Genomic DNA, 70,085 nt, shown 5'->3' with positions numbered 1-70,085 from the left:
ACCAGCAGCAGCAGCAGCACGATTTCACCGGCCAAAACCCTCCGCCCAAACCCCACAAAATCACCCGTACGAAGCCAACCAGACACAGATCGAGAAGCATCGCCGCTACAACACGCGGGGTAAGGAAAAAAAAACAACAAATTAACAAATCCTACATCACCACACAAGCTTACCAAGCCACGCGTCGACGCGCCGCCCGCGGAGCAAACCGGAAACGCGCCTCCCACAGTCACCACCACACCCCCCACCCCCTCGCCGGCGGCGGCGGCGGCGCAGGCGAGGTTGTCACGAGGCGAAGCAAGCGGCGCGACAGGGCGAGCGGAAGCGGAGGAGCGTGGCGGCGCGGGGGAGGGGCTTTAGGGGGGGGGGGGGTGTGGGGTGGAGCACGCGGCGGCAGTTTCAGGTTTTTTGGAGGATTTGTGTTGGCGGCCGCGCGCGCGTGGAATGGATGAATGGGAAACGGGGAGCGGAGGGCGGGGTTCCTTGGCGGGAGCCGCGTCGCCCAAAAAAATTTTCGGGACCGTTTCACACGGGGGATTTGGAAATCGGGACTCGGGAGGATTTTTGGTTAAAAACGGTAGGAGTTTTTTTTTTTTTTGGAAGGGGTTGATGAGCGGGGTTTTGTTTTCGTTTACATCCAAATTGGTCAGGTTTTGCTCCGTTTGACGAATTGCTTCTAAAATTGGTCCAAATTCGAACGTTGTCGTTTCCTTTTTTTGCTGGCCTTTTCCAGCTAGGCATTGCGTTGGTCACTTGTTTCCAGGTTTTCTCTTGGTTCAAACGTCAGCTTTTGGCTGGGTTTTGTTGCCTCATAGCTGTAGTGAGTCACGCCATTGTGTGTCATGTGTGTTCTTTTGAACCAAGCGTTTAAAGTATTTTTAGTGGAAAAACTAATATATATGAAGTTCTGTAAGTGTAAATATTAGTTATATCAAAATATTAGCTATATCGATATCAGGCCATCTCTTGTGAAGATTATAAATCTACATATTAGAGACAATAATCGTACTATAACCACATAAGTCAAGCTATGGTGTTTGGGGGAAAAATGATAGAAGAGGAGTGCTTGTGAAAGCTGAGTTCTACACCTAACTTTTCTGTGTTGGTGGTATAAATCTTTTTTGAAAGGGGTTGATGAGCAGGATTTTGTTATCATTTTACATCCGAAATGGTAAAAATGTATTTCCATTTCGGGAATTGCTTTTAAGTTTATCCCTGATTTGAGCGTTGCTTTTTTTTCCTTTTTTATTGGAGTTATCCAACTAGGCGTGACTTTGGGTATGATTGGTTGGCAACAAAACATAATTCCACTTATGTCTTGTTCAAGCGTCAGCTTTGGTTGGGTTTTGTATTTTTGATGCCTTATGGCTGCGGTGAGTATGCCCCGCTCATCATGTGTTCTTTTGGACTAAGTACTCTAAACTTTAGAGTATTTTGGTAGAATAATAGTTAATATATATGAAGCGATGACGTGTTACAAATATTAGATATCATGCTATCTCGTGTGGGAAATAGAAATATAGTCATTGGAGACAACAATCGAACTATATCACCAGAAATCCCTTCAACATAACATAGGTCATCAAAGGAATCTCAAATGACTCACCAAAGCACGAAAGTCAATCAGAAAATTGATACCTGATAAGTCGAACCTTGTGTAAATTATCTAATCTACTAATCTAATTCTTTAGCCTAGCATGATCACCCTATGCGAAAGATAGAGGTAAAACTTTATGTGTACCTTGAGAAGCCATTAGCACGATGTTCATGATTTGCTCGGTGATGACCGATGTGGAAGAAGAGGTTGAAGCCCCTCAAGCCGCTCCGGTGTTTGTCGGTGTAGACAAAGTAGTCGTAGTAGCAGCACATACCAAATCGCCGGCTTGATCCCGAAGGGGTCGCCGGTGATGGGATGTGACGTGACAGCGTTCCTTCGGCCTCCACTTGCATCGACCAAGGTTGGACACACGTTCCCCCCTCTAGCACTTGTTCAGATCGGGATTAGGGTTTAGTGTGGCAGCAAGATAGAGATCTTCACCTCGTTTTTTGTCTGGCCTCCCCTTTTATTTTGGTATCGAGGGAATTGGGGGCAGCTCCAAAAGGAAAGGATATGGCACCACCGATCGTAGTGTGTAGTTAAGGAAGATTTTAACACGAATTTAATCGCGGTGATTGCGCATAGACAACGGATGGAAATGGTCTTTGGCACGATCTCCTCCCGATTTCCAAATCGAGACATCAAAATTCCTAACACCATGTTGTCTGGCAGAAAACATCTCACATCTTAGTTTGAACCAAGAGGTTAAAAAAGTATGCTAGTAAGACTAACTATTTAGGGAGTAGAAATACTTGTATCCAATGGTATATCTAGGATTTAGTGTATAGGTGGTCCGACTAAAATAAATTGTAAACACCACAATTATAGCAATGCTAATATATACAATATTCAAGTGTAAATAATATAGAATAAACCAAAAGGACACCATGATATATTAGTAAGGTGAATTCACGTGATGTGTTTGTGATGTCGTCACCACATCTCGTGGGTAAACAGCGAACCCGGACCTCACCTCGACTTCACAGGGGGATGGCACGAAGTTGTGGCAACTTCGTTCAGAGAGAATGTGTTGTCGCGGCCTGCAAGCTCTCATCCGCATGGGTTCATGTCCTATCCGAGCAAACTCGTGGCATTACAGTATTTTAGTACAATACCGTCGATTATCTGGATCAACAATATTATTTATATTGTTATGTGTTGGATCTACATAACGATAGCGACACATAAACCTTGAGGTAATACTCTAATCTAGTTGTGTATCAGTATATGGGATTATCTTGTGCCTAAGGGTTTGTGTATGATGAACATGGCGCCATTATGATGTGTTGTATCTATCGTCTGGAGTCACCCCAATCTCGGGACTCTGCCCCCTCTTATGTAAGATGATAGGAAGGATTAAAAAGAAGGTTATCTAGTCGGTTGCAACTAAATTCTCCTATTCTATATCTAGAAGGGCTTATTCACTTTGCTACCATTTTCAACCTTATCTTTTTTTTGGCAAAGTTAAAAAAAAGTGGTTGCATTTAGTTTGTTGCCAAATTTTAGTACGTACATATGAAATCTTGCTAAAATTTAACAACCTTGCCAAAATTTTGGCAACATTACCAAAATTTGACAATACCAAAACTTGGTAAGGTTGAAAATAGTAGCAAAGTGAACAAGCCCGAAGATATTCGGAATCATCGAGATGTAGTATCCCAGTATTTGCTAGAATAAGGCTTGCTATGAGATATCCGGGGTACCGTGTACACTTTGTGTCCCAGAAAAAACTCAATCCTAGATATGAATATGAACATACGTGCGTTCAGGTTCGTACCTAAGATTGGTTTTTTTGGGACCGAGGGAGTACCCCACAAATACTTCATTTAAACTTGTTTAAAAACTGAATACAAATCCATGTTCTGATGAAATCTCGCAATATATGATTGGAAAATCGTTTTAAAATGGAAAAAAAGAAAGCCTAATGGGCCGGCCCGTTAACTGGCAGCGACACTACTTGGCAACGAGCCACGACCACCTCCCGCGGCTTGAGCGGTTGAGCCCAAATCAACTGCATTGGCGAAAAAGAATTCCCCAATTTGCCGCGATAGTCAAGCGACGACGACGTGCTGAGGCGATGGATGTGGCGTCGTCGCTGCCTGACGACGTGCTCGCGGCCGTCCTCCGCCGCCTCCCGCCGCGTGGCCTCGCGCAGCGTCCCGCTGCGCCTGCAAGGAGTGGCGCCGCGCTCGTCGTCGACTCCCGCCGCCTCCTGCGCGCGGACCTCCTCCCGCTCTCGCTGGGCGGCATCCTCCTCAACTGCCACGACTCGCGGTTCACACCCAGTTCCTCTCCCGCCCCACCACGGGCGCCGCCGTCTCCTGCCGCCTCGACTACACCGTGCCGCCGCCGCCGCCGCCATGCCCCCCATCTAATACGTCAAGGGCCACTGCAACGGCCTCCTCCTCTCCTACCTCCAGGCATGGGGAAAACGAGTACCTGGTGTTCGACCCCACACTTACGCCCAACTATGAGTTGTTCATAGTGCCCGATCATGTTCCTTACAAGCTGCGCGAGGAAGAAGAATGCGAGGAATGCGAATGGCCGCCGTGGACATATATTGATCCTACCTGTGTTTTCATCCAAGACTGGTTCTTGGGAGGAGAGGAAATTTGCTCTGGAAGGGGAGGCTGCAGGGATGTTACCAGGTCAAATCCATTTTGTGATCATCAGTGTGGATACTGGCGAAGAGCACTTTATATATGCTGCTCCTATTGATTTGTCATGAGGTAGATACGTACTAACTCTCCACCCCTTAATTAATTAAGCATGCATTGTGATTCAGATCATGTTATTCTGTTCTTTTGTTGAAGAATATCATTGTCGGACAATACGTATCGAGTGATTAGAACGCCCACGGAAGATCCAGGAGATGGTCAATTTTATCTAGGAAAATCAAGCAAGGGGATATACTGTGCATTATTACCATCATTTCTGAGGCCCCAACTTCAGGTTTGGTTTCCTGAATGAACGGTGTGGTCAGACCGAGTGGGTGTTGAAGCATGACATGGACATTTCCCACATCCTACTGAATCTGAACTATGATGAACAACAACGTGATGGACCTTGGGCCTTACAACATTATTATTCACTCTTATAATTATAAGCCTTTTTATTATGATGATGATGATTACTATGTGGAAGACGAGCCAATAGTGGAAGAGAAATTTGAGAAATTCGGGTGGGACTCTGACAGTGATAATGTTCTTGAACCTGGAAGTAGGCGCAACTGCGCAAGGATTGCTATGTCTATTTCCTTGCATTTCATCCTTACAAAGATATGGGCCTTGTTTAGTTCTCAATTTTTTTCCCAAAAACATCACATCGAATATTTGGACATATGCATAGAGCATTAAACATAGATAAAAAGAAAAATTAATTGCACAGTTTACATGGAAATTGCGAGACGAATCTTTTAAGCCTAATTAGTCCATGATTAGCCATAAGTGCTACAGTAACCCATATGTGCTAATGATGGATTAATTAGGCTTAATAAATTCGTCTCGCGGTTTCTAAGCGAGTTATGAAATTATTTTTTTTCATTTGTGTCCGAAAACCCCTTCTAATATCTGGTTAAACGTCTGATGTGACAGTTAAAAATTTTCTTTTCGCGAACTAGACAGGGCTATGATTTTCTTTGGTGATAAATTTGACAGAGTGCTAGCCTATAATTGGAGTAGCTCAAAGCTTCTGGATTTGGGCAATGTTTTTACAAAAATTTTTATTCATCATGCTCCATACATGCACAACGACAAACTGGTACGATCATCTCTCCCATACACTCCCTGCTGGTTGGGGGAGCTCCCAGAAAAACTAAATTTGTAAGTTCAGCTAGAAGATTAGAATGCTCTTGTTCCAAACTATTTTAAGATTAATTACTCTTGTCTATTCTTTTGATATTTGTGGTACACAGATTGTTCCCTGAAAAATAAAATTCATATCTCTTCACTTTAAATTTCCTTATTTTCCCTGCTATTGCGTGTACGATTGATCTTGAGTTGCTGCATCGACCATGGCTGAAAGAGCTAGTTGCTTTTCTATCTCGGCTGCAATGATTCAGATACTCAACCTGGAGGGCTCTTGAGGAATGCACATTCTTCCGGTGAGAGTTGAGCTAGACAACAGAGATTTGGCCTGGTAGTGTCGTGCTGAAGTCTATGTTTGCAAGCTCATTGGCTTGTGATTGTGTACTAACTAGTAAGGTAGAAATAATGGTCAGTATACCTGTGAAGAGTCCATGGTTCCCCTGGTTTGACATGTATGCTGATTTGTAAGGGTCATACCTAGCAATTTTAGGCCCCAATTCATAACCTTTCTACTATGTACACGCAAGTCATCTACTAATTTGTAATTTATAATGTTTAACATATAAAAATCGGTCTTGTCGTGCCATTTTAGTCTTAGTTTGCATGTACCAGACAAGTTCATGCACCAAAACGAGCATTTTACAAGTTTATACACTACATTGCACGTAACTAACAAGTTTATGTACCGCTAATGCAATTTACTCTTTCTTTTGTGATAAAAGTTGGACTTGTACCAACCATGTTTGAGATAGAACGATAGTTGGCCCGATAAACAAACTATCTAGAAGAGATGTGTGCTCGGCAGAATTATGTGCCACACTATTTAATCCATATGAACGTGAATTTTAACGGCCATGGAATATCCACGCATGACATTTAAGCAGATAACATGTACCTTGTAGGAATTTAATAGTATTGTGTTATGCATTCAAGAACAAGAATCATTTGATCCCTGAGTTGTCTTGTGTTATGCATTCAAGAACAAGAATCATGTGATCCCTGAGTTGTCTGCTCTCGATTTTGGCAATGACTAATGTTCTCTTATTGGAGGGGGTCCCCAACTTCTACGAGTTGTTGTCGGCGGCAAAAATCCACCTAGAAAGCACTAACAATTCTGGTCAACTACAAGAAGAGCAGTTCCATCCCTAGACAAGAAATCAAGAATGCATTGACCACATTCATCATGATGCTTGGTTGGATGTGTGCATAGGGGTGAAAGCACAATAAATTTTTACCGGTGGCATGCATATATATTATATTTATACTAACTTACAGGATAAATTTATAACTCGTATATATTAAATTATAAAGTCAAGTGAATTCTGGTATACGTGAGATGTAAATTTTGAGGGGGCCAAGGCCCCCTCTACTTACATATTAAATCCAACACTACTAGCTTATGAAGTTGCACATTCACGCGACTTTAACCATCCTAAAGTGTGCTACTGATAATAAGTTTGAAAATAAGTTATATGTTTTAAGAAACATATTTGTCTTACATACATTTCGGAATAAGTTACAAAAATAATTGTGACTATTACCTAGCTCTTTACGTGAAACGTTATAACGTGTCATATATATAATAGTTATGTATGCTAAAACTTAATGGGATAAATAAAGCTATAAATTAAATTTAAACTTGTTTTAAGATATAGCGTAGAATTTTGTCTTGAAAATAGACTTGTGCGAGTTTTCTTCTTAATTGCATAATTACATGGTTCAATCACAAATGATGATGGGGGAGACAATAATGAAATGTACTGAGAAATCAAACTATGAAAGTTGTTTATTGTAGATATGTGAGAATATATGGGTTTTATGCAAACATTTTCATTGATCAGCTTCTGGTTCCTTCCACATATCCTTGATCGTGCGGTTGTGATCCATTTCATTAATTTTGTTTGCTTTTCAATCAGATGCCCATTATGTACCACATGCTGTGGCTCTTCCAGCTTTCATGATCAGATTGTCTTTTCACTTGGTAAGATTTGTGCAGATACCATTACCACATGTTACCACATGTGATGTGACCGCGTAGTATAAACAGGAGGTAGGCAAAGTTGGTAAGGTTCCCTGTATCGATCTTACCATCAAATCCTATCTTACTATAAAGTTATAACTCATTAACTCCTAAAGCTTAACATTGAAAGATACTACATCATCTTTCACTAACAATCATTAAATTTAAACATAATACAAACATGCTATATTATCTATAATTTTATAATTTATTAAATTTTAGAGCTTTAAAAATGCAAGCATGTTAAATCATCATCCCACCTAATTCACATAATATTTCAATATATATCTTTATTATTTTTTATAATATGCTATGTACCTATATAGTTCGTCCTCACTTAATTAATATTATTTTTATCTTCTCTCATTAAGCCATATCACATCAATTGTTTTTAGTGCTCAAACAATTAATCTATGGTCTAAATTATCTCTCTTATTTTCTTCTCTTATTAATCCATACCATCTCAATTATTTTTAGCCTTAAGATGATTAATCTACGGTCCAAACCATCTCAATACTTTTCTTCTTTCATAAAGTCATATCACCTTACTTTTACGTTTGAATCATCATTGTATATATTTTGTAAATTTAAATTATCATAAACCACGTTAACTTATATAATCTTATGTTGTCTAGCTATCTTACATATTATTTTTACTTATTATTATTATACTAAACTCCCGCAGCAACGCGCGGGGTCTTACCTAGTTAAATGAAGAATCATCTCCTAAGCTTTGCTCATCCACGACAAACTATGGAAATCTATAATTGAGGTGCCATAGATAAGCCAAAATATGGGGGGTCCAAAGATGAAAAGCCTAGACAAAGCTGTTGAAACATCTACATTATTCTTAGTAGGAAAGAATACTCAGTCTCTTAAACCATCCATCCCAAAATATAACTACCTTGAAATTCAAAGTTTATCTTGAATATAGGTACATAGAAGGTGACTTTTACCACATTACTCCTCTCATGCCACCATGAGCCCTATCACCCCTATTAGCCCTCAAAATCCACACCTCCCACATACTATCTTTGATCGCCATCACCTCACCATGGATTAATGAGGTGTACTTTGGTTCTTTCATCCCAATACTTAATTTTTAACATAGTACTATATTATAGTTATATTTTGAGATTGATGAAGCACTAAATTCTCTTACCTGCTGAAAAGAGCCAATGCTAGCTAGGCATTGACTAAGTTGTGTGCTAGCAAGCTGATCTAGGAGCTGACTAATTAAATAAATTATAAAATCATTTCTTATTACTATTGCTTACCTAGTCGCATATTATGGTTGATCTGTATATATTGCCACCTGCTTATTTCAGGGCATTGATTTGTACAGCTCAGATGTAGTTTGCTCTGTTCTTGCTAGTTCACGTATCCATGTAGCTGAATCTCAGCGCTTAGTTCATCTGAGTGACGATTTTGGTGCCGGTTTGACGTCGTACAGGCATAGCCTAGTGTTGCAATTAACGGGTTTACCATTTTTATCAGAGTATGGAAGCGGTTAATCAGAAATTTAGCATGGCTGCTGTTGAAACATTTCGGCCGAATGTGCGAGCAGGGAATAAGCTGGCAAGTGCTTAGCACAATTATTCCGATGAATATCTAACATTTTTTTTATAAAAAGAATAGGTAGATCGAAATAGTATATGATGCGTACGCATATACTACCTCCATCCCAAAATGTTTGACGCCGTTGATTTTTTTAAAAATGTTTGACCGTTTGTCTTATTCAAAAAAATTAAGTAATTGTTAATTCTTTTCTATCATTTGATTTATTGTTAAATATACTTTTATGTATACATATAGTTTTACACATATCACAAAAGTTTTTGAATAAAACAAATGGTCAAACATGTTTAAAAAAGTCAACGGTGTCAAACATTTAGGGAAGGAGGGAGTACAAAACTGAAAAAGAGGTCTTATTCAACACATAATACATATGTCATGTATTGTACCATCAATACTATATAATATTACACTTGTCAAAAACCTATTTGGCTATAAAAAAATGTCACATTTTAAATACACAACCTTTACTAGGTCCTCCTCTTGTAGGTGCTGAAAGGTCCAGCCAAAGTGTGCAGTTGGATTTCAATGTAGATGCCCATGCACAAATTTTACTTACGCTTCGTGCTTCTTTTCTTGTGAGTTGTGACTGACATGCTTCAATTTTACATTACCAAGCACTATTCACATCACGCACACATAATTAAGCACGATAAGTAAACAAATAACATCAATGTATAATGATTTTGAAATATGCATGTGAATATTTGAAAACAGAAGTAATATGCAAAAGTTCATGGGCTAAATGTTGGAATTAATGAATGGGCCTTAGCCCACTCGAAGATTAATTCTTTGGAAAATCACAAAAGCCCACCTCATGGGATGGCATGCATGTGGAGTTTAGTACCACCTTGCTTATTCTAGGAGAGGGGGACCTCCTTAAAAGGGAGGATGTCCTCCTAGCCACTTGAAGCATGTGTGGTGGAGAGAAGAGGGGAAACACGCGCGCGCTCGCTCGCCTCGCCTGGCAGGCGGCGCGCGTGCACGACGTACGCATCGAATGGTCCGAAAAATTGGCTCCTCACCCTTGCGCAGATGCAGCCTCTTTTTGCAGTTTTGTTTTGCTGCAAATTCGGATTCGTTTTTGTTTTGGAAACGTTCCGAAAAATCCGGTGCGTGCAAATGGCGTGGAGTCCGGATAAGTTACGCGCGACTTATCCGGTTCGGTTACGCGCAATAGAGATCGTGCGGGCGCCCTGATCAAGCGACCCTTCTCTATATAAACCGACCCAGTTTTGTTTTGCTGCAAATTCGGATTCGTTTTTGTTTTGGAAACGTTCCGAAAAATCCGGTGCGTGCAAATGGCGTGGAGTCCGGATAAGTTACGCGCGACTTATCCGGTTCGGTTACGCGCAATAGAGATCGTGCGGGCGCCCTGATCAAGCGACCCTTCTCTATATAAACCGACCCGCCGTCTTCACGCAGTATATACGCAAAATCAATCTAGGGTTTGCCTCCTACTCTGTACTGCGCCGTCGCTCGTAGACTACTCCATCCCGCTCGCCGGCGTGCACCAGCGATCGGGAGAGCAGGTCTCCGGAACCTCTGCCTTTGACATCCTGCACCGGGAGAAGGCGGCAATAAGGTTTTTGGGAAGCGCTTCGCGCGACGGCTCGCCTTCCTCTTCGCTCGCGTGTTTCGTGCCTTCGTAGACACCTGCGAAAAGTTTCGACCAAGCAGCCGGTCTTTTCGTCACCTCGGTACGTGTTCAATATGTTGCGCATATTTGATCTGTTCATGTTATACTGTGTAGTTTACATGTGTAGATCTAATGATGCGTTCATGCTAGTTTTCATCTGTAATGTCATGATTTATTTATGGAATAGATTAAATCATTATATGTCTATAATCTCAACACTAAAAACAGCACTGCTTCCGATGTCTTCCATACATACTCCGGCCTGGTTTAGTTCACGAAAAAAAAAATTAGGTGTCACATTGAACGTTTGACTGGATGTTGGAAGAGCTTTTCAGACACGAATGAAAAAACTAGTTTCATAACTCGCCTAGAAACCACAAGACGAATTTATTAAGCCTAATTAATCCTTCATAAGCACATGTGGGTTACTGTAGCACTTATGGCTAATCATGGACTAATTAGACTCAAAAGATTCGTCTCGCGAATTTCATATAAACTATGCAATTAGTTTTTTATTTTATATATATTTAATGCTCTATGCATGTGCCCAAAAATTCGATGTGACGTTTTTGGGATGTTAATTTAATCCTCCATGCATCCTTTTGTTTAGTTCCCAATTTTTTTTTTCAAAAATGTCACATGTTATATTATCATTGATGTTGATAAATTTACAAAGCAACGTTGATAATTTTTTTTAGAAAGCAATGTTAATTTTATAAAGCTGATGTTGATTAGGATGTGACGTGCATATGACTATGTATAAGACATGTAATATTTATAAATTTGATATGTACTTTATCCATCATCATGGAAGTGATGAATTTCATATATTTCTAACTCTTATATCATTGCTCGGTTTTTTTTTATCATTTTCTACCATCACTATATCCCATTCTATTTTTATTGAAGAGGTGTTTATCTAATAGCAACCTTCTCAGATATATGTTTACATAGTTATCCTGATGAGCCCCTAAATCAATAAGATTAGCCATGTTGTTTCCTTTTTGCCTTCCTCTGCACGCATTAGACAAATTCATGCACCAAAACGAGTATTTTACAAGTTCGTGTACAAGATTGCACCCATTTAACAAATTCGTGTATCGGCGATGCAATTTACTCCAAAAGAAATTAAGATCAAAACAAGATTATATATTGAGTGTGAAGCTCTCTTACATGTTTTTTTGGTCCGCATTAACACATCTCTATTCAAAGTTTTAGCACAACAAAATCCTACCAATAAATTAACCTCCATATCACACCAGGCTAACCAATGACTCTTTGTAGCTATACTAATCCTTGGTGACTGTCAACCTGGTCGGAAGAAGAGGAATGCTTCATCCCAACCTCGCATGCCACCGAGGTCGTAGAGCCACGGTTTCCCAAACCGCCGGGACCAAGGTTACCGTGCCCCGGCGGTAAGTACGGTTATTGTGTGGTAACCGCGGTAACCGTGACAAACCGTATGAAACCATGTAAAATTTATCAAAATTTTAAATTATTTTTAAAATTTATTTAAATTTAAGGAGGTTACTGCGGTTTTTTTTACCGTACTCTGCGGTAAACCCGGTAACCGCGCAGTTACCGGCGGTTTTGTAAACCCTAGGTAGAGCTGAGCTGAAAGAATGGGAGTCCATGGTCATCATCATCTGGGTGGTCAAGGCTTCGGCGTCAACAACAGCAAAGGACATAAAAGCAATGTTTGTGGAGGTGCTCCACCTAAGGAAATGCGAGGCAGTGATCTCCAACACCACCCAAAATCTTTCCTAATAAAGTTTGAGCACCGGCGGCGCCATGCTGAGGCGCTCAAGAAGGGGTTCCCAAGCGCCGTGGGCTTGAGCTTCATTCTTTTCAAGTGGCACAAGAGCGTCCTCAGCATCGCCTTGATGTTTTGCGTCCATCTCTACCTTGACGGTGTTCCGCATCATGCCTGAAAGGCTGACTGTAGCGCGCACATGTGTATTGAAGAACATCGAGATGAGCTTCATTCATTCGTCCAACACACGCTGGATCAATATTCGAGCGTGGACTAGCAACCCAAACTCTGGGTGTGTTTGGTGCACGTTAAAATTGAAAGTTTGATTGAAATTGAAACAATGTGACGAAAATATTAAAAATTTGTGCGTAGAAACGTTTTAATATGATGAAAAAGTTAAAAATTTAAAGAAAAAGTTAGGAACTAAACCAGTCCTCTATCCCCAAACGTGTGTGGATAATCTTCACTAGCAGCAGGCGTGGCAATGTGCTCCACACTGACTGTGACGGTGTCCGAGAGAGGCCGCAGGAGCGTTCGCAGCACGCAGTGAAGTACTGCATGTACGTGCACTTGGAGGAGATCTATGGCTACGCCTCGGGCACAGTGACCCTGGACGATAAACCAGTTGTCACCCCCAGCAAAGCGTCGACTTCCACCACGGCACCTCGGCGTGACAGTTGACAGTGAGCCAACGCCAGAGCGGGCCTTCAAGCGGGAAGGGAACAATTACAGTGCTGGCATGGGTGAGGGATTTGGTCCAACGACCTATGTTTCACGGGAATAGAGTGTTATGGAGGGATTTTTAAAAGTTCCATATAAGTTATAATGTAATTATACTACGATTATACTATATTTACATCTAAATTTTTTAGAGAAAATTTGTTAACAAATGTTACATCGAAACATGCATTGAGGACTTAGGCTGTGTTTGAGTTAGCAAATTAGGGTGTGACAAACTTAGGGTGTGTTTGGTTGAGCTGTGACTTTTGAAAAGTGGCCGTAGGCTGTGACTTTTCGAAAAGCAGCTGTGGAATATGGGCTATATCTTTTGAAAAAGCTCGTTAGGTTCAACAGTTGTGACTTTTGAAATAACTAGTTCCGCTTACAAGCGGGCCCCACATGTCATACGCACATTGGAAAAAAGGGAAAAAGAGGGGTAAAAAGAGGGAAAAAAAAGAGGAGAAAGACATAGAGATGGCCATCGACACGCCGGCAGCGGCGGGTAGGCAGACGCGCGCGGCGGAGTCGGTGTGGAGTCGCCGCCGTCCTCTCCTCCGTGCGCCCCAACCCTGGGCAAGCCGGCGCTGGGCGGGGACGAGCAGGGGCGGCACCGTACAGGCGGCGGCCAGCCAGTCGGAGGGGCACCACTGCTGCGCACCGCATGTGAAGGTCGCAAGAAGGGGACGGGAGGAAAGAAATCGAACCGTTTTCTCATAACCAATGGCAGATGGGTAATTTTTTCCCTTAAAAGCCACTGGAAGCAAGGTAGGAGGTGCTTTTAGTTTGTACTATAACAAAAGTAGCTTTTGGGTAGAAGCAGCTAGCTTGAGCCCTGCAAAAGCAGGTTCAAAAGCCCAACCAAAGACACCCTTAATCACATCGAAACAGGCCTTGAGGTCTTAGGTTGTGTTCGAGTTAGCAGATTGGGTGAGAAGATCTCTCGTTTTACACGTGCACGTTTATCAAACTGTACGTTTTTTTAAAACATATATATAAGTTGCTTTCAAAAATCATATTAATACAATTTTTGAGTTTAAAATAATCAACACATAATTAATCGTGCGCTAATAGCTCGCCTCATTTTGTATATTTTATCAATATTCTCTTTTCCCTTTCTCTCCAACACTCCCTTAGGAGCTAACCAAGAACATGCAACCTGAATTCTAACGGGAAGTGAAATTACTATACCATAATCAAGCATAATCGCTGGGAGCAAAATCACGGCAGCAAGCATATGTGATGATGGCAATCAATCAAGCCAGTCGTCGGCGATCACGGCCAAAAGAGAGACCGAGAAAAGCACGCGCGCTCGCGCGTACGTACGTGGGTCCTGTCCAGATGGACGTGATGGCGGCCGCGCGCGTGCGGTGTCCCCCCCCCCCCCCCCCCCCCCTACAGCCGCCGAGGCAGGCGAGCCGGATTGCCCGCCCGTCAACTGCGCCCCCGCACGTAGTAGCGTACGGTGTGTGCGCTTTCCCCTCCCCTCGTGTGTTCGCCCTGGCCGGGCCCCGTACGCACGCTAGCTCGATCGATCGACAACAACCTCGACTCAAGTTGGGGGGTGGAACTGAAGCAGACGACACAACAACCGCGGATGGGCAAGGAAAAACGCCCCAAAATACTAGTACTCCAAAGCGACTAGTCGTAAATCGTCACCGAGTCCCGCCATTTTCAAACCGAGCATTGCCGGAGAAACAAGTCCGATGACGACCTTGGGGGCACACTGTTCGGACCATCCGGTCGCGCAGGGCCGTTTTTCGCCCGCACGGGTCCAATTGCCAAAATATATACTATCGCGTTCGAGTTCGATATGTTAGTAACATGTATATTGGGGCACTTGTAGTTTATGTTCTATATTTGTAATTGAGGCCACGATTGCATAGATGTTATGCTCTGCCACATAGGTGTGAATATATTACGGATCGGGATCCTCTAACTTTACACAATGAAGTGTACAGTGCCATGATTTTGGGGTAATTCTTAGCCCGTCTGATTTACGACGAACAAATGAGATTGATTGCTATAGTACTCCATCCGTCCCATTTTAAGTGCAACCATAAGTTTTAGCGCTCAACTTTGATCGTCCGTCTTATTTGAAAAAATTTTATAATTAATATTTTTGTTGTTATGAGATGATAAAACATGAATAGTACTCTACTCGTGACTTATGTTTTAATTTTTTTTAAAAAAAATTTTAAAATAAGATGGGCAGTCAAAGTTGGGCGGGAAAAACTATGGCTGCACTTAAAATGGAACGGAGTGAGTAATTAACTACAAATAATTGGTTTTACTGTAGCAACATGCTCATTTTACCGTGGGCCTCTGCCTTCAGCAGCCGGATCCTTATATTGCTGCCTCTTATAATATAGTAAAGTCGAGAATGCTCTAAGCCGGGCGACCGGCGCGGGGGGAGCCGGATCGGGCGCTCCCCCACGCGCCCCTCCCCCCACGCACTGCATGTAGGCTCTAGGCCCCACCGCGTCTCTGCTCCTATCTGCCATTGTAACAAATCACCCACATATTTTGGAACCTCTCTATTAAGGGAATTTGGTTTATTTTTTGTTCCACCAAAAATATTTCACCTAGTGTACTCACAATGTTTCACTATGTATAGATATAATGCTGCAGTGAACTGAAATATTCATTGCAACAAAAAACCCACATATTTTGGAAACCCCCTTTTAATGGAATTTATTTTATTTTTTTCCACCAAAAAATGTTTCACTATGTATGGATCAAATGTTGCAGTGAACTGAAACATTCTTTCACTAATTGCTGAAACATTGTTTTTATATAAGGTGAAACAACACTCGATTTAAACGAGTGAAATATTTTCGATTTATGAAACAATTCCGATATACCTAGTGGAACATCGTGCAACATTTAAAAATAATTCAATAATAAGCTAAAAAAAATTCCGTCGGAATATATCCATGTGTGGTCTTGTTTTAAAGATTTAATTGCAACGAATTTAATGGTCTCACCGCGCAGACCTCCAGAACAGTGCAGGAACTGGTATTGGATGCGATTATGGAGGAGTTTTGGGCATTGCCGAGCGGCAAGATTATTGTGCCCCCTTCTGATTGGAGCAGTAGCTTGATGGCGCCCCGTAGCTTTGCGGCACACAATGCCAGTGAGTTTTAAGCTACTTGCTGGGTCGAGCTAAGGTTGTTTATATCCCCTAATTGTTGGCTGCATGTGCTTGAGGCAGCACAATAACCCCGTTGTCATCATGTAATCTGACTTTTTTTTCTTATCTTAACCTTAATAAAAACAGTCGGCGTTCTTCTGGCAGCTGGGGAAAAAAAGAAAAATAGGGGATCTATGATCTAAAATAGGGGATCTATGATCTTGTTAGGCACAACTCCATATCTTAGATCTATAGTAAATTTAAAGTTTGTATGTTGAATTATAGTTGTTTAAAATTTAATCCAAAATAGAAATAGAAATCTAAATATATAGATTTGTGGAGCTAAAAATACTTATAACTATAAGAAATTTTGAATTGGGAACTGCACAAAAGAAGATCTATGTTAATAGCTAGAATTCGATTCAAACGAACAAAATCCATCTTAAATTTATAATAATTAAAACTTAATTAATCATATATATTCACTTTCTTATTTTCCGTGTCTTAACTTCATCTCCATCTTTATTAAAAAGAGCATCACTTAAATTTTGCTCGTGATCAAGTCCACGATGAGACGAGTCAAATGAATCCAGCCAATTAGGGCATGTACTTGTCACGCCTAGAAATTCACGAACCAGAATTTCTAAGCTGAATGTATATTAAACCTCTGTCCAGGACCAGCCAGGGTACACAAACGACAATTGTTGACATACAGATCCACGTCTTACAAAAATATAAAAGATTACAAATGCAGCGGAAAAGATAAAAGCGAGCTAAACCGGAAAGCTTGACTTCAGCAGCAAGGCGACTCCATTCCACAGGCAATCCTTGACGGCAGCGACGGAACCAACCTCTCTGAGACGGCTCCAACTGAGAAGAACTTCAACTCTGGTGTGGGGGAAAAGAGCAAGACTGAGTACTACCCACTGTACTCAGCAAGTCGTACCGGAAGAGGAGGTATGATGCAGGATATATCCAAGGGGGCTAAAGGTTCTTTTGCATAAAGCTAGCATTTAAAAGCAGAAGTTGAAAGCAGTAAAACAGTAGTAGCAATTAAGCAGTATTAACCAATCACTGTCCAACGCTACACCACGTTGCAACAGGCCCAACCAACCACCTGAACTACACCAGTTCATTAAGCTAAACTAGGGGTGAGACTAATCACGGTGAATCTGGTCGACCGCCCATAACCGCGGGCACGGCTATTCGAATAGTTTTACTCTGATCAGAGGTGTACAACTGTACCCACAAGACACAGTCCCATGACACGTTCCCGTGCGCCGACATGCCACCACGACATACCGGAAAGAGGCCGTGACAGGACCCTTCGCATAACCCTCTCTAACCGATCGCACCACACCTTAGGGTTCGCCCCCGTCCCCAACAGGCAACGGGCAGCCCCCCTTTCGTGCCACGGTGAATCCGGAAGCCGATCAACCGGACACCCCGGCCGACCCAACTCCATCATGCCCACCCTCGCCTGGGTACATCGGCTAGAGAAAAGCTACACTACAAGCCCAACCGTTGCCCACGCTGGCTTGTGGTAAGTACGATAAGTTCTTCCAGGGCATCCCGTGAACCGCTCCTTAATCGCCATGGACACGACTAGCAAAACCATGCACCCACAGCCCACCATGTAGTGTATTTTAATTAACCAACACCATTGCGGTGGCACTAATCCAAAGCTATTGCCAATAATCAAAGTCTATGCTTTAATGTGATCCCCTTTTGTGCACTAGTTGAACTAAGCATGGCTAAGCATCTCCTAAACCAACATCTAGTCATTTTAATACCCAAGTTATTAATGGCGTAAGGGAAACAACATATAGCTGAGTAATAGGACCCATCCCACATGATATTGTAAAACAATGCAATATTTAATAGAAATGCGGGACATTTGTAAATTGGGTACAATATGATCAATTGTAATGTATGACTTGCCTTGCTCTCGCACTGATGGAACCACAGCAACGTCTTCGAGAAACCGCGAATCGACGAAACGGGCGAAATCTACGCGACAAACAAAGCACACAAGCAAAACATGCTATAAGACTACTGAAACAGGAAACAAAACAATTTTTAATGGATTCTATACATTTTTATGAATTTACTGAGACTTGAATGGACTTAATCGGAGTTCGGATGAATTAGTTATGTTTTTAGAAGATTATCTGTGTTTTTACTAATAAAGAAAAAGCCTTAATGTATTTATTGCGCAATAATTCATCCCAGGGCTGACGTCAGCAAGGGGTGGGGCGGCGCCGACATGCGGGCCCCACTGGTCAGCGGCTCAAGGAGGAGGGAGGGGTACTGGCAGGCGGGGCCCACCGGGCGGCGGCTCATGGGGGAAGGAGGAAGGCAGCCTGGCTCGGCTCGGCTTCAAGCCGGCCGGCCGGTTATGGCGAGGGCGGCGGCGGCAAGCGGCCACCGACGGCGGCGGCCGGCGACGCGGGCGACGGTGCATCGCGGCGACGCGCATGTGGGGAGCGGCGGCACGCGCGGGAGGAAGAGAAGGGGAGGGAGTTCTCACCGGGGTTCGGCCGGCGCGGGAGGAGACGACGGCAAACGGCGACGGTGAGCGACCGGAGGGCGACGGCGAACGGCGGCCGAGCTCCAGGACACCCTAAGAGAGGAAGTGTGAGAGGTTAGAGGGAGAGAGGGTGTCCATGACGAGCGAGAGCCATGGCCGACAGCGGCAGCTATGGTGGTACTCACCGGCGCGCGGGGAGAAGCGGGCCCCGACGGCGGGATTGGATGGGGATGCGGCGGCCGGGGTAGCTTTGGCGGCGGCGAAGCTAATGGCGGCGGCGGATTGGCTCGGCGGCGGCTCCAGCGGCGGCGAGCGGCGGCCGGAGGAGTGGAAAAGGCGGTGGCGGCGGGTGTAGCAGCGCGGGAGCGATAGAGGGCACGGGAGGGAGCGGTGGAAAGAGGAAAAGGTGGAGGGGAGTGGAGGGATGGTTTATATGGGCTCGGGAGGGGCGGACGAGGCCGGGAAGGTGGCCGATTTGGCCGGCGACGTGGGGGAAGTGGAGGAGGAGAGAGAGAGTGGGGGAAAGGAGCAAATCCCCCGCCGTTTGCGGGCGCGCGAGCTAGCGGGAGGTGTGGAGAAGGTGAGCGGCGACGTGGGCGTGCGGCACGGGCGGAGTGGGCGCGGGAAGCGGGGAAACCGACGGCGGTAGGCGGCGGTTTCGACTGCGGGAGGTGGAAGAAGGGGCCGACAGGTGGGCCCTACCTATCGGTGACCCGGAGGGGTTAGGGAGGAGGGAGGAGTCGGCTTGGGCCGGCCCAGCCGAGGGAAGGCCGGCGCGGGAGGCGAATGGACTGGGCCGACGGCCCAAGAAGAGAGAAAAAAGAGGAAAAAGAAAAAGAAAAAGAAGAAAGGATTTTTCCAGGGATTTAATATTGCCCTTTGTTCATTTTAATTGGTTAAAATTATTTCCAAGGCTCTGAAAATTCCACTAAAAATCCTGTTAGCATATTTTGACATGTAGAATCCATGAAAAAATTCCACATGTAGATTCCGATTATTATTTGCATTTATTAATTAGGGATTCATCTCTAGGTTAAAAAGAACAATTTCTTCGGACGATTTATTTTACAAATTTTAAAGCTGGCAAGGGAAACTTCAGGGCATGACAACAATGGAGTAGTGGTCTTAACCTGCCACATAGGATAAGACCATACAAAAGCCATGATGTTTACAATGAAGACAACTTCTAAATACATTTTGTGTGTCTGCCCCTAGCCCCTATGATATTTGTTATTATAAATAACTATTTTAGATCTTATAACAACAAAAAGAAATATATAGATACTCCTAATCTAGATATGTACCCACCGTCAGCCTCTCCTGTCATCTTCTTTATTTTCTATTCCTACCCATCACTATCCTCATTCCCACAACTGGCCGACCGCAATGCCACCTCCTCCTCTCAACGTTGTCACCTCCTCTTCAGCCACAGCAGCGCTGCTCCCCTGGCCTACTTCGCATCCACAGGTGCACTTCTCTTCCACCTCCAGCCTCTCCTCCGCGTCTTCTCTGCGAGTGGCGATGGTGGAAGGGATAACATCATTGGACTCCCCCTCCTTTCTTTGCGAGCAGCGACAGCGGATCCCCATGGTGGCGGTGGATTAAGCTGCGAGCTCGTCGGCCTCTTGCCATTCCTTCTCTACGAACGGCGATGTCAGATTTGGCCGCCGGCCTCTTCCCTCCCCCATTCTTGCGACGGCCGAGGGACAACCGCCGGCGGCGGATCTGGCCACGAGTTCACTGAATCTGGTCACGAACTCGCTGGATTTGCAACGGCGACTTCAGTAGCAAGGAGCGGCGACGACCTCTGCGAGAGAAGTCCTTGGCAGTGGTGGGGAGTGGCGAGGCTACCACAACGTCGGCGAGTGGCAACAACGACTACACCAAGTCCTAGGCCTCGCCTCGACCTCTAATTTTTTCCCATGCATATCACAGGGCTCCGGTGTTGCTCAACGCATGGTCCCGAGTTGTGGTTTCGCAATCCCAAGCTGAAGCGCGTCGAGGCAACCGTAACCTGTATATGCACATATCATAGAACCATGGTCCCCACCGCCATGGATGTTCGGATCTGACGTGAAGGACATTTTTTTTTTGATAGATGATGTGAAGGATTGAGAGTTTGAGACCGCTATCGACGGCGGTGTATTGTACATGGCATTACGCATAATAAATAGCTCCACCCTCCATGCCTCCACCATCTCACCCGTCGATCGCGTTCGGTTCGGACACGGCGGAGCCCACGCTGCCCTGCCCCTCCCCGCAGCCGCGCGCACCGCGCATGCATCGTTCGATCGCTCACCTAGACTCGGTCTGGTCTCGCAGTGCGGGCGCGCGGGCCACAGCGCGGCCGACCTAGCCGGCAGGTGGCGCATCCGCGCATGCGTGCACGCACACGCGACGCATCGGCATCGCACGTACGCCGCGGCCCCGGCATCCGGCGCCACGGGAGCGCGTCGCCATCCGATTGGCTGCGGCCACGTGACGTTGCGGTGCTCGATCGTACAGTGTGGTAAAGTGTGTAGTACGTGGTATGTGTCGGGAGGGGAGGCGCCACCATTAACCGTGGGGGCGCGCGCGAGCGTACGTACGCGTGGCGGGGGGGTCGTACGTGCGTACGCCGTGTGTCGGGTGAGTGGGCCGGGCAAGCGAGACGCGCCGACGAGACGAGACGAGATGGGTGGAGTCAAAGCGTGGAGCACCGGAGTTTATGGCTGGCCGGATCGATCAGGAATATAATGCACGCACTCATGGATGGTGCCGCTGTAACGTAACACGTGTCCTTCCCGCATTTTGCAGCTCGTTATATACGTTCGCCACGAAACGTGCGTTGAATCGAACCGACGAGAAATGGGGGCCCGTAGCCCCGTACATACAGTTAACTCAGTATTATTGATAGAGAAGAAAGTCGTGAAAAAAGACCTATTCGAGGGATGGAACACAAGTTACACAACCCAATAGGCAATAGCTTGCTCGGCTCCCTGCCTGCTGAGCTATACTCGTTCTCCGTTAGATGTAGAAAGAGTTGTTGTTAATTGTATCAGTTAGTTATTAAATGCTATTAATTTACCCCTAGCCAAGCTAAAATCTATGGTGGCCGGATCCGATGACGACTGATTTGATTTCATAAATTCTTAATATAAAAGCCTACACTTGAATGTAAAAAAGATGACTCGATGCTGAGATTACTAATAGGTTTTATCTAAACACCTACACTTTGTTTTTTTCTTAAAAAAAGTAAAGAAAGAAAATAGAAAAATAAAAGCCTACTTGATATTAGGAGCATTGAGAGGCACCTAGCTAGTAACGTATACTCACTCACAGTTGTATAAAACCGATCTGGCTTTTCTGTCGATGGGCCAGCATGTACGCATGATGGTGTCTTGTCTTTTGGGAAAAAGGAGGCACAGCAGTGTCACAGCACAGCCAGGTTTATGTATCCATATATGCCCGTGACAGCGAGACGGCTACCAAAAGCCCCGACCTAATTAGCCACCCCTGATCATCAGCTACCGGCCATTAACTCCCGTTGATTTTTCTTCGCCTCTCCCATCCATCCAATGCTAATTTGGACGTTATATATGTGTCACTGACAGCTACGCACATTCATGCGTGCTTAGCTCGCACGTACGTATAGTTAAAAGCTAGTGTACGTGTGCTTATTTTGTTCTCTCTGTGCAAGAGGGGACAAACTATTATTCTTCGCGTTTGGATGTATGCATGCATAGCTTGAAGCCTAATTGAACAGTTAATTACATCTCGTTCGTCTCAAAATATAAATAATTTTAACGTTTAAAACTTATTTAAAATATTAATAATCTTTTCACGTAGTTCCTTTATCTTAACAGGCCACAATTATCTTTTCTTTGTCCACTACTTATCTCAACCATTCGTAATAATTTCTTATTTAATTTAACTTCTTTGTTACTTCCTCCATTTCAGATTATAAGATTTTCTAGCATTGACCACATTCATATATATACTAATGAATATACACATATATGTGTGTTTAGATTCATTAATATCTATATAAATATAGACAATGCTAGAAAGTCTTATAACCTGAAATGGATGGAGTATTTATATTTTAGTAGAAAGGAAATAATTAATTAATTGGTTTGTTATCCTCATTGGGAAAAGGTGCTCTCTCCTTAAAATAAGGGGGAAAAAATATTGTCGATCCGTGCAATGTGCATGTAGAGACAGTAGTAGATCGACTAATGATGCTGGCTTTGGATGTTTGTGTAACTATAAGATAAATTTAATCACTAGCTGCATTTTTCGCTCGTGCTCTTTATAAAGTTTGTAAATGCAATCAACTAGCGATTTGCTCTAATCGTCAGTAGGTTCCTTTCGGCTAGCCTTTTGTATACACAAACTACTAACTAAATGATCGATGTTTGCTAAAACTTCTACAAGTACAAAAGAAAAGACGAACACAAATTGCGGGGGGAATGATCATTATTATGCATGGATTTGATGATGGGGTGTACCAGAATGGTTGGAAACGTTGCATGTGCACACGCAAAGGCCAAAGGGCAGTGATGAACACGACCAATATATTCCGTGCGTGCGAAGGATGTGTGTGGCATGAGTCCAAAGCTGCATAATGTTGTAGAGGAATTGTAACGGAAAAAAGCCTATTCTACTGTTAAAATGTTTTACCGGAGTATTATTTAACCCTCTAAAATGTTTTTGAATTTTTAGTAACTATTACACAATATACTGGAAACATGTAAGATGGAATTAAGCACACAACTACCATGGGAAATTTTGAAAATGACTATTGACATATTTTTTTTTATAAAATTTGGACATGCTTTTATAAAGAGAAAAAAAGACACACTCCCTTCAGTCTTATATATAATTCTTAACGTTTTGGACAATAATACAGTCTTCAAAATTTATCTTTGATTATGATTTGTATTATAATGCATTACAGTAAGTAAAAATTAATTTTATCGACGTATTTTTTAAGACTAATGAATTGTGTTCTACTGTGCAAATTAAATATTTTAAAAGTAATTGATAGTCATATTAATCTGCTTTAGAGTATTTTAGGTGGTAAAATAAGCTGATTTTTTTTATTTGCTACTTACTCCAGCAAAATAATTCGAGTGAGTTAGGTATACCTTTTCCTTTTATAACAAATGGACCTCTGTACATACAGAAGTATACATTACGAATTATCAACTTGTAAGTAGCTATCAGTTCTCCGAAGCAGCATCTAACTGAAAATTGGCATGATATATATAATTTTTTTCGTCAAGTAGAAGAATAAAATAACAAGCCCATACTGTGTCTGCCATGATGAGCACCGCGTCCAATCAGAAAATCGAATAACCCACTATTAAATGAGCCACATGTAGGCATACAGGGAAACTCCAAGCATCTAACTGTATTTCCCGTGTCGATTCCCTGTCCACATCATTTGACTAAACTCTGATTAAAAATTAACACAAAGCACTGCACTAACACAGCACCGCAACTTAAATCAAAACAAACGAAAAATAATATCTCTCTGTCCCAAAATATAAACACTTTTAGACTTTGGCACGGTTTCAAGATACTATTTTAATCAACGCTATTTAAGATGTTTTAAATAAAAAAGTTACATATTGTGATAGTTTGTTTAATGATAAATCTAATAACATTAATTTTATATAATTAATATTTTTTTACATTTTTAAATTAATAATTAAAGTTATAAATATTTGACTTTGCACCATGCTAAAATGTTTATGTTTTGAGACATATGGAGTAATAATAATAAAAAATCACAAATTTAAAAGACAGCGTCGCGAACCCGCACGCGCGAGCCGCACCCACCGTCGCCACGTGTGCTCCGCCCATTGGGCGGCGGGGCCCCGACCGCACGCGTGACGCGCGGGCCCACCTGTCGGTCACATGGCGCGAGCCAACTAACCCGACCCGGCAGGGAATCCCACCACCCATCCCGTCCAAAGCCGGTGGGGCCCGCCTGTCGGCCCGTGGGCCCCACCCCACCCCGGCCCGCCTGTCCCGTGGGCCCCACCGGCCTCCCCGACCGCGCGACATGCACACCTGCGCGCCACCATTTAAAACCAATCCCCCCCTCCCTCCCCACTTCGTCCTCATCTCATCTTCTCCTCCAAATTCCTCTTCCACATTTCCTCCTCCTCCTCTTCTTTCTCTCAAGAAAATCAGTAGCTAGCCATGGCGTCTTCTTCTTCTCTCAGGAGCACCAGCTGCCTCGCCTCCGCCGCGGAGACCGACGCCGACAACCTCTGCCTCCGCCTCGGCCCGCCGGGAAGCAGCATCACCACCACCACCACCACCGGCGGCGCCGACCCGGCGGCGAAGAGGTCCCTCGGGGCGAAGCGGTCGCTGGAGAGCACGGACAGCATGGCCTCCGGCACCGGAACTTCCGCCGCCGGCGACGAGCACGACGACGACACCGCCGCACCGGCCAAGTAAGCTCACAACCCCCTGACCCTGCACAAACACCTGTAACAACAACAACACAAAACTAACCATGGCTAAAATTCTCCTTGGTTCAGGGCACAGGTGGTAGGATGGCCACCAGTGAGGGCATACCGGAGGAACACCTTCCATCAGGCCGCCGCCGCCGCCGCCGCAACCAAGAAGGGTGGTGATGAGAAACAGAAGCAGCAGCAGCAGGGAGGAGGGCTGTATGTGAAGGTGAGCATGGATGGGGCACCATACCTGAGGAAGGTTGATCTCAAGATGTGCAAGGGCTACAGGGAGCTGAGGGAGGCACTGGATCTCCTCTTCACCAAGTGCTTCTCTGCAACCGCCTCTGACGGATGCAGCGATGGCCAGTTCGCCATTGCCTACGAGGACAAGGACGGTGACCTCATGCTTGTTGGAGATGTGCCCTGGGAGTAAGTGCCATCATCATCATCATCATCATCAGATATTCAGAATATTCAGATGACATGTTATCAGTTTCTTCAGATCTGTATCTAACTCTAGGTTGCTCTGTTTCTTTTGCAGAATGTTCATCTCTTCCTGCAAGAAGTTGAGGATCATGAAGGGCTCTGAAGCCAGGTGATGGTCTGATGGATGATCAAAGGAGACAAATCACAGGCTAGGACACACCACATGAGAAGATGGATGATGAATCAGAGATCATGAATCACATGGCATGAGATGAATGGGATCAAGAAGGGAGCAGAGGACTAGAAGAGCCCTGATGGCTTGTGCTCTTCGTTGCTGTACAGAGAGAGTTTAGGCACTGCCTTGTTTCAGTGTTTCTGAATCCAAGAGGGACAAGATGTATGAACTGTGTATATAGTCTTTTAATTAGGCTCATTTCTTTTTTCAGTTTGAGTTTTGTACTGTATGAGCGAAGGCTGGAAAATATGAAAAAAGGGAGAAATTTGACTTAAGCTTGGTCATTTCTCCACACCAAAGATTCCTTGTTTCTCTGTGTTCATATCATAAATACAGTACCAAGCCAGTATTTGTCAGATCAGAGGTAATTCCTTATTCAGATCTGAATAAGATCAAAGGCATGTCAAGGCTATATACCTGATCTGAATGAACACAGACACACACAAACAATTTGATCTTATTGGTGATCTAATCAAAGAAGTAAATTAATTTCAGCAAGATTTATGCCTTGAAGACCAATCAAGTGCTTAACCTGCAGGCCATTGGTTCAAACTCTGAAGAAGATAAGGCCCTTGCCTGGCTGCCTGCCCACACTGCCAACCAAGCAGATGCAGATGCACGGATGAATCAGCACAAACTCCGTGGAAGAATTACCTCGAAAAAATAAATAAAAACTCCATAGAAGAATCCAAACGCACAGAAAGCCACGCAATGCTGCCTTGCTGCTTCCTCAGGGGAGCAGTTCATGCCACACCATATGCAGTCTGCACTCTGCACCAGCAAGACAAGGAAAAGGACACAAAAAAAATTCTGTCAAAAATACTCACATAGTATCACAGCTGATGACGATGATGATTATTCAGAGGACAAGATGATGCGTATGCATGGCTGGCTGGTGCCCCACCTTCCAGGAATTCTCCTGCAGCCAGAATATCACGCTGCCCGAGCCATGGCCTGCAGCTGCAACAGTGAGGAAATGTACTGAAAATAACGACAGCCGACCACCTGCCATCATATGATCAGAGATCCAGAGGTTAAGAGGAGCCATGTGACCTGATCAGCACTGGGGGAAGCAAAACGATACTGTAATGGTGATGTTAATCTCTGAAAGAAAAAAGCATGCAGGGCAGCAGTACAGATGATGGCAATGTGAAGGTGAAAATGTCTCTCCATGTTACTGGTGCCGTTCCAAACTTGCAATGCTTTTCTTGATAGAGACGATCTGTCATTAGACCCACAAATGTAAGTGTGAATCGGACATCTAGGGGACAGCGCGATAATCAATGTATGGTTTACAGGTCATGGAGTTATGGTGTAGGGAACTGATTCCTGTTCCGTGATGCTTCCTCAAAATCACAAGGTCCATGAACTGGGTTCACAAGGCAAAGCAAATTAAAATGGCTTGCTTGTTGTGTTAACAATAACATAAGTTGAAGGGAAACAATAAAGTTCATGTTGACTACAACTGTTTCCATAAAAATGAAGATTATTTTGTCCCGTAAACTAGTACTACAGAAAAGTTAACTAGTCAAGGGATGCACAAAAACATTCTCTCAATAGCAATTTCAATTTCAAGTTAAGAAGAAGAGAATCACCCAAGTTCCAGGCAATATCAATTCACATATGCTTACAGTTTTGGTTGTGCCTGCAACCATTTTATTTTCCCTGAAGGAATCACAAGTTCACAACCTGTAACTGGACATGAAGAATATATCATGGACAGTGATGGAATCTGTGAAGAATATCACGGACAGTGATGGAATCGGTGTTTACCACCTCTATTCGTGCACAACAAACTCTGCACTGGATGTGCCAAGAATGGAGCTGTTCAGGAATACCATGAACACAAAAATATATTATTCAGATCAAAAGTGGCAAAGCTTCACGGGGATCATGTCGCCCGGCGTTCTGTGCCTGGATCAGTCAGGGCTGCAGTTCCCTGTGCCGCCGGAGGCGGAGCACGCCGCGTTCCTCGGCCTGGGACCCGCCGCGTCGCCACTCGCCATCGGCACCGACGACGCTGGGGAGAGAAGAAGAGGAGGAGGAGGAGGACCACCGTGCTTGCGCGTCGCGGAACGCGCGGCGGCGAGGACAAAGGAGAGCGGTGCGAGGGAGGCTCGAGGTGGACGTACGCCTGCTCTGCGGAGACTCGGCGGACGGCGGCGCCGGAGGTTGGCGAGGGCGGTTCGTGAGAGGAAGTCGATTGACTCTCGAGGTCCTCTGTCATTCGAATGATTATGAAAATAAATTAACTAGATAGATTAATATATAATAAATCAATCCATATGAACATATAAGTTAAATTTTAACTTTTAGAAGATGAAAAAAAAAGAAATTGAACTATAACTAGTTAACGTATATTTATAGTCAAATATGTTTTTTTTTGCAACTTATAAAAATTGACCTTGCATATTTGTGGAGTGGTTTTTCACATATTAATCTATCTTATTGAATTTTTTTCAAATGTTTACATAACCATTTAGATGATATGCAAACAACGAGGTGACCCCTCGACAATGTATAATAGTTTCCTGTTCGTGAGATCGGAGTGGTTCACCGACATGTGGGCCCATACAAGTTCACCTCTCGTCTTCGGTCGGCCAAGTAGATGTAGATTTTACCTGGTTTTGGTTTATCTTTTTTTAAAGAATATATAAAAATTGCTTTCAAATATTAAATAAACACTATGTCAGATCAGCCCATTTGTGATGACCTATCTATAACGAACCAAAATATCCCGTCACGGATGATATCATCTCTGATGGGTAAAACTAAATCCTGTTGTAGATGAGGCTAAGAAAATGGTTTGTCATGGATAAGAACTCATATATGCTAGATCTATATAAGCACCAAACACATAACATCTCTGACAAGCCCACATACAAACCTGTCACAGTTGACCTCTTTCCTATGACGGGTGTTGAGTTTGCACTCGTCATAGGTGAGATACCTCACCTCAAACGTCTTCAATTCTTATACATGTTAGTGATGATTTAAAAATAAAGAAAAATCCTCCCGTCACCCGTTCTCTCTTCTATCTTACTTCAACTGCCTACCACCGTCGTCGACCGTTGGGAGCCGTCTTCCCCATGCACTCCTTCGATCGCCAACCGTCATCCCTCCCCCCGATTGCCGGCCGCCGAGGCTTCGTTCGCACGACTCCACAGACTACCAAGCACTGACAACCGCCTCAGCACCATCGGTGTTGACTCCCTCCAACGGCGTCGAGCTTGGCAATGGCGACCAACTACTACTTTGACAAGTTTTTCATTGCGGCTTGAGGGTTTCATCGTCAACAACAAGTCTCGTTGATTTCTTGATGCGTTTCGTGTTGATTTCGTGATGCCATGCGTGTTTGGATGTGAATGAGTGTTTGGATATTCCCAGATGTGTGATTGTGATGATTTTTGTGTTTTGTAAATTTTTTAGATGAATGCAACTGCAATGAGAAATAGAATGGAATATATTTTGTTTTTCTTCATTGGTAATCTGCACCATTGACAAGCCGCATTGTGCTACACATCACAGGTGAGTCACCTGTGATGGGTTGCAATGCCACCAGTCAAAGGGGCATTGTGCTACCCATCACGGGTGAGTCACCTTCACCCGTGAGAGATGAGTTTAGTCATCCATACTAGTTACGGACCTTCACCCATTAGAGATGAGTTTAGTCATCACTGACCACTTATCTCTGAGTCCATTAGAGGTGATGATCTGAGCCTGTTACTGATGACTTGGTGATGGTTTGAGTCTGTTACTGATGACTTAAACCAGTGTAGTGAAATCTATTTTTCAGGTTTGCAATAATTAAATATCAATTAATCATATGCTAATGGTTTTCTCGTTTTACGTGTGTTACTTCATATTCATTTTAAAACACCACCAAATTGTAGCTCGATTTCTCTTTGATGCCGGAGTGTACGAGCATGTTGAGGGTACGAGTGTGTTGGTGTAGGTGGACAATACAACTACTAGTAATTTAATTATATAAAGCCTTTCCAACTGTATGGATCATCCATAGCCTTTGGTACAAGCAAACCTGATCTTACAATCTTTTTATACTATCCCTAAGAACAAAAAAAAAAAATCTTTGAGCGTAGTTGTTGCTCGTTTCAATGCTCACAGCATGGTCGGAATGAACTCAAAAAGCCTAGCAAATTTTGGGCAGTTGGAAGACCAAAAATTTATTAGCATCAAACAAATTTTCATATTGAGATCCATTGTATTCTAACTCCAATTGCTAAGTTAGGGACTGTTAGGGGTGGCAATTTCTCCGACGGGGCTAGGGCCAGGGAGATTTCTCACCCGCGGGTAAGCGGGGCGGGGCCCGCAAATTTCCGGGGTTAGGATGGGGGAACTCGTGGGTGACCCTGCGAGTTCCCGGGGTATGTGTTTCTCATGCCCATTACAATAATTAGAGCCTAGCTAACCCATTCCAAATTGATATATATATAAGCTCTATACCTAAGTTCCCCTCCTCCCCAATTACTAGATCGATTCCCCAGCCCTTAGGTTCTCATGTCGCCACTATAGGTCATGTGCAGCTCTACTTCATTTTTCTAAAAAAAACTTTTAAATACTCCAGGTTGTTCTATTGTGGACAATGCCCTCTAATTTTCTATCCGCGAGGATGGGCCATTGTTGGGGCACATGCCCCTCCAATTTTCTATCCGCGAGGAGGGGGCATATGCCCCGTTAGCCTTCCCTTTGCTAACCTATGGAAATTTAGCAAATTAGACTCATCATCATATGAATCGTGCTCATCCTGAACATGCCTTTGTATGGAATTTAGTTAGTTCACTTCTTAATTGTTATTTATTAAAGATCACTCGTTATTAAATCGTTTGGCTTTTAAAATAAGATGTCATAATTGATATTCTATATATGTGTAGGCCTACCATGGCAAAAATCATATATCGAGAAGCATAATAGTTCATCATTAAGAGAGATGCATCTATTTTGGGTTCAAGGTGCCAGTTCATCATTAAGAGAGTTGCATCTATTTTGGTTCAAGGTACATGCAGTATTGATGATGAAAATTTTGTGAATTATACATATCTTAAGGTGAACAAAGTTTTCATAATGTATCTATTGGTACTTATTCTATTGAATTCGTATCAATATGCAACGAGATCTCCTTATATATCCCCTTGAAGATTACATGTTCTATCTGTTAATTAGGATTTTTTTTTCAGGAATAGAAGACCTTGTGAGAATTATATTTTCTTTTTTTTTGGATTACAAGAGTACATGACATAGTAAGACAAAAGGTTTAAGCAAATGCTCTTGGCTACTATGTTACCCGAATACGAGGATACGGATACGCGATACGGCGATACGGGGATACGGCATTTTTCAAGAATCATGGATATGTGGATATGCCTATATATTTAATAAAAAATAAAATACTAATAAACTCTCTTGACAAATTGTGAAAACCAATGCGTTCACAGAAAAATTAATAAACTTGCGGACTGACTGCTAACTGCTGATTATTCACAAAAAAAAAGTGCTATCTCCTATACTTCTCTTGTCTGCCACAATCCAATCCAGCGAGGCTTCTTTTCATTATTATTTTGCAGCTGCCCTAGTTCTTCGAGTGTAGGAGCACTGGATGCCGGGATACACTAGCTTGGAATTCGATATAAAATCCATCGGATGATTTGGATCTACATTGATATAGCACTTGTACTAAGAAAATAGAAATTGGAGCAGCAAAAACTAGTGCAGGTCAAGCACGGAAGGGGTCAACAACTCAATCATTCAATGGCATCTGTCGTGCCCTGCGTGTTGTCTGGCGATGGCGTTTCGTCTGCTAATCCGGTGGTGGTGATGCTTTGCTTAGATGAATCACTGCAGCATTCATCGGCGTCGGCGGTAGCAGCGCTACAAACCTGCAGCAATCATGTGGGGATGCGTGCCTCAAGCGAGCACAAGGAAGACGGCTCTAGCCCTGGTAGCCAGGCGGGGCATGATGCACGACGGTCGACGGGGAAGGTGCTATGTCTGGAGGCGGCGGCCCTGCGCCTGGAAGGAGATTCAGTGGTGGGCATCAGACGTATTAGTGACGTATCGGGTTTGTTTTATTTATATGGAAATCACAAAATTGCTAGATACGTATCCCGTATGTATCGGCGCTTATCGGAGAAGGCGTATCCGTATCTGTTCACGTATCTGATACTGATACGTCGCTTGACAGCCGTATCCAGGTATCCTAGCTTGGCTATGTAAAAAACCAAAACTTTATGAATGTAAATAAATATATGATGCCTAAACATTCCTAGGAAAATATACTTTCTGATCCTGAAAACCCTACTAGGATGATCGATGAACAACTATTGGTGTATTATCTGGTGTCGACATGTTCGATGTGTGGACAGTTGGCCCTATGCATTCATGACTTCACATTCTTAACCCCAGCTTTATATCGAGGGCTTGAGGCAAGCAACTCGACGATTCTTGATATTGATGATCAACAACCGCGATTCACCCATGCTGATTGGCTTGGATTTGCATTGTTTCGTGACTAAGGAACGTGTGTCAAGTGGTGTTATTACATGAATCAATTAGCTCGGTATTACTTTTGATTAGTTGCTTTGCCTGACATGCTAAGAGGATACTAAAATGTGGTCTAGCCTTTTTAAGTTGTAGATGAGTGATATCAGGCATCTGTATGGATGTGTGCGAAACAAGAGCGTAGTGGGTGAGCATGAGCGCGTGCATCGTAGTAGGAGAAAATAAACTTAATGGTTAACACATCACTTATGAATTCCAAGTGTCAATCGCATTCCACATATGTGTGAATGAAACATTTAATCCAGGGGCGGGCCCAACTCAATTCATGGATATTGATATGAATACCCAAGATTTTTGATTAAAAAAATGTATGTATATATATATATATATATATATATATATATATATATATATATATATATATATATATATATATATATATATATATATATATATATATATATATATATATATATATATATATATATATATATATATATATATATATATATATATATATATATATATATTGTGTATGAAAAAAAAGTGTCATATTTAGCACACAATATGTATGCTATATATTATACCATTAGCACTATGTGACATACATGCCAAATATTAGGCTTTTGGCTGCAATGTTTTTTTGCCCCTTCGCATTTCGCATATACAACCTCGAAATCCTGGGTCCACTCCACCCTAATTTGATCACATGTACTTCTGACTTTGAAGGGATATAGCCTCTCTCTTTCAGCGAGGAATTAACAATGAAGAACCCAAACACGCAGAAATCACACATGAGACTGCTTTTTCAGGGGGTGCAATTTACGTCACACTGCTACTAATTATCCCATTTTCCTAAAATATAAGGTTTTTTAAGTTTTGTATGGTGATTAAGAAAGTAGATGTAACTAAATGTCATGACTAGTGATTGGTTAAGATGAGAAATTAGGTGGATAAATTAAATAAGAGATGATTGTGATTGTTTGATATGAGGGAATAGGTGAAGAAATTGCTAGGACATATTTTGATCATTAGAAGTTAGAACGGAGGGCGTACGTGATGTTTTGATGGAGCCTTCATTAGGCTGTGGAGTTTTTTTTAGAAATATTAATATTTTAATGGAAAATTAAAAAATATAGGTCAGTTGGCTAAAACCACAAGTTTAGTAATCTGTCCAACAACCATTCTCGAACCACGATTATTCGATAGGGCTATGGTCTGATAAAAAAAGTGCATGCATGCATGAGGGTGCCCTATCGAACTTTGGGTGTTCAATAGGCCCTGCTTACCTACATGCAAAATCAGACCATGCACAATTGCACATGCATCAGCTTTAAAAAAAGAAAAATTACCGTGCAGATCCTATCAAACAATGGCCGTTCCCTTGTCAAATTTTGATTGTTCGATAGGGTGTTAAATTTCTGATTTCAGCCAACCAACCTCTATTTTTTAAATTTTCAATTAAAATTTTAGTATGTCTAAAACAATTCCACAAATACAACGAGAGATTCGATTTTCGACACTCTACGAACTGGATTTCGATTATTTGATATCATGGCCCACTGTCATGGGCAGAAGTGTTAATATAACCAGAGTGGCAACAAAGAGAGTGTCAAATTATTAAATTTTACCAAATATAAGTATGAATCAGACATCAAGGAAACAGCATGATAATCACATCATGTTTGCATGTCATGAAGTTCCGCAGAAAGGAACTGATTACTGCTCCTCCACACAAGTCCCATGAACTCTCACACAGGGAAAACAAAAATAACGTGAAATATTTTACAGTACTTGAGAGATATTGCAAATTTTTGTACCTTCTAATTGAGAGATACCAGATTTTACGGTAGAAAGTGAAAATATGATACTGTAAAATCTCTCAAATAATATTCATGTTTGTGGTAAAAATAACATAAGTTAGCAAGGCTTTGGTCTTTCTTTTTAAGGAAGACGAAATCATTAAAGTAATTGTGAAGCGCAAGCTTTTGGAGAAGCGTACGATGGAGCTTCTCTATTTTTAGGTGGAACTTTAGAAGAAGGATTGAAGCTTTTTTATGCTTTACCCATGTAACGGGAGAGTCTTATGTGTGTTTGTGACTTTTAGACTGTGTACACCTTCACAAGATGTAGAGGGCTGGTTTAATATAATCCATTATCTTAAAAAAAAGAGAGAGAAACAAAGCCAATTGATAAAATTTAACCATGAGTTTAGATAAAGTCTGACTAATACTATAACCGTTACTTTAAACTGAAGATTATTATGAGTAGTAATAACTCATACAGTAACGCCGTGTTTAGTTCCAAAATATTTCTTCAAACTTTCAACTTTTTCATCACATCAAAACTTTCCTATATACATAAACTTCCAACTTTTCTGTCACATCGTTCCAATTTCAAACAAACTTCTAATTTTGGCGTCAACTAAACACAGCCTAAGAAAAATACCATTTCATTTGAAGTTAAGAAGAGAATTAGCCAAATTCCTGGGCAGTCGGCATTCACATGTGCTTTAGGTTTTCGTTGTGCCACAACCTGCAACTGGACATGAAGAATATCAAGTGCAGGGATGGAATTTGTTTCCCTCAACTCACTGACCAAAAATATTATTCGTGCACAACATACTCAGTATGAAATGTGCTAACCTTAAATACTCTGAGCAGATTCAAATTGAGGGCAAATATTCAGATCGAAAGCAATTAGTTTGAAATTATAGAAGAAATCCTTATATTGTGGTCGTGCACATCATTCAGATAACTGCGGTCGGTAACATACTCAACCAGCAATGTTTTTTTCTGCAAACTCTTCTGGCAGTGTAAATTGGGAGCACCAGAAGATGTCTCTTCCATTTGATCGAGTTTTTTTTTTAAAAAAAAAATTGGTTAAGTTTCAACCTACACCTTTAGAGTTGTTTTTTTTTCGTTGCACGTTGTTTATTATTATTATATTTATGAAAGTTACAGTGCCCTACAAATATTGGTTTGCCACAACCACAAACCAACGTTTCTGGCGTGTTTCAATGTTTTGAGGTAATGAGGAATACCAGCATCCGTTTGCGACTGAATTGACTTTTAACTTTCTCAATAATTGATACTCCCTCCATTCCATAATATAAGGCACAACCACTTTTCATAGATGTTCCATAATATAAGACATGCATGCAAGCATGCAATTAATTATAGCATCTTCTTCATTAAATTATAACTTTTTTAAATCCTCCACTCTTATATTATCTAATTCTATTGGATGCATACATTATATTTATGAGGATGATCCAAACTACAAGATGATAATAATTATTTCTTGATCTTTAGGTTAAGGGTGGTTGTGCCTTATATTTTGGAATGGAGGGAGTAGAATTTCTTAAACAGAATTTCAACCGAGGACAAACCTTCTCAGGAATTAACTGATTATGGGGAAACAACTAGTTGACCATACGTGCACTAAGCAGAAACGTCTAGATATTATCTTCCTGAAATCACTTGAAAAGCGACGATGCTAACTAAGCTAATTATACCGTACTGCTGCTGCTCCTGACTGCGTTTTCAAGCTTGCAGCAACAAAACACAAATATTGGGATTGTGAAAGGCGCCTGCGCCATTGGGACGCTGTAATAAGGCAGGTAGCGCGCATCTCGTCCGCCGCGGTTTTTAACCTTTGATTCTTCTTCCTATTCAAAAGTTTATATAAATGATATTTATTTTGTTGTGACTTGTTTTATTATGAAATAAACTTTAAGCTTAACTTATATTTTTACATATTTACATAACTTTTAAATAATATGAGTGATGGAAAATTATGTGAAAAGTTTAACATTGTTATATAAAAAAACGAAGGTAATAGTTAACTTGTCAGTGGCCAGTGTGCCAGAGCATGTTCATGTACAAGATACTACTCACTATGTTGATGTGTTTTGCTTCGTTAGGGTAAGACTTTGACCGACAATTACTTTGTCATGGTATACTTTTTATGACATAAAAATTAATGTTATTATTTCGTATTCGAAACTACTTAGGATTATATTTTTTATGATTGTATTTTTTATCACATAAACAATATATTAATGAAACAATTGTTATCTTAACGAAAGAAAACACACCTTGTAATAAAAAACAAAATAAGCGTTATAATATAAAGACGGAGGAGGTAGTAATTTTTTCCGTTTCATAATTGACACTTTTATTGGTAGTATATTGTTTTTAGTTTGATCATCCCCGTTTTATACAAATACATTATAAGTACTAAGAAAAAAACCATATTAATAAAGTATATTACACTGTAAAGTTGTAGACGTATAAATCCCGTTCATCATCACACCACGTTTTAAAAGATAACACGGTCAAACTAGAACAATGCCAGTCAAAAGAACCTCTTTGAGTGAAATGCCAAACGGAGGGAAGTAATTTGATAAGCTGTAGAGGCAGCAAAAAAACCAAAAACAAACAAACAAAGAAAACAATGTACCCTAAAGAAATGCATCCATGGCGCCGTCACGGGACACGGGTCGCACACCGACTCACAGTCACCGCAGCGGCCGTCGTCACCGGCGTCCATGGCGATCGCCGGCGAGATCGAGCTCCGACGCCGGCGGCGCCGTCGTCGTCCGGCGATGTCGGTAGCTAGTAGCTGGCTGGACAAGCGAGGAGGAGAGATATACCGTGTTACCTATCAACATGGCACACCCTGCTTTATTATATAAGCATCCATCGAAATTAATCTCGGAATCGCCTGCAAATCGAGGGTGCAAATTCGGCGATGTTCCTTGTTTGCGCGATCGATCGAGATTTGCACTTAAATGTATCCATCTTGTGGTGCTAATTACCATCTAAAGTGACGGTGGTGGTGGGTGTTAAAACTGGAGGAAATCTCACGGAGCTATGCGGAGCACAAACTGCAAACTGCAGATCAATACATGTGAAGTGTGATGTGATCTCAAGTTTATTTTCTTAACATACTTCTGATCTGAAGATTTGAGTGGAGACCATGGTAACTTCGTCATATAATACATGCCTAATCTGCTTCGGAACAACACATGCAATTTTTTGGGTGGGGGGAAGCATCATGCTTGAATCCTGCAAACTTGTCTTCAGGGCTGGATACAGAAGTAGGGCAGCCTCGAAGGCACTTCAATATTTTAAGAAATAGAGGATAGCATGAAAACCTTATATAGATTTTACTAGTTCAGCCTTCTATCTACGCACAGCTAGTCTCTGACATCCATACTACTATTAAAAGTCTCTGACATCCATACTACTATTAAAAGATAGTGGTGATGGTGGTGGCCATCACCACCACAACTAACATGTGGGTCATGATATTAGAATTTTGGGGAGTCATTCAAACTATATAACTTGCAAATCTTTAATTTTCTAAGCATGACAGTTTTTTTTGTTTTTTTAAGATGAAAGGTTGTGTTTCAACCAATGTAAAATATATTTTTTTCAACAAGGACTTAATTTTGCTGTTTTCAATACTCAATTGAAAAGCGCGAGCATTTGGCTAATAGTGAAAAAGGAGGCATACATACATCAGTATACAATTTTTCAAACACATCTGACAGTTTCTCTGGTAGGATTTTGTAAACAAAATGCAATCCCTGGCAATTTTGACAGATTGCGAAATATCAACTTTCAGGCAAAGCTGAAGGGCTTGAAGCTGTTCTTTCGCACCGCTCGTTTGCATGGCTGTATTAATCCAAAAGATGACGTCAGGGTGCGAGAAGCACAAGCTGCAAGATGACGCAAGCAACAAGCGGTAGCAACCAAAGCTCAGATACCAAGCGTGGTATGATATGATGAACAATTGAACATCATGAGAGCTCGCCAGGAGTTACCTTTAGGGCAAACAGGGGATATCCTTTTCGGTTCCCTGCTGAACTTTAACCAATTTCTGCAAAAAAAAAAATCCTACAAATTCTTTTGAGTTTCATATCTGATTACTGAATTCAAACCTTTTTCATGAATATTATAATTGACATTCGTAGTTTCACTGACAAACCGGTCAACCTTGGTCCTGTAATTGTCAATGTGTCATGCCAGCTATAATTTCCTTCACATTGTTTATACAGAACATAATGAAAAAGAAAAAAATATCTGCACATCACATTGTCCATACAATTCTTGAAGGATTCAGAATGTAGAGAAAAAAAAAAGAAGCTTTAAGCTGACTGATAGGAGGTTCAAGTTCAAAGCAATGCCAAATCAATCAACCACCTTTCCAGGCACATCTCATTAGTGTTGTAGTATAACATAGCACCACCACTAACAACAACCATTGCTCACCAAATTAAAGCACCCAATTTGAGCTTTTCTACACCAAAGGGGGGCAAAAAGCCGAGCATGATTACCAAAGTATTTAATACATGATATTGTTGTCTTGTTAAAACACAAAGTGCATATGTCAAAAAGATTAATACAGCACCAGCACACTGGATCAAACAATGGAATTTCACATCTGGAGTCCTGGACCACCAGCAGCACTAGAACCAGGTTATAGTGTTATCTTTCTCCAACATAATTCGAAAGAAGCTTGCATGCGCAAATGGCGGCAAAATATGCAATGGCAATCTGGAAAGGTACAAAAAAGGTGCCAGTATTTTCACTTGTTTCAGACAAGTAGAATATACACTGGATACAATTCTTTTTTCAATGGTAATACAAGTAGTACAAATAATTGTGCCAAACAATTCAGGCCTTTTGTAAAGTAAGGCTCAAGGTATTAGGAAAAAAGAGGGGCAACATATTTAAACAACCCTTTATGACCTGCCTATGATCTATATGATCTATCCAGCAGTGGAATCCTGACATGGTACTCAACAGTAAGTCAATAACCCAGAAACATCCATCGACGTTCAAATATCCATGATTGGTGACAACCACAGTGGCAAGTAAACTCAAAAGAGAAAACCTGGACATTCCGTGTGATCACCGGCAATGTACAGTGCAAGAACAGCTGTAATCCACAACAAAGATGGCAGTACAAATCCTTAACACATGTTAAGTCAGCACAGATGATATATATAGTTTCATGAGTGAACCAATAATACAAGAGGCTAAAAACTTTAAGAGGGCAGGTTCTTATCAAGACTATGACTTGCAGACAGAAAAGTAAAGCACATAAGGAGCACGCTCCCACTAGCAACCAGATTAATACACGCTTCGCCTCCATTGACTAAAACATCCGTTGCCGCTTTGGAAAAATAGACAAGAAATAGCACCACCATTCACCGTCAACATCATCTTCCATCTGAACATTCTTTTAAATTGTGTCAACCATTTGTGCAGACTTAACACACATACATCAGCTTCTTTTCATTAGTCCAAACGTCCACTACCAAAAGACTGACCGACCCCACCACAAAGTGTATGGCTAGTGCACTACAGACCCAAAAGGAAATGATATGAGCGCATGCCAGACTCTTTGGTAGCTCTACCCATCACTCACACTCGATAGGGGCATTGAAAGATGTAGGAGCATGAGAACATCGCTTACCATATCTTTGCAATCAAAGCACCTTTGAAGAAAAGAAGAAAAGAGGAGACGACATCATATACCATGGGTACTACTTTGAGGAGAGGATCCTTAGGCCTTTTCCAGTTAGCAAATCAAAATGTCCAGTATATCCTACACTTTGGATAGGTCGACGCCTAGTAGTAGTAGGTGTGCATGCTAGTGTTATTGTTACTATACTATGAAGGAGTGTTGGGTTCAGGCTTCACTGAGTGTCCGTCCTGCGAATGCTGTGTGTCATAGATCGCCATCGCAAGAGAGATTGGCATCATGCATAGTGCTTTGGATTGGAGGAATTGCATTGCTGCTCCGATGTCTTCTTCCATCAGCTTCGCTACCTGCTTTTCTGTGCCATCGGTTGACCACTTTTCCCAAATCTGTTGTTTGCTCCCACTGTCACTTGCCTCCCCCTAATGCCATTCAAGCAAGATTTAGTTTAAAGATCAACGATATTGTGTGACTGACGGACAAGGGCATGCAAACAAATGTGGCACAAGACAAAACATGATTATTCAAGAAAGAATTACTGTCATGTTGTATTGTAGTATCATTTAGTAGTCTCCAGTGTTAAGTAATCCATGCTTTCAAGTTTTGTTGATGACAAGAGTCGCATCTAACAATATAAATGAGATAGGTATTTCCTTGGTAGACCTACAAAATATAGCTAAGGATTTGAACTACTCAACTCATTAGTAAAATATAAGGTACTTGTTAGTGCAAGCGAAAATTGTGTTTATTGCCGACAGTCAGAAAACCCTAGCAATGTATGCTGACACATATAAACAAATAATGTAACAAAAGAAAGCACAACAAAAAAGAAAATAAGAAGGCAGAAAGATGAGAAGAGCAAAGAAACTACACAACTTCAGAAGATTGACATCTAGATAAATATAAGAGGGCAGAAAGAAGGTAAGAAGAGCAAATAAACTACACATAGCAGCACATTGACATTAGTAAAAGAAATCTAAACATACTGATCATGTGTCATGTTTTATATAAGCGACAAATACATAAAATTTATCGTGACTAGCCCACCCATCTTAATTGAAATGAGTTCAACATAATAATCTACTGGTGCAAAAGTCCATAATCAGAAGGTCTTACATCTGAAAAAAAGAAGATTACCTTAACTGAGATTGGAATATCAGCAACCAGCTGCGCAACTGCACCAGCACCACCCAGCCTGCTCATACTCAGAACCTAACATTATAGCACAATTATCCATGTCAAACATATATAAACATTAGCTGTTAGTTATGGATGTGCTGTTATAAGAAATAGTGACATAGTACAGATAAAACATATATACCTTTACTTGAAGCCGAAGAAACTTCACATAATCAAGGATTTCGTCTAGCATAGCTGCCCTGTCTGTCTGCATAATTTAAAAATAATACATCAATTTTTAACTTAACTTCTTTTGCATCAGAAGAGTGACACTCTATCTAGATCAATTGCAGTTTTCAAATAATTGAAAATCACAGGGCACATAGCAGTGACCCAAAGGGCAAGTATTTTTGTTATTTCAAGCAGCACATTAATGTTGCAAATGGATATATATCATCTGTTCTGAAGATATCCCTGTTCATTAGCTGAAAGAATTAGAAAAGCAATGAAAAAACCTCAGTTATCAGGACATGATAGCCCTGGACCACTTTCTAAAAATTCCATCGATGGCAGGCATTGAAACTTGCAAGTCTTTGGCTTATAATGTCAATAAAAAATGTGATGCATCATTACCTTGTTTGTGTTGGGGACCAAGTCCTGCAGGGCCCTCATCCTTTCGGCTATTCTCTCTCTCCTTAGCTGCATTGAACAGATGGAAGTTAAAGAAAATACCTAGAAGAATATGGAAAATAACTTCTAGGGAAAAAAATAATGCAGTTAAAAATAACATGGTCCTGTAAACTTATAGAAGGGACCAGCAAGAGGTTAGCCTTTCCATCTTTAATGACTATTAGTAATATAGTAATGAAGCTACAAGGAGTATACACCCTCAAACCACAATTATTAGATACCCTAAAGACAATCATAGCACATTCGCTACAAAACAAGGTTCCAATTTGATATAACAATGGCCAAAAGTTGGTGACTTCCAATACACTACAACATCATGGTTGTAGCAGCGAGCAGCCTATGATGATGCTTAAACCACACACCATGCAGTTTCACCGCAATATCTGCCCAACACTTGGCTAAGAAGACAAACCTTGTCCCTTAAAACATCCAATTACTTGCACCATAATCTAACTTGTAATCGCAAAAATTCGGTGGCAAGCTATCTTCGTTACAACTGAAAAAGGCACCGAAAATAACTCGGTTGCTACCACAATCACAAGCATTCGTTCATGAACATATATGTGCAGCATGGTCGAATTTGCTGTAGCGATACGGTTCTCGTTAGCCAGGGTGGTGAGTTTCATTAATCATTACCCTCTCAGCGATACTGTGGGGATCGGTGGCCTGCCCGCGCCGCGCCCGCACCTTTGGCCGGGGCGCCGGTGGCTGCTGAGGCTGCGGCGCCGCCATGGCCCCCTCCCCGGGCTTCGGCTGCGCGTGGAACACCTGCACATCCATCAGACACCAAATCATGGTCAGAGAGTTAGTATTCCTTCCAAGCAAAGTACTGTACACGGGCTTGTTCCACTCAATTCAGGGCTCCGACCTGGGGAGGCGGCGGGGCGCGGAGGTGCGGCGGCTGGACTCCGGCGGCGGCGCCGAACACCGGGGCGAAGAGGCCGGCGAGCTGCACGGGGTCCCGGTCCTGCGAGAACCCAAATTCAGTCACTCCTAGGCGCAGAACGACGGCGAATTCCGAGGGGGGACGGGGCGAGGTGGGGAGAGCTCACCGTCCTGCCGCCGTCGTGGCCGCCGTCGAGGAGGCGCCTGGCGGCACCGGCGCCCTCGGCGTCGAGGCTGAGCGCGAGCGGGAAGGGGTGGTGGTCACCCGAGCCGAATCCGCCGACGCCGCCGGCGCCGGCCGCGGCGGCGGAGGGGATGCTGAAGAAGTGGTCGAAGAAGTCGTCCTCGGCTCCTCCCGTCGGCGGCTGCTGCCCCGCCATGGATGGACACCAAACCAGACCACCACGACCACCGACCTCCTCGTCGTCTTCGTCGGCGAGGCGAGGCGCGGCGCGAGCTCCTGGCGCGGTGGCGCGAGGGGCGAGAGAGAGAGAGAGGAGAGAGAGAGAGAGTGGGGGAGGAGTGAGGAGAGAGGCGTTGTCTTCTCTTCTTTAGTAGAGGTCGGAGGAGAGAGAAACAGAGATGGGTTGTGGGCCGTGGAGGAGGAGGGCCATATAGAAGATGAGACAAATACCCCTGGGGGATATGCAATTATTCCTTTCAACAATGGCCTTTATATTGTCATTAAGAGCAAGTTTAATAGTATAGGCCACTACTAACTCTAAATCATCTATAGCCAATGTAATAGTCAATTCATACAATAGTTGCTTACTATACTATTAATAACTGGTCCCACATGTCATACATTCATTACGTCTTGAAGTCCGTGCTGTAGCTGGCTACAGATCTATAGCCCGCTGCTCTTCTCTCTCTTCCTTTCTCTCTTTAAAATATGTTTATAACTAGCTTATAGCCTACTATTGTACCTGCTCTAATTATTGGCAGTATGATTCTTAGCCAGGTTCTTTCCTTCAGCTACAAACTGTAAACTCCATCGTTTTATGTTGCTTTGTAAATTGCTAAACATGTGTTTTGTCTAAAAAAATTCTATATAAAAGTATCTTTAAAAATAAATAAGACAATTTTTCATGTTTATGATTATTAATATTTAATTAATCATACGTTAATGAGTTTTTTTCTTCACGTGCGAACAAATATCCCATACCAAACTCAGATAAAAACAGGCCCTTACTACTGCTGCTGTCTTTTGGGGATGGTTTTTCCTCCCTCAGTCTCAACTCTCAAATAAAAAGGAGGAATGGCTTTTGCAAGTGCGAGGTTTTGGAATCATCAATGCTGTGAAACACAACTACATTTGTTTTTGAAAAGCCCTCGCTTTCTTTTCCCCCGATGACCTATTGATTAAATCATTAAGCATTTTCTTGAAAAGACCTAATAAATACCTATGTTTTTTTTTCTAATCTAACTTTTAAAAACTTAACCAAGTTTATTAAAAATATTAACAACATCTACCACACCAAATTAATTGCATTAAGTCTAATTTAGTACTGTTGGAGTATGGAACTCAACAGGGGAAGCTAAATACTCCCCTTTGTGAATACGGCTAGGGTGCAAGATCCAAGCTCGAGTGTTTAATCGCATAGTAAAAATGAACACGAGCACACATATATAGGTTTAGATTGCACAGATACGTAATACCTACTCATATGTGATAGATTATTGATCAATGGATGAATTATAAGTTGATGTGGGAAGAAAAACTAAGTGTGTTGGAGAAATTCCTTGTTCACTGAATGTTTGGTTAACCTAGCTTCAATGAGAGTGTGAACCTTTTTTTGGTGACATGGAACTTTCTTTTATACGTGAAGGAGCTCGTTCACATTGCCATTGCATGTAAGCAAAAGTGGAGAATACTCCTCTGAACTTGATATGTTTAGTCTGATCAATGTCCCTCCTAGCCGGCCTCCGGATATAAAAGGCACATCTGTTAACTAAAGTGGAGAGGGAAGTCAAAAGTTTTCGTTCCAGTTATCTCTAGACCCACATAATAAATCAACAGCCAAAGCCGACAGAGGTGGGTCCCAGTGACGGTTGCTGAGGACGTGCCATGTCAGCATGCCTTCTGTTCTCTCTCCGGTTCACTTGTAGGAGTAGAAGTATACATACACCCCTATCTGCATGCATGCCACGCTGTCCTACTTCTCTGTGATTAGGGTATTTTAGGCTCCAGGTTAATGGGCCGGCCTTATTCGTCCGGCGAGATAGGCCGGCTTCGTGCGACGCGACCCACTGGGCCGGCCTCTTCCCCCGTCGCCGGCCCGGCCATTGTTTCACCAACCGCCCGCCTCAGATCAGTCAAACCAGCTGCCGGAAGACGACGCAGTGCTGACCGGTCGAGGCAGCCGATCGATCTCGATTCTCGAGTCTCGGTTGAACCTGGCAATACAAGGCCAAGCAAAGCTTCTTGCGTTTTGTTTTCCCTTTCGTTTTTTTTTTGTTCTTTTTTCGCATCGGTCAAAGGCTACGAGTTACCATCAACAACAACACAGCTCCATCCATCCATCGGCGTCTCGTCTCGGCGATCGATAGTACTCCTAACACGGACACAAACAAGAAAAGAAGAAGAAGATTTCTACAAGTTTGACAAGTACTCTCTACTCTAGCCAGCAGTAGGAAAGGAATGGGGAACGTTTGTAGCATGATGCATGAGGCAGGATCAGGGTGAAATGGACACCTGCACGGCTGCTAGCACACGGCGTCGTCCATCTCGCTTTCTCTGCTCTTTCCTCAACACCGGGAGAGAACCGGCACGTCTATTAGTTTTCTTTTTATTTTTTCAATAATACTCGTTTTGCTTTTAGACTAGAGTGAAGTATCTACTGCTAGTAGCCTATCGTACAGCCGTACAGGCAAGATACTCTGTAATTAATATTGCGTAAGCTACAGTATATTTTATTTTACTAGCAAATATGCCCGTGCGTTGCAACTGGTGAAAAAACGTAATGATAATATACGTTTTTCATGCATAACCATGTCGATAACAATCAGAAAATTAGAGCGTCGATGGAGTCAGATTCTTTTCAGCTTTTTCCTTTTCTTTTATCAGACAAATTTTTTTTTCGCCCATTTTTTTTCTCCTGTTTTTTTCGGATCGGACTATTTTTTTCTTTTTTCGCCCGGTCGATTTTTTTACCACGATATATATAATTCCTTTTTCTTTGGAATATGATAGTTTTCTTTTTATTTTTTTAAACTCTTTTTACCGCGTCGATGTAGTCGGATTCGTTTCGATTTTTTTCCTTTTTTTGCTTTCTTTTTTGTCGGACAGATTTGTTTTTTTTCCACCCGGTTTTTTTCCGCCCAGGTTTTTTTATCGGACTTTTCTTTTTTTTTTCTCCACGATACATATAATTCATTTTTCTTTGGAATAGGACAGTTTTCTTTTTATCTTTTTAAACTCTTTTTACCGCGTCGATGTAGTCGGATTCGTTTCGGTATTTTTTCCTTTTTTTTCCTTTTTTTTTGTCGGACATATTTGTTTTTTTTCCGCCCGGTTTTTTTTCGCCAGGTTTTTTTATCGGACTTTTCTTTTTTTTTCGCTCGGTTTTTTTCTCCCGTTTTTTGACGGACGACAGAAGCACCTAGAGAAGTGTTTTTTTTCTTTTCTCCAATCCAATACAGATCGGATCTCTTCCAGGGAAATCAGATTTTTTTTCTCCAGGGAATCGGACTCTTTTTTTTTCGCTTTTTTTATTCATTAAACGGTTTGTCTCTCGGACTTTTTTTTCTCTTTTTAAGGGATCGGGTGTTTTTTTGCCAGGGACGGGTGTTTTTTTCGCCCGGTTTTTTTTTTCACTTTTTTTTTGGATCGGACTTTTTTTTTCGTCCGGTTTTTTTGATCGGACAAACTTGGTTTTTTCTGCCCGGTTTTTTTCCACCCGGTTTTTTTGACGGACGATGGAAGCACCTCTTATTTTTTAAGTAGTAGTAGATGATAAATTTTACTGTAGAACACCTGAATTCATGGTTTTATCTCCCAAACACGTAATACACTATTAAAATATGGTTATTTTGTGTTGGTCACTATAGCTATGAAAATATTCATTTCCAATTGAATAAGAGATAAATAGTGTGAAAGATCATAAATATCCTTAGTCCCACGTGCCAGTTTTCCCATCTCCCTTTCTCCTTGTCTCTTCGGCAAGCCATTACGACGCATATAGCATCGCAAGGGAGAAAATATGTTGCTGCCTCGTCCACCAACCTTGAATTCAAACTCTACTATTGCCTCCGCAAAACTTTGCCTCCTCGAGCTTTGTCGTTTGCAACGGGACACAGCTCGAGTAGAAGATGGAGGAAGCCGATCTCGATAGCAAGGCGGTGTAGTTGCGGAGGAAGCGAATCTCAATGCTGCAGCGATAAAGAAGGTGGAGCTCGAGCTCGACTACGAGCGATGTGATCCCTGATGCTCACTGTCGAGGTGGTTCTTTTTTAACTTAGGGGTGATGGATATGGTTATCCCTAAGCTCGAATATCCTGAGCTAGAGGCATCATGATCAATGATGCGCCATTGACAAGATCCCTGCTAAGGGAGGTGTCTAAGCTAGAGTCTACTGGAATCATTTGGACAAGAAGACTCTCGTATGCAAGATGCTAGGTTATGTGTCGTCCTAGAAGCCAATACTATCCGCGGTGTCGTATTGAGGTTTAACCTAGTGCTACTGTACTCATTGTTGCTGCAGAGTTTGGCAAAATACAGAAAAGGACCGAATGCCATGGAGCTTCTTAAGGAGACAAAGGAATATACCCGTCATGGCTTGCCGAAAAGATTGGAAGAAATAAAGAAGAGAGACGAGAAAATTGGCATATGGGGCCATGGGTATTACTTACTTTTCATACAATTTTTCTTATGGACGTGGCAACAACAAATAGCCATAATTTAACTATTAAACGTGTTTTTTTCTCAAGATTGACGTTTACTATATTGGAGCTAAAACTATATAAGTTACGATGCGCTGATGTTGTAAAAGATATTACCATATTTTATAGGCTGAGATTAGAACATCATGTACATTTTAATACTAAAATTTACAAAGTTTGACCGCTCTTCAACTTCATTTTAACTAGACAAAAAAAATTCAAACGATACTGTGGTACTACAGTAATATATACCTACTACAAAGTATACCAAGTACCAACACGAATAGCAAACTCATGTTTGCTTATTGCATTGCACGTGCCACAAGAACAAAAGAACAATATCCCCCATGAGGTCGACTCCGCTGTCACTGACACTGTGGGCCCACCAGGAGGCGCCGGTCCGGCTCGGCCATCCCACCCACACCAACTCCTCCTCCTCGTATTAATACCGACCCAAACACAAACACCGGCTCACACGCTCGCCTCCTCCCTCTATCCCCGACTCGACCACCACCGCCGCCGCGCGCCATCGCCGTCGACCACCACCACCCATGGCGTTCGCGCTCAAGGCCTCAACTGCCTCCGCCGCGGCGGCGTCCACGGCCTCGGCCTCGGCCTCGTCCCTGTCCGTGGCTGCGGCCGCGCCCGGGAGGCGCGGCGGCGCGGCGGGGAGGGTCTCGTTCCGCGGGGTCCCTGCTCCCATGGTGGCGATCAGGGCGGAGGCGGCTGCCGTCGGGGAGGACGAGCGCGTCATCTCCGGCACCTTCGCCAAGCTCAAGGAGCAGGGGAAGGTGAGCGCGGGGGGGCCGTTCTTCGCGCGCGTTTCGATTTGATTTTGATTTTATGCCACCACCCCCCCTCCTCGTCGATTCGGTGCGTGGGGATGCGGCCGATTCGTCATCTCCGCGCGTGTTGGGTGGGGTTGGGGATGTCGTGGTGTGGATCTCCTCTCCCCGTTTGCTCGCGATGGATTTGATTCGTCGCGATTCGTGCGGGGGTAATCGTTGAATCGTTCTGCGGTTGCATACTTGCATTTCAGTGCGGTACGATTGGATGGATTTGCATCCGGTGATACAGGCCGCGGTTGATGGATAATCCTTATCCAGTTTTCCCATGCGTCGTGGGTTTAAATTCGTTTCGAAAAAAAAAATCGTGCCGTCGCGGTCAGGATTGATGATGCGTTGGAATCATCTCGAGGATAATTGAATCATTGTGATTAGTGTTGGATGAGCCCAATCACCTTTCCTTTATTATTTGTGATATATTACTATGTAGAATACCAATTGATATGAGATGACATAGTTATATGTCTCCTAAGTTGTGATAGGCATCCAGATCAGCATTGAGTTCATACCTTGCCTTTCCCCCCTTCTGCAATCCACTTTATGTTTGTTTACTCTCTTATATGTTTGAAAACTTTCAGACCGCATTCATTCCATTCATCACTGCTGGTGACCCTGACTTGGCGACTACAGCGAAAGCGTTGAAGATTCTTGATGCTTGTGGTTCGGATCTGATCGAATTGGGCGTGCCTTACTCTGACCCATTGGCTGATGGCCCCGTCATTCAGGTATACCATGAAAAACCTCTGCTATTGTTCTATGATGTTTGATGGTGGTTGTGAGTCTTGGTTATGAGTAGTTTTAAGTTTTTAACCATTTCATTGCATCATTTCAGGCTTCTGCTACACGTGCACTATCAAAAGGCACCACATTTGAGGATGTTATCTCTATGGTAAAGGAGGTGATACCTGAGCTGTCCTGCCCTGTAGCGCTTTTCACATATTATAACCCGATTCTGAAGCGTGGCATCGCAAACTTCATGACTGTTGTAAAAGAAGCCGGTGTCCATGGTATGTCCTAGATATTTTCTGTTATGAATTTACAAATGCTATTTTATATAAAATGGCATTCTACTCAATACACACCTAATCAACTAGAAGGGGTATTCCATTTCATATCTTGTATTTCAATTTGGACTAACATTAATTTAGGCATTCAGAAAATTAGAACTTGTATAACAACATAGACAAATTTACACCACTGATATTTGTAGAGAGTGTCATCAGACTCCCACTTGTCAGTTGTTATGTGTACATTCTTGCATTTCAATGTATAGAGTTATAGACTATAAAGTAAACCCTTTTCTAGCTGAACTATGGAGTAAACCTAGAACAATATGGTAGTGTTGAACTGTTTATAAAGGTACCTATCAAGTTTCTTATGTATTACTGTGTTGCAGGTCTTGTGGTACCTGATGTTCCTCTGGAAGAGACAAATATTTTGAGGAGTGAAGCTGCTAAGAACAACCTTGAGCTGGTAGGTCCACTCTCATGCTATGAACCTTTTAAAAAAGCTCTAATATTGTTCTGTCAGTATTGCTTTGCTGCAACCGTGCATAACTGAGTAATTTAATTTTGGGTACATGGGTCCTGAGTCCTGAACTTCCATAATTCTGTTCTTTTCCCTTCATATATACAAGATGTTTGTTTCCATGTGGTACTAGCAAGCTTATGTTGCTGCTGATTACCAAAGAACATTGTGTCGTTCTGTCTATGTATATGTAATTTGAGCCCACATCATTTTGGTTATGCCATTTCAGTTAATGAATATGATTTATTTTGCATGGATGCCTACAGGTGCTACTGACAACACCAACTACACCAACAGAAAGAATGGAGAAAATTACAAAAGCTTCTGAAGGATTTATTTATCTTGTGAGCTTCTATATCTTTTTTTAACTTATTTACGAAATCTAATGACCCTGTTCTCATATAGCATATATTCCTGATGGCCAGTCAGTAATTTTGCACCTCATAGACCTCAACGTTCTAAAATTAAACTGAATGCTTGTAATCACAGTGCACTGCTGGAAATTTGTTATTATCAAATCTCAAGAATCTGTTTGATGATAGCGAACTAGATTTATGATGGGGCTTGTTGCTAACTCCTATGTTATTCAGGTAAGCACTGTTGGAGTTACAGGTGCACGTGCAAATGTCAGTGGCAAGGTGCAATCTCTTCTCCAGGATATCAAGCAGGTATGCATCATTCATCGTCAGTGAATTGGTGTTGGCATCTCCAAAACATTTATATAACATTCAAGGATGCTCATAGAATCTCTTGTTCTTTTCTAGGTCACGGACAAAGCTGTGGCTGTTGGGTTCGGTATATCGACTCCAGAGCATGTGAAGCAGGTAAATCATACTCAAGAACTTATGTTCAAAACAGTATACGTTTAATTCCCCCCAATTCATTGCATGACCTTTGTCGCTTCATTCCTTGTAACAGATTGCGGGATGGGGCGCAGATGGTGTGATCATTGGGAGCGCTATGGTGAGGCAATTGGGCGAAGCTGCTTCACCCGAAGAAGGATTGAAGAAGCTAGAAGAGCTAGCCAAGAGCCTGAAGGCTGCATTGCCCTGAAACAATCAGTTCCATGAGGAAAGAAAATACAGTCCATTTTTTTGTAGTCAGGTTTGAAGCATAGTATTGGGAGCATGACTTTTGCTATTGGGGTTTTCGGGGTTACTGTTGTCTGTTGAAAATAATTAAGTCATTGTGTTAGTTGCTTGAACGAATAAATCAAGGTAAGAATGATACTAAATGTTGCGAAAAGGGCCTAACACTGTTTTCGCTTTGTCGTTGGTGCAAATATCGAAGAGCGGATATAAACGGAGAAAATAATGTCGTAATTCACCTATGGTTTACCTGACTGATTCATGTCATTCTGAAACCCAGCTATATAACGATATGAGCCCATTCTGTCAATGGATGAGGCGGCACGACATTGGTTCTGAAAATGACGTTGCTCTTGGCTGTAGTTTGTCTAATACCAAGTCCAAGTATCAATTTATTTTCACAAATACTCCATCGTGTTTGCCATTTTCTTTTCGAGATTGCGTTTATCATTTTATCTGAATTACCAAGTCAACATGACTTGGCTGAAACTGAAATGTACATTTTCTGAGGCCCTGCACTACAGTCTACAGGCACTTTGGATTGTTCAGCTGCAGCCCACGTATCAGATGATATCTCCTACCTCTGTTTTATGTGCTTACTGTAATTGGATGCCAATTACATTACTTGCTGAATTTAATAAAAATCTAGACAATCTAAGCAGATTATACCAACCAGCTCTGTAGTCAATTGAAAAGTCAATAACTTGTCAAGTAAAACCTTGGATTTGTGGCGATCCCTGAACTTCCAACAAAGCAAAGCAAAAGTCCATGCTTTGACATATATTAGTAAATCTATGTGTTGCAAAGCAAACTTCTATTTTGCATCTCTGTTCTTCCTACTGTTATTAACGCGTGGAATGACAAGAAAGCCCTCGAGAGAATATCATAAGGTTTATGCCAAAGGTTACACATGATCCCAAACACATACATGAACATGACAAAACCAAGATGGTATTGAAGTACAAATATAAGAATATTTTTTTCCATGCTAGTTCCTACTCACAACCCACCACAAACCTGAGGAAGGCTGAGGAGTTAGGACAGGTGGTAGAAAGATTTGATTTGCACAAATCTTTGTCAAGAGAAAGGAACCATTGGCTTTATCCTGCCTTTTAGTTCTTGGATAGGGGGACATCACAGGGGAAAGGAGGAGGTTCTCCTCACACTCCACCACAGAAGGCCAGGAGTAAGCAATGATATTCCCCTTTTCAAAAAACATGAAGTGCAAAAGAGGGAGAATTTAGAGATCTATGTCTTGGCTTTGGTCACAAAACCCTTATCGGATAAGTGTCGTATTCTGTCCTCGAAAGATTCCAAATATGCCGTATGCTCGTTGCGTGGGTTTATTAAATTGAGTAATCACCATGATTGCAAGAGACATATTAATAATTATTAATTAGGGATAGATATCAGATATATCGGTTATTTAGATACAACATTTCTTGTTTCCTTACAGAGTAAAAACATAAATATTAGTTTTTTGAGTAAATTCAGAAAACTGCACTTTTATTGACTAAACTATTACTTTGCTGCAACCTTTGCGCCACTTTTCAGAAAACTGCAACATTAGTGTTAGAAATTATCACATAGCTGCAATTTTTTCGGGATTCCCTGTTACTGACATTCCGGGCCCACATGTCATACATATATGCTTGAGAGAGGAAGGAACGGAGCGCCACGTCAGCATGCCACCTCATGGCTTTTTTTACTGTAGCGATGCCACGTCAGTGCGTGTTCGGGAGGAAAAAATCGTGGTCCGGTTGCACCATTTGGCTCGGTCAGGTGCACAGGCCGACAGGGTCAAAGGCAGGTCCAAGACCTGATAACGACACATTACTATTGCCCTGATTCTCACCGTACTACTGCCTCGATTCCCAGCATCGACTAGGAAGATTGCGGTGGCGACGGTGGGAATTGGGGGAGTAGTAATGTGTCGTTATCAGGTCTTGGACCTGCCTTTGACCCTGTCGGCCTGTGCCCTTGACCGAGCCAAATGGTGCAGCCGGACCACAATTTTTTCCGCCCGAACACGCACTGACATGGCATCGCTACAGTAAAAAAAAAAGCCATGAGGTGGCATGCTGACGTGCCGCTCCGTTTCTCCCTCTCTCGAGCATATATGTATGACATGTGGGCCCGGAATGTCAGTAACAGGGAATCCTGAAAAAAATGCAGCTATGTGATAATTTTCAACGCTAATGTTGCAGTTTTCTGAAAAGTGTCGCAAAGGTTGCAGCAAAGTGATAGTTTAGTCAATAAAACTGCAGTTTTCTGAAATTTACTCTAGTTTTTTTACCTATCTAGTTGGTTTTATGTGTAACTAAACCTTACATCAGATCAAAACAAGTTTATAAATTCACCACATATTTCCCTCAGCTCACATCTTTCTGAGAACATGATAAATTCATTACATTGTGCTACACCATATGGGGACTTTAGAACATGTTCGTCTTCTTTTTTTTTCTTTTTTCTTTTTTACATTTTACCCTCTCAGTTTACAAATACTTGTTAGCTTTGCCTGGATATGTAACCCAACACTATGATACAAATTTTGTCAATTCTCTAAAATTTTTCAAGTTTGAAACAAATTAAGATGTATGGTTGTGGGTGAATTAATCTACATTGATAGGAAATGCGTTAAAGTACATGCAAAGCTTATGAAATTATTGCAAGTAGTCATCATGCCTCAGTGAGTCAGTGTACATACTTGTAGTGCATAACCAAATTCTTTTTCATATACTAGAAAGATTCAAAGCTGCAAATGTGCATGTGAGGTTGATGAATGGAATACACAATAATACATGACAATAAACACATATTAAAGAATTTAGTGCAAAAAAATTGTATTGTCATGGTACACATTTTAACAATTTTCTTTACTTTTTATACATTGTAAATATTAATTAATATCTAAAACAAAATATAAAGTACGGGAATAAAATTTAATTGGCTAATGTGGAAATGGCATGGAGCTAAATGTTCTATATATGGTCCTAACGTTTAAAGATAAAATACATATGTGCTTGTGTTACTAATAATATCTAAAAGACTAAGTAGTATGTATTAAATATGCTAGAGAACATAAGAAACTTAAAAACTTGACGTGGCAAAATGGGCGCTTAAGCGACACATATTGCACTTTCAGCTGATCTTATTCCCCCTTTTAAATTTCATGTCCCCATTTTGATTATCACATGGAATCAACCACATTATACCTATGCATTCTTGTGATTTCTGAAATTAAACTCGAAAGCAACCAAGTAAAGAGGAGGGGGAGAAAAAGTTAGCAGAAAACATGGATGATACATGTCAATAAGCTGCTAGCATAACCATAAGTGTAGGGCACGTTTCTTAGGACAATGGTATAAAGTTACAAACTGAAATATCATTGTTAGGTCAGTTTGATATAATCAGTTTGGATTACTATAGACACTTGTCATAGTAAATAGAGATGGATCATTTCTTAAGTAGCATCACTACTCTTATTCACGAATGTCTTTGCTACCCTTTCTGTTATACTTTTCCTCTTTTTCTGTAGAAAGCCATTTGTCCTTATATTATCATTGTCAAATTAAGGATGCGTAATCTACACCCTCACTCAAAAACTTTGATAAGATAAAAACAAATAAATCCATGCCTTTATAGAACCTTGTCAAAATTATGCTACACCTGTGCTAGGAACACCATACCATCGTAGCTTACTTGCACGCTTTCTGTTAACCCTTTTTCCTAATAAAAACGTATTCGTCCGTATCGTTGTTATCGCTTTGATCGTGTGGGTTTCACTTTATATCCGTTGAAACCTCTGTTAACACGTCCAAATTATTTATATCGGTATTATCACTCAAGATCGTGCGGGTTGTTTTGCTTTTTACGTTTCTTGAAGCTTCTAAAGAGGGGACAAACCTATATAAATAGGAGAGGAGAGCACCCTCTCAACTCAGTTCAAAATTGAAAAAAAAAAGAAAAAAAAAGAGAAGAAAAAAAAACCCATGGGTTGCGTAGCCGTAGCTTTCCCACCATTTCCTTCTCTCCGAAGCCTCCTCCTCTCCGCTTCCTCCCGCGAAACCAAATTCCAAAGCATTTGATCGAATTTCTCCCAAACTTTTCCAGCGTTTTCAATTTCGCCCCGATTTCGGTTCGAAAACCCCTCGCGAATTCATTTCAAACTCGTCCGAGAGCGCAATGGAGCACGTGTTCGCCGTCGACGAGATCCCCGACCCGCTGTGGGCTCCGCCGCCGCCGGTGCAGCCGGCGGCGGCCGCCGGAGTAGATGACGTCGGCGCGGTGAGCGGCGGCGGGTTGCTGGAGCGGTGCCCGTCGGGGTGGAACCTCGAGAGGTTTCTGGAGGAGCTCGACGGCGTCCCTGCACCGGCGGCGAGCCCGGACGGCGCGGCGATTTACCCTAGCCCGATGCCGGCGGCGGCGGCGGAGGCGGCGGCGCGCTGGAGTAGGGGCTACGGCGATCGTGAGGCGGTGGGGGTGATGCCCATGCCCGCGGCCGCGCTTCCGGCGGCGCCGGCGAGCGCGGCGATGGACCCCGTGGAGTACAACGCGATGCTGAAGCGGAAGCTGGACGAGGACCTCGCCACCGTCGCCATGTGGAGGGTACTCTCTCTCATCTCGATCGCTGCTTGCTTTGCTTGCTTCATGGCTTGTACAGTTGTACTGGTGGGTTCACCATTTGGGGTGGTGGTGATGGGATGGCTGTGGCGTAATTAAGTGCAATTTTTAGGGCATTTCCTGTGATTACTGTGGCTAGATGGTCGCAATTTAGCATAGATGTGACATATCCTAGCTGTTACTATGAATCTGGACCGGCTCTCTGTCCAGATTCATAGTACTAGATGTGTCACATCCCTCTAAATCTCTTATATTATAAGGAGGGAGTATAAATTAATTTTATAAGAGCACGCGTTGATGTCGATATCCGCATCGTAAGCCCAGGCACTACTCACGTGTGTGCTTTCTTATCCATACTTTAATATTGTCAGAGTGGGATGAGACAAACTTTAATATTGTCGGGGTGTGGTATAATATTTATATTATTTCCGTGTATAGATTTAGGAGTAATATGGATTAGGATTGCATGGAGGTGTAGAGACTTTATGTGACTTCTTGGAGCCGTGCATTGCTTGAGTGCAAAGTTAACAATTTGGTTACATGTTGCAAAAATGATGTATAGATCATAGGTCATTGCACTTATTTTGGGTGGTCCTAGGCGGTATGATTCATGGAATATTTTTTGGAAATTCTGTATTTTACCATATTTGCATTACTTTTCTTATTATTGTTGTTTGAAGGAATTATTAGGTCACATACCCTTGGAAGATGAAATTATTTTAGTAGAAAAAAAGAAACTGTTATATTGGAATCTGGTAAATTTGGACCTAGAAATTCTCACCAGTCGATTGTAGATGGGGAAGCAGAGCTTTCTTTTTAGAGATTTGCTCCGCTCCAACAAAAAGTACCTCGAGGTACTGGTACCTCATGGTACCAAATCGTTTCCGATCGTTGGATCTAACAATGCACATCCTGCCTAATTAGATCCAACGATCGAAAATGATTTGGTACCGTGAGGTACCGGTACCTCGAGGTACTTTTTGTTGGACCGGAGAAAATATCTTCTTTTTATGTTAGTTTTCTAAGTGGGGTATATAATTTTTGCAATTGGATATCATACTTTGAACTCATTATGTGGGTTCAGTTTACAAATGACTACAGAACATGTTGATCTGAGCTTTTGCTAGTTGATTTCAGTTTACAATGTGAAACGGTTCCCTATATAAGATTATAATGCCATTAGAACTAATTAACTATGAGAGTGTGTGTTTAGCTCCGATAGTTATTAAGTCCCTTTGCATTCTGACTTCAATTTTTGGCATGTCCATCCATCCACAGGCCTCTGGTGCAATACATTCTGAGAGTCCTCTAGGCAATAAAACATCACTGAGTATAGTTGGTTCCATCCTGAGTTCACAGAAGTGCATTGAAGGTATTCTATTATGCATATGTGCTTAGTTAAATCTTCTCAGTACCTATGAGTTATGACTTATGAGTAATCTCTAATGTTGTAAGCAAATCTAATTTTTGCGTAATGTAGTTTTCATATTATATATATCTGATTGGATTTTCCCCCTATTTCGACACATTCAGGTAACGGGATACTAGTGCAGACCAAGTTAAGTCCTGGCCCAAATGGAGGATCAGGCCCATATGTAAATCAAAATACAGATGCTCATGCCAAGCAAGCTACGAGTGGTTCCTCAAGGGAGCCATCACCATCAGAGGATGATGATATGGAAGGAGATGCAGAGGCAATGGGAAATATGATCCTTGATGAAGAAGATAAAGTGAAGAAAAGGTAATATGTATTCTTTTGCTTGTGTATTTTTATTTTTCAATTCAACACATACAAAGAGTAAACACTGAGCATTAGCATTAGAAATTAGGGGACTTTTACATCTATTGATTTCCTTTTTTCTTAGAAATAGCTTTTAAGTAATATGCTTTAGATTATCAAGATAATGGATCCTTAGTTTCTTTCTAGGTGTTTCATGTTTGTACTGGATGTATTTGATTATATACAACATTCTCACTTTTTTCTTAGAAATGCTTGAGCTAATGCTTGCTAGGTGTTTCAATGCTTTATATACCTGACTGAATTTTGGTAATGCTTGTTACAAGCTGGTGCATTAAGGATAATTATTGTTTCCGTGCAAGCAGCTATTCATGCAAAAAAGGAAAAATGCAACGTGTATGATTAGAACAATTTAGGAGGCATTTGCTTCTTGCTTTTCATAACATGCTGGGAATATCATGTCCTGTTGTGTCTAGTTGCTTTTTCTACATATGAAAAATTGAGTTTATCTACTGTGGTCTTTTTTTTCGCAGCAGTCAGACATTCATGTCGCCTTTTTTTGTGTAATAAATACAGCCGGATATTTGAGATTTGAGCTTGTGTTCTTGTCCAATTTCAGGAAGGAATCCAACCGGGAGTCAGCTAGACGCTCAAGAAGCAGAAAGGCAGCTCGCCTAAAAGACCTGGAGGAGCAGGTTTTGTGTTTTACACTATTCCATTTGACTGCACAACAAAGTTTTGGAATATGTAAGTAACAAGTGTAATTGTTGCTAAATCATTGCAGGTATCACTATTAAGGGTTGAAAACTCTTCTCTGTTGAGGCGTCTTGCTGATGCAAATCAGAAGTACAGTGCTGCTGCTATTGACAATAGGGTACTAATGGCAGACATTGAAGCCCTAAGAGCAAAGGTATGCAACTGTTTAAGTGCCTTTTAGTCCTCTGTATGAACTGAACCTCTCTTTCAAATAGGTATCCAATTATCCATGTGCATTGATTCTGGTCAGTATTGTGCATCTTTCATGGTGTAGAAAACCGGAATATTCTACATATCAAACATATACCAAATTTTCTTGGAATGAAACGAACTTCTAGCATTTGTTCTTAAAATTTGGTACAGGAGATATTGCAAATGTTGTCCTCTTGCTCCATTCGAAGGATTAAGTTGTTTGCCATCTATTATAACCTGCAACAATTAGACTCACTTGTTTTGTCTTGAAACAACCGGGTGTAACTACTTTTCTTTTTCCTGCAACGTACCAGGTGTAAATAATCGCTTGCCGAATGGTGATAACCAATTCACACAATGGATCACAATCAATTTTAACAAAGAACCTGAGCTACACTACACTACTGCGGTGTCGTATCTTATAGCCATATGCTTCTAGACCACAACTGAAAATTCATGAACCATGCGATGTGGGTTAGCTAACATCTTGACATGATTGCAGGTGAGGATGGCAGAGGAGAGTGTGAAGATGGTTACAGGGGCTAGACAACTTCACCAGGCCATTCCTGACATGCAATCTCCCCTCAATGTCAACTCTGATGCTTCTGTGCCGATCCAGAACAACAACCCAATGAACTACTTCTCCAACGCTAACAATGCCGGTGTTAACAGCTTCATGCACCAGGTTTCTCCAGCGTTCCAGATTGTGGATTCTGTCGAGAAGATTGACCCAACAGATCCAGTGCAGCTGCAGCAGCAACAGATGGCGAGCTTGCAGCATCTTCAGAATAGAGCTTGTGGTGGCGGCGCAAGTTCGAATGAATATACAGCATGGGGATCGTCTCTGATGGATGCAAATGAGCTTGTCAACATGGAGCTTCAGTAGTAGGAGCATATCCTAACAACATGATGAGAGCATTTGGAGGTGCAAATTTGCAACCTGCAAATGCTGTTTTGTAGTAGTAGTTGTTGTCGCTGTTTTTGTCTGAAACTGTAGTTTCTATGGATTTTGGACTTGCTGAGGAACATCTGCGGCTGTTGTTGTTTCAAATTGAGAAAATGAGGGACAATGGGACATGGTGGTCTCCCTTAATATAGCGAAAAATGGTTGGAATATGGGGTATTGTGTTTGTCTCCATTTTGAATGTTTAACTTGTTGGCTGGAACGCATGTTGCGAAAATAGCTTTTAAAACTGTTAGAATCGAATTTGCCAAATTTTACTTGATAGTTTTTTTTAAAAAAAGTTAGTACGAACATAAGTTGATTGGCAATTGCTGAGCTTTTATGAAAGCTTATTATACACATATTTTGGGTCCACATGTGCAAAAATAATCTTAAATATCCCTGTTGATTTCTTAGTGAAGATACAAGTTGAAAAGAAAAAAAACCGAGTGCCTATGGCAGAAATTTGCCATACCTTAGTTTTAGAATGGTCAGAGCCCTGTTGGCCCTAGTTTTAGATTACAGTCCAAAACAAATGAATTTTGTAGCTTGATTTTCTTTTGGAATAGGTCTATTCATATATTTGCTTTAGTTATCTTCTTACTCCCTCCGTTTTATAAGCCGTTTTGATTTTTTTTATAGTTTGACAAAATTTATATAAAATATAATAGTATTTCCAAAACATATTATCTAAATATATTCAATATTAGATTTAATAAAATTAATTTGGTGTTTTAGATATCGCTAAATTTTTCAATAAATTTACTCAAACTTAAAACGTCTAAGTAGCAACCACTGAAAAAAGGAGAGCCGTGAAAAAGCAACTAGGAAAACCCTTAGGGCCTGCTTGCGGAGCTTAAGATTCTGAGAAGCAGCTGGTTGATAGCCAGCTTCTTAGAATCTAGAAAAATTGGGTTTTCCAGCTTATGGCTTCTAATTCATTTTCTGGATTCTACAACTACAACTTATCAGAATCTGGATCAAAAGCTGGATTGTTTGGGGGAGCTTCTGATTCTTTGAGAAGCTGCAGTAGCTAGAAGCTCCCTCAAACAGGCCCTAAAGCAACTAGGAAAGCCCCTAAAATTAAATTGAAAAACAATTCATAAAAAAAAGGATTGCCCACCTAAAACCGGGGCTGGGCATTTGGTATGTTTGATTGAGAAAACGGATAATATGCCACTCCACAAGATTGCAAAGGATAAAATGCCACTCAATACGTTATCATTAGTATACTTTGCCACTTTGAGCAGTTTTGAGACCAAAATACCCTCTAATGTGAAGAGAGGAAGGGAGAAAGGAGCGATGGCGGCCGCGACTCGTCGCCGGCGGGCAGCGAGCGCGCGGGGGTGGGCGGCGAGAAGGGGAGGAGGACGGCCGCCGGGGGGGGGGGGGGGGGGGGAGGACAGCGCCGCCAATCGAGGGAGGAGGGCGCCGACAGGGGGAAGGAGGACGGCGCGGCCGACCAGGGGAGGGCGCCGACGGAGGGAAGGAGCGGCGCTGGCGCGTTGCTGATGAGAGGAGGAGGACAAGGCGGTGGCACCCACGCGCGCTCGCCGCCTCTAGCACTTCCTGCGCGCGTGCAAGCGCTTGCTGCTCACGGCGTCTTGATGGCGTGCAAATGGAGCAGCAAGCAGAGCCACACGCATTTTGAAGCAGAGCAGCAAGTGGAGCGGCAAGCAGAGCCACACGCAGCAACCAACGCGACGATTCCGGAGCGAGTGTTGCCATCTTGATGGTGTGCAAATGGCCGGACCCTGCCTGACGGCGATGAGCACGGCCGTCGTTGCTCCTCTCTCCCTCTCTCTCCAGAGTGGGGGCATTTTGGTCTCAAAACTCCCCAAAGTGGCAAAATATACTGAAGATAACCTATTGAGTGACATTTTATCCTTTGCACTTTAATAAGTGGAATGTTATCTTTTGCACTCCTGTGGAGTGGCATATTGTACGTTTTCTCAAGTTACGTTGATGTCCACGATGCAAATGTCCGGGCTTCTCACTGCCATGTGGGCCCCACTTGTCTGGCCCCGCTAATCCTCGTTCGCCCGCAGCTAAACCAGGTGACGTCGAACCCACACTCACCAATCAATCCGCCTCTCCGCAAACCCGCGGGCCGCCGCCGCCGCCACCGCCGCCGCCGATTCATCGAGTGACGGAGAGAGGTGTTCGGAGTGAGGAGGAGAGAGAGAGAGAGAGAGAGAGAGGGGATCTCTTCTTCTTCCTCGCGGCCGGCGCCGGCCATGTCGTCGATTGGGACGTCGAAGGGGGTCCTGGAGATCGCCAAGTTCGGGGTGTACGTCTCCGTCCCCGTCGCGCTCACCTACCTCGTCGCCACCGACTCCAAGACCCTCAAGAAGCTCATGGGCCTCGTAATCTCTCTCTCTCTCTCCCTCTCGTCTTGATTCCCCCTTCTCTTCTGTTCGGCTCTCTAAGATCAGGATTGGTCGCTGGATGGGGGTGAGGATTTTGCCCCCTTTTGATTAGGTTTTGGTAGCATATATCCCAATCGTCCCACCACCGCGTAAAGTAGCACTATCCAATTTGAGGATTGAAATTCATGCTAGGATTTTAGGCGCATTTTGGGGTTCGATCTTAAGAAGAGGGAAGAAATGAGAATTGCATTAGTAGAGAGTGGAGAGTGGCACTCGACCTTGAGCTGAATTTTGGCATTGGTGGTGACCGATGGCGCTGCAGACGGAAGCGGAGATATCTACATTTGAGCTTGAATTCATTCCTACGCCGTTTCGTAAGATGAAGAAGCCATTGGATCCTGATTCTTCCAGAATCGTGCTGATGAACAATGCATATGCCTTGTTGGATGGCTATTCCCTTTCTGGTGCGGGTTTTGTTTGTAGCTTGTTCGCGCTGTTGCTATTAAGCGATTTAGAGAGCTAAGCTTTGTGGTGTCAAGCATGTCAACTCACTGACCATATTTATCTGCCACTGAAACTTTGCTCAATTTGTAGGCAGCAATGCTAATGTTGTGAGGGTGTGTAGGCATATATCTGCTTATATGTGGTTCATTCACAGATTATCGTGTTATGATGTTCTTTTTTCCTGATGAATACTTACATTTTCTTCATGTTTGTTGCATCACAAAATTAAAAGAGAAGATCTATCTGCCAATCATTTTCATGTGACCCATTTTATATGTTTCTATCACTTTGCTTCTCAATGGTGATATATAGAAGTCTGAGCTAATGCTCTGTATTCTTCCACTGCAGCGTGAATACGTGGTATATCCTCCCGAAGGTCCACGTCCACCACCTCCTGAAGAACTTCGTGAAAGGGCTCGCAAGATAGCTCGAAAGAGGCAACAACAACAATAAATACATGGACCATGATCACTTCGGACTCCCGCTATTTGTGACGAAACCGTGAGTCCAAGAGGAAGCTCAGAAAAGTGAAGACCAGCTGACTGTTTTTATCAATATGTGACTGTATGATCTTGTTGCTGTAAGATTTGAAATAAACCCAACTTATGTAAAATCTGTAAGAAACACAGTAGTAGCTTCATCAATAACTTCGTTCTGTTCCCCTGGTGATTCATGAAATTTAGAGACCGGTTTCTTCTGATGGTTCATGAAATTTCAGCTGCTCTGGCCTGTACACTACCAGATCTTCTTTGTTATTATCTAGTGTGCCATAATATACAAAGAATGATCTTTACATTGAAATAAAGTATGGTTATATTTCTTTGTTACTATAAGCATTTCGATATAGAACAAAGATTGATTATCATTCATACGTTAGCGTTTGCTTTGCTTGGTGGGTCAGTAAGACTAAGAGCCGTGAGCTGAGCCTAAATATTCCCTTCTTGGATTGCAAGAGAAGCTTCTTGCAGCGTGTGCATAGAGCCAACATCCTTTTGCCGTCCACTATCCATCACACGGCAAAAGGATATTTTCATGGATTTTCCCAGCGATTTGCATCATTCATCACCATTTCTAGACCTGGATTAATCTGTTCTTGGGCGACTGGAGCTTCCGTAAGAACCTCTGTACAAAGGAAGCAATGATCTTCCTATTCGTTTCCTGACACCGAGGCAACGCCAGTAAACAGCTAAAAATGATAGCACAACAACAATTGGGATCACCCATCTGCACAAGACAAGCATCGTAACAGTAAGGAAGGCAAAATAGAGATTACATTCATGTTGTGCACTTCACAGAGAGAAGAAACTTGCCTGTCAATATCAAGAACTGGGTTATACACAATGGTTTCCCATGAAGAGACGATCATGTGCCAGATGGGATTGTAGTACAACAATTCTGACGACCAGAATAATCTCGTGTATGTCTCTAAGAAGATGAATATCACCCATGCAGCAACTTCGAGTAAAAAGAACTTGATCACAAAGCGCGCAATCACAATCATGACCAAGGAGAACGTCACCAGCCAATTGAATAGTTTGTTGTTGTACTCCTTGATGAAAAGAGCACGAGACCTTGCGAGCATCTGTGACCATGCAGAGATAAGGTTATCATCAAGGAGTATATCAGTTCAAGAAAGATTGGTGCAGGAATACACAACACAAGTAATAAAGAACATAGTTGGACAAAAAATGAGTTTCAGGTAAAACTTACAACATATCAGAACGTGCTGGTGTATTTACCAGGAAAAAAAAAAGAGGAAGGAAGGTGAATAAAGATGTTTTACTTTCGAATTCTACATATGGACAATCATCTCTGCTTTTCCCTTTTGCTATTCATAATGGGTGAAATGGTACCTACTACATGAAACCTTGACTCGATTTGACTTCTAAAAATGCTCACATAAGTAGCAGAGAAAAACTACCTACTCTGTCATAAGAACTACTGGTCAAAGTTGCAACAGAATTGATCAATGGTGATAATTAGTATATAGGAACGGAGGGAGTATTGAAAAACTTGATGCAAAATCTGATAGTCAAAAGTGATATGCTACTTTTGTAACTGGATACACCTAACAACTCCATGTATTACTGCATTATCCCTAAATTGATCTGAATTTTAAGTGGGTACAAAATCCATTTGTTCTTTCCCATCATAGAAGATGTCTCAAGTTAAAAGAGACGGACCTTTGACATCCTACGTTCATAGCTTTCCTTGGCAGGCCCCACACACTCCATTTCAAAACTCTGGTTACAGCGAAGAAATCCAGCATTAAATTTTGCCATCGAAGGAAGCTTCAAGGATTGAAGGTGTTCCATTTTATCTTCACACTCTGAAAACTTTGCTTTGCACAGCTTCGATGACTGGTACTCATTGGCAAAACCAAAGTTTCCGAAGACCTAAAAAGAATACCCAGTTAAACACATTGAAGATATATTATCCATTTTGCATAGGTTGTAAGCAACAAACGAGTTTTATTCCTAAATGGAATGCTTCAAATGTAAGAATCTCACCAGAGATACCCTATAAAATCTGAAAGAAAAAATTCGTTCGTGTTCAAAACAAAGCATCCAAGCACAAAAGGCATGGAAAGAAATCCAACTTGTTGCTACACAAAAGATGTACTACCACTACACAATGAACTATCAAACTTGATTTATGGCTATTAGTAATTAATAATAGAATTTTATGACAGAATATGAAGAATCAAGTGTTTCTTATGTGAAGAACTGAAGACCATAGCATCTCAGTTCGATATAATGTTTATAACATATACTTCAATCCATATTCATATTCATTACAACATAAAAATTGCATCAATGACGTCGTTTTATTATCTGAAAATGGAAGACAACATTAAACACGCATGAATATTTATTGTCAGGCAAACCTTTCTCATCTCTTCATCAAGCTTGAGGATGGATCGGGTAGTATGATGTTTACCAAAATGCTGCTTGTCAAAGAGCTTTCTAGCTTCATCTTCTGCCAAATTGTGAATCAGCTGAAGTTTATCCACTGATACTGGTAGACCCACTCTTTCCATTCTTTCATTATACAACTTTAAGCAGCGCTCAAGAATTGCCTTATTGAATACTTCTACAAGTGATCCTGTTGATGGAATTTCACCTTTATTCAACGCCTCAAGTATCTAAAATAAAGGTAAGCAACTTCAGATAACAGCTCACAAGAGTTTCAAGATTACCTGCCTAAGATGCATAAAAAAAAACAAGCCAAGAGGTATTACCTGCCTTAGGAAAGATACAAACTCCTTTCCATTTAGAGTTCTACCCTGCAAAAGTTTTGGTTTTATCATGGAAGTAACAATTTGCTTCAACTCATCTCTCCTTTCTATATATAATGGGTCCAGTTCTTGATCGTCCATGTCACATAGCTTTGTTCTTTGAAGATGAGGCTGGCAAAAAAGTTCATAATGTAATAACTTAGTGATGTAAAGATCACAGCACATAATCATCAAAATGAGCATATATGTTAAAAGGTAGCTCAATACCAAAAATTTTATGAATTGTGATAGTAATGATGTTAAATGCACAAATCACTTTTCCCTAAAAAAAACATATCTCATGTTTTCCCCCCACCATGATCATGTTTTCACAAACCTGGGGTAAGCTAAAAGCAGTGCTGTTATCGCCCATAAATGCCAAAGAGTCTCTGATTCGGTTGACCTAAAATAACATGAAAACCATGTTTCTTCAAACAAATTAGTATGCCATATCTTCCAGTTATTAGCATATAGCTCGAACTAATTGTACCTCATCAATATATTTGTCTCCTGCAGCAATACACAAAAGTAGGTTAATTCAAGATCCCCACTTCAATTGTTTCATGAAGAAAGAAAGGAAATAAATATCATCATGATAAAAACCATTAATACGGTAACTTGAACTAACCATTGTTGTTAGGCACCCGTTGGAGAGCTTCATCAACCATTTGCTGGACAGATTTTCCTTCTGCCTCATGAAAGTTAACAATGTTAAAAGAAGTTTAATATCCTAAAAACAAAACAGCAACAACAAACGGTGAAATGCAAAACAATAGACATTTGACCAAAATAAAGCACGAGACCTGTATATTTCCACTATTGCTAATATACAGCACATATCAAGTTATTAACTAGTCCCTCTGTAGTCTGTACCGCAACATAAGTCCGACCTCACAATGTACAAACATTAATACAAGGCAATTAGAACTTTTTATGGTCCGACTTGTGATTTATTGTCTATTCTTGTTATGAAAATCTAATTCTCATCTAGTATTCAGAACATGCTGAAAGGAATACTTGATTATCAAAATAAAATTGTTCATATGTAACGCAAACAGAAACTTACGGAGGAAATCCCTCTGGATAAGCCACAGTAGTTTTGCTGGCTCAAAAGCAACATCTTGCCCCTACAGAGACAAGCACTGTAACTTTGACATAGTGGTTCTAGTTTAAATAATTCTAACACTTAAGGTTAAGTATTACCTTCACTCTGGAGTCAACAAATGCCGACAGAAAAGTGGAAATTTTGTTAGAACATTAAGGAGGCACTTAGTAAATTGTAAGCTCCAAATAGGAATGGCAGAAAGCAAACCTTCCATAGAATTCTTCAGCAATTTCAACAGCAAATGAGAGTCTAGATATATCAGCTTCACGAATCTATGATCAAGATAAGTCAAGTTAATAGCTATCAAATGAGAGAATGGAGGTGAGCATGTCATGAGCCAGAGAAACACACCGTCTCTGGAAGATTGTAGATAAGGATAGAACTTAAAACAGTGGCCAGAGCAAATATCCTGCAACAAAAACAAAAGAACTAACAGTCCATTTTTCACCATTTAAAATTCCAATTCAAACTTAATATGCATTTCATCTATAAGCAACAAACCTATCATCATATACATTTGATTTTCCGATGCTCTCAAATCCCTCAGTGTCCAGGTAAAGGACAGAAACTTTGGAGCCATTCACATCTAACTCAATGGGAGTACCCCAGACCCATATACCTTCAATATGTGGAGCAGAGTGTTAGAATCCTTCAATTAGGATATGGAATCATTTAGGATAACATTACAAAGTTGTCATTGGCACCACCAAACCTTTTGTTTTGGTATCTCGCATATGTCCAACTCCAAAACCTGCAGAGCCAATTTATCAATCCATCATTCCAAGTATCCTCTTTCCTGGAGCATGGTATGTATGTAAGGCAGGAACTCATTGTACCTTTATTGCATGTTAGGGAGAGAAGCTGATTGAGAAGAAAAGATTTTCCAGATCGATATGGCCCAATAACCTGATTTGAGAGTCAGAGACATATAACTCAGCATGCACCACGACAAAGAAATAAATATAGTGCCTTGGCATTAGTTGGGAAAAGCAAACTATCAGGTATTTATGTGAGCTACAGCCCATTTAAACATACAGCGACAGCAGCTATTGGTGTTTCGATTCTTTTAATTGCCTCCAAACCTTCTTTTGCAAGACGGAGTTTAGTGTGACCATGATCTGGTTCGACGATTGGAAACCTGCACAACTATCTTTGTTAAAAAAAAAAGAACTTCCAAAACCACAATAATTTTTCTTTGCAGTCCACTGATTTGATAAATATGAGCGTTGTAGCAAATGATGTTTTCCATATGAACAAGTAAATGAAACACAACTACTGCATGATGCTAGTAGTACCAGCCATATACATGTTGTACTCTCATTCACTCAGCATTAAGTCGAAGAAGCAGACCTACGATGATTCTGTTAAGTAACCAAGTCTACAATCTTTCATCAAAACAATTAAGAAGGTGCCTTTCATATGGTTAGATCATCTGAGAGTTCCAAAGCCGGTTCAACTGGGGCACACTATGCTGACACGAAAGCGGCTTCAGTTTTTTTTTTAGGAAAATAATGGGAATGTGTCATCATTTTGTTTGCTATTGCTCTAATTACTTCAAAATTTTCCATCTTCAAGATGTGTCTTCCCTTTCTTAATTATCCACATATGTAGGTGAAACTTAGCAAGTTGACATCCATTAACCAACAAAGTATCTACCCACCACGCTCAATTAGTCCGGTTGATGCAAGTAGCAACACACCGGCTACCTACTCCACATCTCACATGAATAATCCACTTGGTTTCTCATTTCAACCATGCATCAGCAGCTACCTGCTCCCCTCCAATATCCCACTTCCCACACAATCATCTCAAGTGCCCATTTCCAATGTGGCGTTAAGAGATAGGAAAAAAAACAGCCGCAATTCGGCCGTACTAACTTGAATTTCGCAGCATGACAGCATCGCGTGCGACAGATGAACACGAAAAATGCACACCGGAATCTCCATGTAATCTCAACCCCATTAAGCTAGGCAACAACAGAATGCAACCAAAAGCAGAGTCTGATGCTATACGATTGAAAAAAAAAACAAACAATCAGAAGCTGCCTCTGGTGAATCGCACTTACGCGCGTTCGAGCTCGTCCTGATCAGGATCCAGCGCAGCCGCCGCCACCACAGCGGCGAGCATCCACAGCACCGCCACCGCCGAAGCGCGACTCCGCCACCCCATCCGCGCGCGCTCTCCCTCCCGCTCGGATCCTCCCCCCACCGCTCCACGCCGCGCGAGCAATCACCTCCGCCCGCCGCCAACGGAACGAAACGCCACCGATCACCTCCGCCCGCCGCGCACGCACCGAAATGGCCTCAACTCCTCAACTCCTCTCGTCGGCTTGGAGTCGAGGGCGAGATCGATCGAACGATCGAACGATCGGGGAGGGGATCGGGTTGATATAGCGGATGGGGATTTGGGGATTGGAAGCGGAGGAGGGTTTCCTCCTCCGGCGAGAGGGGTTGCTTGGAGGCGGGAGGGAAGGAGACGTCGAGGCGAGGCGAGCGAGGTGGTCGGAGGCCAAGAGGAAGGAGATGGCTTGGCTTGGCTTCTCTCGTTATTTCGTCAATCCATCGTTTCAAATGGAGGTTTTCTTGTTTTTTTAGTATTGGAAAGAAAATCCATTTTACACCTTAAATTGTTTTATATTACATTAGTTCACTTAACCTTCTAAACTATTCCAACCGTTTCATATTATAATTTATTTGATTTTTTTTCTTTTAGTCAAAATTCTTCAATTTTAACAGAGTTGATAGTAAAATATAGCAATATTTTTAATATAAAATAAATATTGTAATAAAATATATTTAATGCTAAATTTATTAAAACTAGTTTGGTGTCATGGATATTGCTAATTTTCTCTATAAACTTGGTCGAAACCTAAAGAATCTTGACTAATTAATAAAGTCAAATAACTTATAATATGAAATGGATAAAGTAGTAATGTATTGGTTTTTTCTTATTTTACACCTCTGATGGTATTTCTCCTTTTCCTTTCCCCATGTATAAGTTATATTTTGCCATAAAATTTGGTAGAATTGATAAATGTGTTATAACTTACCTCTCAAATTTTATTATTATTGTTTACATAGATCGGAAGCAATGAGACTAAATTAAATACCGAGTTTTAAATTTCAAGTAAATAGTAATAAATGAATTTTAAAAAATAGTTTAGAACTTTGATAGTGGTTGACATCTATGTCACTACAAAAATTTTAGTTTAAAATACTACTCGTATAAAGAAAAACAAAGAAGAGACATAATGTTAAGTAAACCATTTTAGTAGTATTAGAGGTAAATTGAACTTAAAAAATAGTTTAGGGGTTCAGGGTAAAATGGACTTATTTTTGTTTGCTTTTTCCTGTTCTAATCTGCGATTAGTGCAAATTGTGGAAGCCTGATTGATGCCACGTGTCAGCCGGGCGAGACATGTGTGTGGAATGGGCTGTGGGCTTGAAGGATATATGGGCCGTGGGCCTGATAGTTTGGATATGTTCAAAGCCCAGTATAGGACCAGAATCTGTCTTGGGGGGTGTCTAGATCTAGGGTAAAGTTTTAGCGTGTCACATCGGATATTTTATAGGGTGTTTGAACACTATTAAAAAAACTAATTACTAAATCCGTCAGTAAACCACGAGATGAATTATTAAGCCTAATTA

The 70,085-nt window shown here is 41.8% G+C and overlaps 7 protein-coding genes and 1 long non-coding RNA gene across 12 annotated transcripts in view; 4 read left to right on the top strand and 4 right to left on the bottom strand.

Moving 5' to 3' along the window:
* Positions 1-363, bottom strand: part of LOC4342575 (DNA (cytosine-5)-methyltransferase 1B-like) — a 10,870-nt gene extending 10,507 nt beyond the window's left edge. For 2 of the 4 annotated variants that reach the window (XM_066311958.1, XM_026027125.2), the window contains exon 1: positions 1-242. This exon is cut by the window's left edge. The gene's annotated coding sequence lies outside the window, so the exon portion shown is untranslated. The other 2 variants (NM_001422246.1, XM_066311959.1) reach the window with 2 other exon arrangements.
* Positions 364-24,876: 24,513 nt separating this feature from the next.
* Positions 24,877-26,238, top strand: LOC4342573 (auxin-responsive protein IAA24-like). The gene is made up of 3 exons (NM_001422003.1): positions 24,877-25,219; positions 25,307-25,651; positions 25,764-26,238. The coding sequence occupies exons 1-3, from the start codon at positions 24,963-24,965 to the stop codon at positions 25,819-25,821; spliced, it is 660 nt and encodes a 219-aa protein (NP_001408932.1). The 5' UTR covers positions 24,877-24,962; the 3' UTR covers positions 25,822-26,238.
* LOC136357324 (uncharacterized) lies at positions 26,078-26,908 on the bottom strand. Its single transcript, XR_010742582.1, has 2 exons — positions 26,788-26,908; positions 26,078-26,654 (listed from the first exon to the last, which is right to left on the bottom strand). It is a non-coding gene; the product is annotated as an uncharacterized lncRNA (long non-coding RNA).
* Positions 26,909-39,369: 12,461 nt separating this feature from the next.
* Positions 39,370-43,114, bottom strand: LOC4342572 (transcription factor UNE12). The gene is made up of 7 exons (XM_015789121.3): positions 42,758-43,114; positions 42,574-42,672; positions 42,342-42,473; positions 41,649-41,714; positions 41,218-41,283; positions 41,034-41,108; positions 39,370-40,318 (listed from the first exon to the last, which is right to left on the bottom strand). Exons 1-7 carry the CDS (start codon positions 42,968-42,970, stop codon positions 40,088-40,090), a joined length of 882 nt encoding a protein of 293 aa, XP_015644607.1. The 5' UTR covers positions 42,971-43,114; the 3' UTR covers positions 39,370-40,087.
* Positions 43,115-47,921: 4,807 nt separating this feature from the next.
* On the top strand, positions 47,922-51,088 carry LOC4342571 (tryptophan synthase alpha chain). Its single transcript, XM_015789066.3, has 8 exons — positions 47,922-48,262; positions 48,895-49,041; positions 49,149-49,323; positions 49,713-49,789; positions 50,110-50,187; positions 50,434-50,511; positions 50,608-50,667; positions 50,762-51,088. The coding sequence occupies exons 1-8, from the start codon at positions 48,023-48,025 to the stop codon at positions 50,894-50,896; spliced, it is 990 nt and encodes a 329-aa protein (XP_015644552.1). The 5' UTR covers positions 47,922-48,022; the 3' UTR covers positions 50,897-51,088.
* A 3,996-nt stretch (positions 51,089-55,084) lies between these two features.
* Positions 55,085-59,356, top strand: LOC4342570 (bZIP transcription factor RISBZ1-like). Of its 2 annotated transcripts, XR_003243220.2 has the most exons (7): positions 55,085-55,539; positions 56,833-56,926; positions 57,088-57,295; positions 57,912-57,987; positions 58,077-58,202; positions 58,555-58,649; positions 58,743-59,356. XR_003243220.2 is itself a non-coding variant. In XM_015789930.3 (6 exons), the coding sequence occupies exons 1-6, from the start codon at positions 55,117-55,119 to the stop codon at positions 59,124-59,126; spliced, it is 1,311 nt and encodes a 436-aa protein (XP_015645416.1). In that variant the 5' UTR covers positions 55,085-55,116; the 3' UTR covers positions 59,127-59,356. The 2 variants fall into 2 exon arrangements, 1 of the variants encoding a protein (XP_015645416.1); XM_015789930.3 differs by lacking the exon at positions 58,555-58,649.
* Positions 59,357-61,242: 1,886 nt separating this feature from the next.
* On the top strand, positions 61,243-62,883 carry LOC4342569 (uncharacterized). Its single transcript, XM_015792384.3, has 2 exons — positions 61,243-61,549; positions 62,405-62,883. Exons 1-2 carry the CDS (start codon positions 61,421-61,423, stop codon positions 62,507-62,509), a joined length of 234 nt encoding a protein of 77 aa, XP_015647870.1. The 5' UTR covers positions 61,243-61,420; the 3' UTR covers positions 62,510-62,883.
* On the bottom strand, positions 61,261-68,978 carry LOC4342568 (uncharacterized). The gene is made up of 17 exons (XM_015792382.3): positions 68,504-68,978; positions 67,474-67,576; positions 67,275-67,344; positions 67,151-67,189; positions 66,940-67,057; positions 66,790-66,847; positions 66,646-66,710; positions 66,537-66,543; positions 66,400-66,460; positions 65,962-66,021; positions 65,824-65,843; positions 65,671-65,736; positions 65,298-65,465; positions 64,944-65,201; positions 64,240-64,452; positions 63,367-63,638; positions 61,261-63,280 (listed from the first exon to the last, which is right to left on the bottom strand). Exons 1-17 carry the CDS (start codon positions 68,605-68,607, stop codon positions 63,139-63,141), a joined length of 1,824 nt encoding a protein of 607 aa, XP_015647868.1. The 5' UTR covers positions 68,608-68,978; the 3' UTR covers positions 61,261-63,138.
* Between the last annotated feature and the right edge of the window lie 1,107 nt (positions 68,979-70,085).

This window comes from Oryza sativa, chromosome 7 (assembly GCF_034140825.1).
Source record: "Oryza sativa Japonica Group chromosome 7, ASM3414082v1".
NCBI lineage: Eukaryota > Viridiplantae > Streptophyta > Magnoliopsida > Poales > Poaceae > Oryza > Oryza sativa.
Note: the sequence above shows the minus strand (reverse complement) of the source record. Positions and strands in the feature narration are given on the sequence as shown.

Bases quoted from the DNA above. Each gene is read 5' to 3' on its own strand.
- LOC4342573 (NM_001422003.1), top strand. From the start codon at position 24,963: ATGGCGTCTTCTTCTTCTCTCAGGAGCACCAGCTGCCTCGCCTCCGCC. The intron at 25,220-25,306 runs GTAAGCTCACAA...TCCTTGGTTCAG, and splicing joins GACACCGCCGCACCGGCCAA to GGCACAGGTGGTAGGATGGC. The intron at 25,652-25,763 runs GTAAGTGCCATC...TTTCTTTTGCAG, and splicing joins GTTGGAGATGTGCCCTGGGA to AATGTTCATCTCTTCCTGCA.
- LOC4342572 (XM_015789121.3), bottom strand. From the start codon at position 42,970: ATGGCGGGGCAGCAGCCGCCGACGGGAGGAGCCGAGGACGACTTCTTC. The intron at 41,715-42,341 runs GTAATGATTAAT...TGTTCAATGCAG, and splicing joins CCCACAGTATCGCTGAGAGG to CTAAGGAGAGAGAGAATAGC. The intron at 41,109-41,217 runs GTATATATGTTT...CTATAATGTTAG, and splicing joins TTCTTCGGCTTCAAGTAAAG to GTTCTGAGTATGAGCAGGCT.
- LOC4342571 (XM_015789066.3), top strand. From the start codon at position 48,023: ATGGCGTTCGCGCTCAAGGCCTCAACTGCCTCCGCCGCGGCGGCGTCC. The intron at 49,790-50,109 runs GTAGGTCCACTC...GGATGCCTACAG, and splicing joins CTAAGAACAACCTTGAGCTG to GTGCTACTGACAACACCAAC. The intron at 50,188-50,433 runs GTGAGCTTCTAT...TATGTTATTCAG, and splicing joins CTGAAGGATTTATTTATCTT to GTAAGCACTGTTGGAGTTAC.
- LOC4342570 (XM_015789930.3), top strand. From the start codon at position 55,117: ATGGAGCACGTGTTCGCCGTCGACGAGATCCCCGACCCGCTGTGGGCT. The intron at 55,540-56,832 runs GTACTCTCTCTC...ATCCATCCACAG, and splicing joins CCACCGTCGCCATGTGGAGG to GCCTCTGGTGCAATACATTC. The intron at 56,927-57,087 runs GTATTCTATTAT...CGACACATTCAG, and splicing joins TTCACAGAAGTGCATTGAAG to GTAACGGGATACTAGTGCAG.
- LOC4342569 (XM_015792384.3), top strand. From the start codon at position 61,421: ATGTCGTCGATTGGGACGTCGAAGGGGGTCCTGGAGATCGCCAAGTTC. The intron at 61,550-62,404 runs GTAATCTCTCTC...CTTCCACTGCAG, and splicing joins TCAAGAAGCTCATGGGCCTC to CGTGAATACGTGGTATATCC.
- LOC4342568 (XM_015792382.3), bottom strand. From the start codon at position 68,607: ATGGGGTGGCGGAGTCGCGCTTCGGCGGTGGCGGTGCTGTGGATGCTC. The intron at 67,190-67,274 runs GTACAATGAGTT...TTGGCTCTGCAG, and splicing joins CTCCCTAACATGCAATAAAG to GTTTTGGAGTTGGACATATG. The intron at 67,058-67,150 runs GTTTGGTGGTGC...CACATATTGAAG, and splicing joins GCGAGATACCAAAACAAAAG to GTATATGGGTCTGGGGTACT.